We start from the raw sequence: 72,089 nt of genomic DNA, 5'->3' as shown, positions 1-72,089 counted from the left end.
ACTAACCATGCTTTGGGTAAAATGACCATTTTACCATTAACCCCAACATGAACCAAAACTGGAGCCCAAAACCAAACCCAAAGGCCTAAAACCAAAAGATCTACAAAGGCCCGCTAATAGCCCAATTTTCCAAATTTTGCCCAATCCCATATGGGCCTTATCCTATGCCCATATTTTTCTTAAATACAAATCAGATTACCTCCAGCACACCATGGGAAAAACTTGGTCAAATACATAAGTCAAAGGTCAATGTCAACGGTCTAAGTTGACCCAACTCGCCGAGTTGTCCTTCAACTCGTCGAGTTTCTCCTTTAGACTGCATAATCGGGAAGACACCGATCCAACTCGCTGAGTATATCAATAAACTCATCGAGTTCTCTAGAAATCCAACCTCTTATTCCATTAAGCCAACATTATCGGGACTAAGGGCTTCAGAACTCAGAACTCAACTAAAATAACATCTAAAAGGGTAAAGTTTCCAACTTTACCCCTAAGAACCATCAAAATGGGTTCAAAACTCAAACCCTAAGCTTAAAAGAGTGAGGGCTTAATCAATAAGCACTTAACCACCAACGGCATGGCCCCAAACTACAGATCTAGCCTTAAAGGCTGAATGGCCATGTAAAGTTTCTAACTTTACACCCATACATCACTAGAAGAAGCTCAAATGTTCCAAAAAGGACCATAACAAGGTCTTAATGAATGCATGAAACCCTTAAGACCATAAAGTTGGCACATTTATGCCAAAAGAGATCATGGAGATCTAGATCCGAAAGAATAAGCACCTTGGACAACCTATACCCCCATTATCCACTCAAACATGGCTAAAAACATACAATCTAGCCCAAGAAGAGATCTAAGCAAATACAAGGCAAGTTATGAACTTTATACCTCAAATGAGTGCTAAATGATGATGATGATGATTTAGATCTTCAAGCTCAAGCTTCACTAACACTCCTTCATCAACTTCCTCTTCTTCTTTCCAAGGCTCCAAGCTACCAAAAATGATCTTCAAAAGGTTAAGAACACATAAGGATGATAAGGGTTAGGTTTTAGAGTTTCTGGGCTAAGGAGGCTGATAAGGAGGCTGGGGCATGGGACATAATGACATATTTATATGGCTTGAACCTTAAAAATTAGGGCTTCTCAAATAGCATCCAACTTGCCGAGTTGAGGCTCCTCGACTCGGCGACTTGGCCCATTAAATCTCCACGATTCTTCCATCTTCAACACGTCGAGTTGGCTCCTCCAACTCGCCGAGTTCCAACTTGAATTTGGCTAAATTTCAACAATTAACTATCTAGATTTCGGGTGTTATATAACTTTAACACTTAAGTTAGGTCTATCAATGGAGGCATAAAGGTACAAACTTTATACCTTCTGCAGATTAATGAGGGATGGGAACTTCCAGATCCAAAGTTCCTTCAAGCTTCCATGCACTATCACCACCTTTTTCTCCTTTCAAAGTTGCCAAGAAACACAATCTTTAGCTCACAAAATTCATACTAGGGTTAGGTTTTCAAGAGAAGATGTTGGAGAGATGGAGGATAAGGATGGAAAAGGTCTGAAGGAGTTAAGGAGCTTAAATTGGGCACAAACCACAGATTTAGGGTTTGGGTTCTGATCACGTATGCCCAACGTACTAAATTGTACGCCTAGCACACACTTCTAAGGGCATGACTTGACCATGCTGGTACGCCTAGCGTACCTAATGTACGCCCAACATACCACCTTTTTCCCAACGTCAACATACTTTCAAACCACCATAACTTCCTCGATTCAACTCTAATTTTAGCGTTCTTTATATGCACAGAAGGGTACTGAAAATCCCTACAATCTAAGATAATTGATTTGGAATAAAAATTTATCAAAATAAAATCCATATTTCATGCAAGAAGCCCGACCTTATAACTTTTCCCTTTCTACCCTTCAGCCCAATACATAGTTTAAGGGTCAGATCTCTTAACCATTGATACCTCCATCCACAAGGACTGAACTTTACCTCCTTAAGGGCCAAAGCCTTTACAAAATCGACTTTCAGCCTACGACCTTGAAATAAGAAATGACAGGAAATAGGATGTTACATAAGGGTTCATCATTTTCAATCCCACCTCCTTTAGAACACCTATAATGAAATTGTGGCCTCCATTAAAGTGTTTGGAGCTCATCCATCCATTTCAAGTGTCTCTAAATGAGAAATATGAGATAACCACTCTAGGTTCCTAAATCTACAATTTCCATGGGATCCAATATTAAGCACTTGCAAGTTTGTGAGGTTTCTAAACTCTAGATGGATGATTCAATAACAAGAGCTATATGAAAGGTCAATGTGCCTTAATTTTGTCGAGGAACCAATGGGCTTGGGAATAGTTACATTCAAATTATTTAAACCAAGGTGAAGGTACCTTAAACGAATCATGGAACCAATGAAGGTTGGACTAGTTCCATGAGAAGAATTGTAAGAAAGATCAAGATCATTCAAACTTCTAAAATTAAGTAATGAACTACTAATCTCACCTTCAAGACCATGTTCGGAAACATCAAGCTTCATGACACGATTTGTTTGGTTGTTACATGTGACTCCTCTCCATTTACAATAATCTTATTCTTCATCTCTCAATATATAGAGAGAGTTTCATAGGGATCATGAAGGCAACCTTGAAATCAAGGAGAGTGTGTCTATCCTTATTGGAACACTTGTTTATAACACCATTATCATCTCCTCCTCCCAAATTGGTTGGAAGTTGTAGTCTCAAGGTGTAGCAAGAGAATTGGGAAAATTATAAAAACACAAGGATTCATTATGTATTTATGTTACTAAAATCTTAGTGTTTTTTTCAGTACTGATGCATATTCAGAATGAACAAAATCAACAACCTCAACTTAGGGTACCCCATCTGTGGTACCAAAAGTTTCATCAATTCATTATCTCATTAAGTTTTAAGGTAAATCAAGTAGATGATTATGTCTATCACAAATTTAGTGGTAGTAAATGTATCTTTCTTGGTTTTGTATGTTGATGACATATTGCTTGCCATCAATATATTAAAGTATTTTTAATGAAGGGTCTTAGGGAAGCATGTTTTGTATTAGGAATGCATATTTAACGAGACAAATATTGTGGAATTCAAGGATTATCACATAAGTGGTATAATATTGATAAGATCCTTAAAAGATTTTTCATGCAAACTACAAACCAGGTGACACCCTTATTGCTAAAAGAGATAGATTTAGTCTTTATTAGTGACCTAAATTTCACCTTGAAGTTAGAGAGATGTAGAAGATTCCTTGCGTTTACTATGTTGGGAATCTGATGTATGCTCAAGTATGTATATATCCCTACATTATATGGATGTTGGGAAGATATCTAGGCAACCCAGTAATTGATCTAGATTATAGAGAAGCATCCAAATGTGTTTTGAAATATCTATACATAAGAAAAGACTATATGTTTAACTATAGGAAATAAGATGTTTTGGAGATCATTTTTATTAGGAAAAATGACATAAATGCCCTACAAACTTTCTAGGGTTTACCCATTTAGTCCCTAATGTTTTTGTCAGGCTTTATAGGTCCCTAAACTAGGATATAACCTGCCTTTTTAGTCTCTATCAACCTGTAATAGCTAGTTCAGTGAACTTTTAGACCAAATAAACTCACATTGTGTCCCTATAAAGCCAAAAAAAATATGTTGAGATTAATTTGTATTTTATAACTAAAAAAAGTTCATTTGGCTCTATTCCATCTATTTCTATTTTCCAATATCTATTGGTAGTGTAACATTAAGTTGTGTCGACTGCCCCTCTAATATAAAAAGACCATGATTAATTTTGGCTCTTCTAAATAATCGAGAAATGGCACAATTGGAGATCGAAGGTATTAATAGAGATCAACTGATTAAGAAACTTAGGATGAAGTCATATCCTAATTTGATTGAGTTTTTTACTATCATTGCGATTTTTAATTCTAAATAATCAATAATTGACACATCATATGAATTTCTAATTCAAATCTCTTTCACTTGTGTTTAACTTTATTTATGAATGTTTACAAGTTTGAAGATAACGATAAAATTTCTGCAATAAATGCACTCCCAAGAATTTGTTGATTCGCTTCAATTAGCTCGAAGTCATTTACTATTGGTTCTTTGCTATTGGTTCTTTCAGAGCATTTATTTCTTCCTTATATCCTCCATATCAAAATTTGGTAACACAAAATAAATCGAAAACCTTTTTTATATTTTCTCGAAAGATTAAGAGAACAAATTAGCAATGGGAAGATTTATGAAGATCGTGTGTACATGTCGTAGCTAAATCATTATTTGTTACGGATTGATCCCCGAACTTATTTTTTTGGCTTTATAAGGGCACAATGTGAGTTTTTTTGGTCAAAAATATCACTGAACCAGCTATTACAGGTTGATAGAGACTAAAAGAGCAGGTCATATCCTAGTTAGGGACCCATAAAGCCAGACAAAAACTTTAGGAACCGAATGGGTAAACCCTAGGAAGTTTGTAGGGAATTTACGTTACTTTCCCTTTTTATTAAGAATCTGATTTTATTAGATGCTAAAATGGTAACTGATCCATATCGGCATACTTTTATACGTTAGCATGATGAGTCGTTTCATGGAATAGACTTCAGTAGTTTCTTCCATAATGGCAACATAAATTATAGCATGTTATGCGGCATCAAATCATGGAATATGGTTGCGGAAATTTGTCACGATGCTACATATTATTGATATGATAAGCCAGCAATGTTATGTTCCAGCAACATAAGTTCTATTAAGCCGAAGCATATTAACATATAGTTCCTTCTATTAACATAATAGTGCAAAATGGAATATATATATATATATATATATATATATATATATATATATATATATATATATGTGAATAGACTCCATGATAAATGATCTACTCATAACGGGATTACCTCCATAGATCTTTCATGAGCATACTACATGTGTTGGTATGATATTTGGTTTTAGTGGGAGTTTTATGGTTCTTTATGTTTTGTTTAAGAACAATTATGTTTTTTGTACAAAATGAAGAATTTGGTTAATTCCATTATGAATTGCACTTATTTGAAGTTTGATCTCGCTTCAAGATAACGAGGAACTCGTTGGAAATCTATTTTGATTTAAAACCACACATCAAGTTGAATCTATGTCGTTAGTTATATATGTATATGTGACCATTGATGGGTTTCATTACGTGAATTGTAATAAATACCACTTTGATCCAATACTTGTATGATTAGTGGACGAGATTGTTCAAGGGTATCAATATTATGATAACATTTATTAAAGTGCTTATATATCTATATGTACATTTAAATATCAGTGGTCCAATAAGAGATTGTTAGATAATTATGGGGTCACTTCATAAATATATAATGTTATCATTAAATTCAGTTATTATGGTAAAACTATAAATTGTTAATGGACGGATTTATAGAATATCCATTTAGCTTTTGTGGATTGAGTTTCCGGTTTGACTCAAGATCCTCAATATCCCCTTCATCTCTCACATTGGGTATATCTTCATCTATATATATACATGTGATGAGGAGCAGATGAAAATACGCAAAATAGACATGTAAATTCGTTTAGTTTTTGCTGAAGGATTCTAGAGAGTTCTTGCGATCATTTGGAAAAGTCATTCCACTTTTCAGATCCGAAAATCTCCATGGAAGCAGGTATCTGATGTTCCTTCTTGTTAAAAATTTTCTTTTAGCAGATTCGAGATCAAAGATCTAAATTTTAAGCTTCCGCATTTTGTATTTTGGTTGTCAAACAACATGCAAAAAATGTGTTTTTTGTAGTGATGGGAAGATGAAACTCAATCGGTTGAATGTAAAAGATGCAATGGTGTAGGTCATAAGGATGATTTATGGTCTCATTTATTGATAATGTAAAGATTTATGCACATGGAACCGAGCAATGAAATAGGCTAAACGTGTTGGTCTAATATGGGTAGCATTCATTCCGTTATCACTTATGGTTGAAGTTTGAAATATGTAAGAAGGGAAAGGCTCATTTCTCTCAGTTGTTATATGTTTTGTTTAGTCTCTAAAAATTTCACATGAACATAATGGAGTTTTTAAATATGTTTTTTGTGATACATGATACAACTTCTATTCACAATTCTTTTGATGCAAATCTTTCTATCTAGGATGTATAACTCAGATGCTAAATGCACGCCTTAAGGGTTTTTTGATACAGTACGAAAGCACATTATTTGCAAATCACACTTTACAGAAAAAATATATACATTAGGCATGTTTGACAACACGCTCCATTTTGGACAGAAAGCCCATTTGGCAGTACAAGCTTCTAGCATTTAGTTAAAAAAAATGTTGCAAATCTAAATGCTATTGCAGGTAACGTTTAACAAAATGCTACAAGCTACCTGCTACCAGCTAGTTTTGCCGAACACTCCTATTATATTTTGAATTTGTTTCAAGGTATAGTAGCCTTCCTAGTATATTAGTTTGGTACCTCAAGCACTGAATTTGTTTCAAGTTATATAAGCCGTCCTAGTATATTAGTTTGGGAAAATCGAAAATGGAGTCTAGGATGATGGAAATTTTGCACAACTGTACCAATCATGAAGGTGCTTAAACTTGAATGAATTAAAACTCTTTCCATGCTAAAATGTAGGAAATAAATTTTTCAGACCCTTCCTAGCTTTGTCAGTAACATATACTAAATTTTATAACATAGATTAAAGTGACTTCTTTTTTATTAAAAACAGACATCAGAACCCCAAGAACACAGGAAACAGATTGAAAGAACTGGAAATTCTGCAAATAATCTACTTAGCGACCTTGCAACCAGTAAATGTGTTCTTGAGTTTCCATCATTTTGTATTGCTCTTTAATTAACTATCCCCTTGAATTGGTTGTTGCACTGAACATTGGTTAATTCTGCCTCCAACTCCCTTATCTCAGCCCTCTTCCTGTCAAACCAGTTTTTCCATCTTGCTATTTTTCATTTTTTTTGTTAATTTAAAAAACAACCTACGAACATAAGCATCATAGTAACAAGTATATATGGATGTAATGTCTTTTAAACACTAATTCTTCAAATACTCTACACTGAAAATTATCCTAGAAATAGTCTTTTAAAAAAAATATAAGATCTTGTGTTTATATGGTTCAAAGATATGAACTTTTCAGGATGTTATTTTACACAGCGCGATAAAATGGCCACCCATAGTGTTTGTGGCAATCTTATTAATATTGGGGACTTACATGCCCATGCCAAATTACATTCCTAAGTCTCTAGCCCTAAATAAGAACAGTAATAGGCGTGTTCAAAACAACATATTTACATACTAGAAAACAAAATGAGAAACTGTCTGTCTAACCTTCTGCAAATTTGCAGCAAATACCAACACCTTCACATAAACCCAATCTTTGAAGCCATCAAAGAACATAGAAAAAGCATGTCTCCCTTGATGGTTGAGAAGTAAGACACCACATGCTATCCAAAATCCAGTAGCAAAACCAGTCCCTACACCAATATAGAACTATCCCCAAACTTCATCAACACCTTCCTCATCTCCCTCATTTCTACCAACAACAACAGGTGGTTCTTCAAGTTCTTCATCTCCATGACATTTCTTGTTAATGGGAGGTCCACATAGTCCTGGATTTCCATCGTATCTTGATGTTTCAAAGGACTGGAGTTGTGTACTAGATGGGATTCTCCCTGACAAGTTATTATATGACACATCCAGGTAACCCAAAAAATTCATTTGAGACATGCTTGATGGCATCCCTCCTGACAAATTGTTTCTAGATAAATCCAAAACTGAAAGGTTTCCCATCTGACCAATTTTCCATGGAATCTCTCCAAGTAGAGTATTCTTTGATAAGTTCAGTGCAACCAGTTCAACAAGACTGGTCAGTTCAAGAGGGATTGTTCCTGTCAAGTTGTTGCTTGACAGGTCAACAATCCCAGATTAAATCTGATGAATTCACGTTCAGCTCCTTGCCACTCAATCACTGCATGGTCAAAATAACTTGTTGAACCATGCCAAAAATGTGAAATTGAATAGAAAAAATGTCCGATTTGTGTAGCTGAGAATCCTCCTTGAACCATGCTCGTAAGATTATTCAAACACGAGGGGATGGTTCCATGGAGATGGTTCCTTGACAAGTCTAGAATATGAAGATTCGGTAGTTGACATAATTGTAATGGGATGGTTCCAAAGAAGTTGTTTGAGCTTAGGATAAGCACATACAACCTTGTTAAGTTTTCCCCAATCCAAACAGGCACATTACCAGAAAACTTATTGGCCCCCAAATTCAACGAGGTTAAACTCGTGCAATTCCTTAAAGACAGAGGCAATTCTCCAGAAAAGTTGTTATTGTATAAATACAATGCCTCCAGTTTGATCAAACATCCAACAGCTGGAGGAAGCCTTCCAGATAGATTGTTGTTTCCTAGATTAAGAACTTTTAGTTTTTTGAAATGCCACAAGCAGTCTGGAAGCTGTCCGGTTAGAAAGTTATCGGAGAGGTCAAGAAATCTTAAATAGCCATCTTCAATTTGGCATAAAAAAAAGATTCCTCCATAGAATTTGTTTTTGGAAAGATTTAGCGATTGCACAGTGGAAGAAACATTCGGTATCAGACCGGAAAAGTTGTTAGATCTCAAATCTATCACTGAATTGTAGTCAAAATTTGACGATAAATCTGGTATTTTCCCGCTGATATTGTTCGAAGAGAGATTCAAATATTGTAATTGAGAGGGCCACATGTCCCAAAACCCCAGAGGAATTGTGTCTGAAATTCTAGTGTTGGCAATATCCAGACGGGTAAGATTTTTGAGTGTTTGAATCCATTTGGGGAAGCAAGGCCCTAGTTTGGCAGAGCTCACATTAAGATACTCTACATAAGAAAGGTTTGACATGTGATATAGAAAAGGACCTCCTTCGAATGAGTTTTGTGAAAGATCTATATCAAGAAGGTTGGGAAGTTCAAACAATTTCTCATTTATAGTGCCATTTAGTTGATTATTGGATAGGGACAATCTTTCTAGGGAAGAAAATTTTTCAATCGTATCTGACAGTGGCCCTGTAAAATGGCTATGAGAAGCTTCCAACTCTGCTAATGTACACAATGTGCATCCAGACAAGTTGTTGAGAAAATCAGGAAAACTGACAACAGCAGAATTGTTATGAAATTCAAAATGTTCCAAACTACAGAGGTTACCAAGATATTTGGGTATCCCATCTAACATGTTGCTAGAGAGATCAAGATGACGAAGCTTATCGCTGGTCAATGGGGACAACCAATGAAACACTGATGATGTAAGATTGTTGTTTCCAAGATAAAGGAAAGATATAGATGAAGAAGAGTTGAGAAATGAAGAATATGGATACATGACGTGTGAGAGCTCACATCCCAATAAACTTAAATGTGTTAGTTTTTGGAGACTCAGAATAACATCTACCCAATGATTTTCTTTGGCTAGGGATATCCCATCCATTTCAAGTTGTTGTAGATGAGAGAGATGAACTAGCCACCCTACATTTTCAAGTCTACAACTTCCAAGATCTCGAAGATAAAGCATGTGCAACTTGGTGAGGTTTCCAAACTCTGAAGGAATGATTCCATAAAGAGAGTTATTAGAAAGGTCAAGGTACCTTAATTCGGTCAAAGAACCAATGGACCTTGGAATGGTTCCATGAAAAGAGTTGGAGGAAAGATCAAGAAGATTCAAGTAGGTTAAGTTAACCAATGAATGGCTAATCTCACCTCCAATATTATAGTGGCTGATATCAAGCTCCGTGACATGATGACCTGTTTGGCTGTGGCACCTGACTCCAATCCAGTTACAGCAGTCATCTTCTTCGGTTCCCCATGTAGAGAGACGACCATCAGGGTCATGAAGGTTTGCTTTGAATTGAAGGAGAGCATCTCTCTCCTTTTCCAAACACTTGTTTCTGATAACACCATTATCGTCACTTTCTTCCACTGCTACCAATTGGTTGGCAGTTGTATTCTGAAGGCATAGCAAGACAAGTGAGAAAATTATAAAAACACAAGGATGCATCATGAAAATGCAAATGTTGGTGATTTTTGTTTGTGTTTATGTATATATGAAGGATGCCCCTATGAAAATTTATATAGTGCCAACTATTGTGAAGATGAATTATTAAAGTGGATGGTCTCAAATTGGTGACCTGTTAGTGTGGGGCATCGAATACTTAACTTCCATGAAATTTAAATTGGCCCAAAGTAGATATTTCAAAGACTTACAAGTCATGGCAATTTGTATTTAATATAAATACCTTTTCCAATCTTGTGATATATTTTGGTCATCAAATTATGTGATATATTTCTAAGAAAAGAATTTGCAACCATCACCAATCTTTCATCCCTGTTTAAGTCATTTTCATTATAACGAAATCAAACTCATGAAAGTAACCATCGTGGAAGATACAAACTTGATGTATATTATAGTTTATGCACTTTAATGTAAACAGATTTTTTTTAGTTTCACATTTAGATAGTTCTTACAAAAAATATTTAATTATAATATTATCATTTGAGAATATAGAAATCACATGGCAACTGAAGAATGTATTATGTAAAAACCAATGCACTATTGACTCAATAATGTAAAAGAGGGACAAGACTTGTAATTGTCAATGGTGGCCCTAAAGGAGTAAAGGGTGAGTGAGACGTCTTTTTTTTATACTGTAAGAAATGCTCTAGACAGATTGATCTTATAATCTAAGAGAACCATCAAGAGAAACCAACAACTAGTTTAGATCCATGAATTTATAGCTAACTGGATATTATAGGAGACGCTTATGCGAGTCTCGCATAGCATCAATTAAGATCAATTAACAATGTACACAGATTATTCTTCATGATTTAGCGGAAAGAGGCCTCTAATTTAAAAAATAAATAAATAAAAATTGAGAAAGAAGGTACCGGGTACTATTATGAATAGCCGGCTTGAATTAATCTCACCTTCACCGGCCTCTCTGCAGTCGGAATCCATCGTTCGTTTTGTGTCGTTTCCGATTCTCAAACCACGACGAGACGCCGTACAGTGAGTGTCGTCAGTTCTATAAATTTACATGCGTACAAACCCATTGTTTGCTCAAAAACACAATTGAGGGCCTAATTTGATAGGGGATATAAAGCCCAATAGTCATCAAACATGTGTTTATTTTTGTTTTTTGTTTTTTTTAGAATATTGTATATGCCTTTTTATTTATACTTTATAAACTTTCAAAAATAACAAATTTGCCCAAAATCTTATTGTTTAATATTTGATAATTATTTTAAATTCTTATTTTATCAGTTAACTGTTATACCCTTACATGGATTTATGTTTAAATATCATCTACATCATGTTTAAACTTTATACACATGAGCATCTAACGCGTGGACTTTTTTAGACAAATTCAAAGTCTTAAAACCATCATAAACAATTTTGAGGTTTGTCACTCTTGCTTACATTACGCCAAATTAACCATGGTGACAGAGAAGATGATATGATCGCATCAATTGATTAGAGTTGATGTCAGAGATGATGTTTACTCGATTCTATTCCTGCATAGATCAACAAATATACATATAAAATACTAATAAAACTTGAAGGTTATTAATTAGAGTTTATGTATGTGTTTATTGTTAAGTTAGAAAAGATTGATGATACTACTTTGAGTTTGCGCGATATATTCGTCTTAATCTCGTCTTACTGGAATCTCACGATGATGCTTCCCAATGTTAGATTCGGCTCGATCGTTATCACGTCAATATATCGTTCCTCGTGAACAAGTTCGACCTCTCCTAGGAATTGATATATATATATATATATATATATATATATATATATATATATATATATATATATATATATATATATATATATATATATATATCATTAAGTCCCCCTAGTTTGGATTATTAGTAATAATGGCTCGAATTAGAACTGCTACCGCCGACCAACTCTCTTTAACGGATAAGTCTAAATTTACCATAAATGGTGAAGAGACAGTTCTGCAAGCCTACGTTTCATCATTACCGCTTCAAATATATTCACCAAATTCTCTCTATTTAAAGGTAACCCACAAATTTAAACTGCTCACTCTACGGTTTTCCCCTTCGCTTCTTTTGCTCTTTTTTTTTTCTTTTCTTCTTCCTTCCGATTACTCTGAAAATTCAACTGTGGTCAAGGATAACCAAGGTGTTCAATCAATGCTATCTTTCAGTGAAATAATTAAATAGCATCGTCAAACTTTATAAGATTGATCATCACTTTAAGCCACAACTCCCTTCTTCGTCGCAGAAGATTACTAACCCTCCCTTACGGTACGTGGGGGGTACATCATCAGTTCTCTCGGGACGGTCTCCAGATACTCGCCTTCAATTTCTTGAAGGTGGTCCTTGATCACTACAATCAACATATTGCCCAACTTACCCCTAACGGTTTTCAAAATATCATTTTCTTCGTGATGCTTTGCAAAGCTTTGAACATTATTCCTAGCTTGCTCTTATTCGTCATTTTCACGTCAGTAATGACCGGATGTTATTCTCTCTTTGTAAGGACAAGATTGTTATCTGTGATGGGTTTCCTTCTTCTATCAAGTAATGGAAGAACTTGACTCCCCTCTTAACAGCAAGGGAGACGTTCACCCCGAACTTGAATCTAGCATTGATTGCCCTCTTAACACTAAGGCCAAAGGTTCCCTTATTCATGTTTCCTCGAATCTTGAACAATTGGGTAGTAAACCTCCTACATTTTCCTCGGGATAAACTACAAAAACGCACATGCCCCACAAGAGGAAAGAAGCAGTTTCTTCTATCAGTATAGGAGCAGGACCAGGGGACGCTGAGGCTGAGAAGACTCTGTCGTTGGAAGAGATAATTGAACATACAGAAACATCTCCCCTCTCAAGCGTCGACGGAATCAACGTTCTTTAAAGGGAAAAGATTGTGGATGATATCATGCACGAAACTCCCAGCCTCCTATGATTAGTTCAAAAGTGAGCGAGGCTATCAGATTACATGAGCGTCCCATTCACTCTGACCCTATCCTAGCTGATACATGTGACATCGTGACTAGACTTACTACATTGGTTGTTTCTCTTAAGGGTTTGGGAGAGGTATCTCATCTTCAATGCGTTCATTGTTCTATCGGTGTTACTAATTTTCCTGCCAATGTTGCAAGACAAGCTTTTTGCTAGAAGCTCTTTGGTTTGGGAGTTGGTTCTGGGAGTTCCAAAATCAATGTATTTCAAGTTGGTATCATCTTCTGTTGTTCCTATTACCATGGATAGTTCATATCGAATGTGTATTGATTACCGGGAGTTGAAAAAGTTAACGGTGAAGAACCGTTATCCCCTTCCACTGATTTATGACCTATTTGATCAGTTGTAGGGTGCATCTTGGTTCTCCAAGATAGATCTGAGGTCTGGGTATCATCAGGTGAGAGTGAGAGAGGAGGACATAGAAAAGACCGCGTTCCAAACTTGTTATGGGCATTACGAGTTTGTGGTGATGCCATTTGGGCTCACCAATGTGCCTTATGTATTTATGGATCTAATGAATCGGGTATGCACGCTGATGCTCAACCGATATGTTATTGTGTTCATTGATGGTATCTTGGTGTATTCCAAGACTAGAGAGCAGCATGAGGAGTACCTTCGGGAGCTTCTGGGGGTTTTGAGGTAGGAACGGCTTTATGCCAGTTTCTGGGACACCTGGTTAACGAGGATGAGATTTTGGTCGATCTGGCCAAGATCGAGGCTGTGATGCAGTGGGAGGTTCTGAAATCTCCCTCAGAAATCAAGATTTTCTTGGGTTTGGCAGGGTACTATTGGAGATTCATTCATCACTTCTCCAAGATTCTGGCATCCCTCACTTGTTTGACGAGGAAGGGGGTGGATTTCTGATGGAGCCCTGAGCAGCAGTCAACATTTGAGACTCTTCGACAGAGGTTATGTTAGGCCTTCGTATTGACCCTCCTGGAAGGAGTCGAGGATTTTATCGTATTTTGTGATGCATCCATCACCGGTTTAGGAATGGTCCTCATGCAAAGAGGACGAGTGATTGTTTATGCTTCACGGTAGCTGAAGTCGCATGAGTTGCGATATCCCATGCATGATTTGGATTTGATCCTTTTCGTGATTGCCAGGGTTGTCCTAGTGTGATACACTTCAGGAAGAGGGGGAAGTTGGGCCCTCAGTATATTGGGCATTTTCAAGTGATTGCCAATGTTGGTAAGTTGACTTACATCTTTGATCTACCTGAGCAGCTTAGTCAAATTCACAGCACTTTCCGTGTTTCGCAGTTGCGAAAGTGCATATTGGATGATGAGGCAGTGGTCTCCTTAGACAATATTCAAGTTGATTAGCATCTGAACTATGCTAAGAGGCCGGTAGCTATTTTGGAGAGAAAGATGAAGGTCTTGCGCAACAAGGAGATACCTTTAGTAAAGGTATAGTGACAACATCGGAGAGGCTCCGAGTAGACTTGGGAGTCAGAGGCGAAGATGCGAGAGCATTATTCTGAGTTATTCGTCACGACAAACTTCGAGAGCGAAGTCTAGACCAAGTGGGGGAGAACTATAACATCCCGACGTGAGGTACTTCTAAATTTAACCATTTGATTCTATTATGTTGCATTTTAGTCCTAAGTTCAAGATATGTATGCAAAAAGGGCCTTAATGGCATTGTTGTATGTTTAGGCCTTTGGAGTACGCCATGCGTACGTGGTGTAAACTGAGCGTACTAGGGCGCGCCCTAGTACGTTGGGCGTACATCAGTATATGTTGGGCGTACTTACCAGATGAGGAAACCCTAGTTTTTAGGGTTTGTCTGGTATTTAAGCAGTCTTATAGCGTCATTTCCTTCACCTTATCTGCATCCACTTTCTCATTCATGTTTGTAACCCTAATCTCCTCTTGAGGAGCCATTTCTAAACTTGCGTGTGTGTTTTGTTTCTTTTGAAGAAGAAGGAAGGAAGAGAAGACCACCTTGAAGGAGTGAAGCTTTCTAAATCTAGGATCACACCACCTTTTGTCACCATTTTGAGGTATCAAGTTCTGAACTTGGTGTAGTTTCTTGTAGATATTGTTTTGGGTTAGTTTTGGGTTCTTTTTGTCCTAAATGTGGTGTTTCATGAACAAATCATGTTCTTGACCCATTAAGTTGTCCTTTCAGACCCTTCGGAGGGTCTTGAGTCATATAAATGGGCTTCAAGTGGTTGGTTTTGTTCCATGCATCTTGTAGAATGTCTTAATGGATTAAGAATTTGAGATAAGAACTTAATGGGCATGTAAAGTCATAAAGTTGGAAACTTTATGACTCTAGAGTGTATTTTAGCCTTGGATTTGAATAATATACGTAAGTGCCCAGGCCATTAAGCTCTTAATGGAATTTTTGGACCTGTAACAGTACGCCCTGCGTACTCGGAGTACGCCCTACATACGAGGTCAACCACCCTAATAGTGGTCAACCTGAGAGGCTTCGTGTACGTCTAGCATACCTCCGGAGTACGCCCCGCATACGCATCCTAAGCTGACTCAGTTGGGTTGGCTCGGCTAGGTTGACTCAGTTGGTTTGACCAGTTGACTTTGACTTTTACCAAGTTTGACCTTAAGAGTATTTTGGGTATTTTGGAAATTCTAATTGAGATTGGTTATTTGGTTAGAATAGAAGGCGGTTGGAGCTGAGATTCGGAGTTGAGACCTCATCAGCTCTTCTATTCAATTTGCGAGGTGAGTTTTCCTCACTATACTTATGGGTCGAATGTACCAAGGTCGGCCCTTTGGATTGATATCCTGGTTTACCATATGTTGTTATGTTGTAGTAATATGTTAGATCTATATCCTGATATATAGGATTAGGGATGAGCGTAGGCGGGTACCCGCCTCATTTGGCGAGAACCGGAACCGGAACCGGAACCGGCGATTCCTAGAAAGTTAGAACCGGAACCGGAACCGGTCTAGGCAGTTCTTCAATTTTTGGAACCAGTCCCGGAACCGGCGGTTCCGGTTCCGGGAGCGGGTAACCCGGTTACATCAACTTTATTAAAAAATTTCAATAAAACTATAATTTATTTCGGTCGGAATCGAATAAATTCGGAACAAAAACGGACAAAATCGGATCAATATTTTCTAAATCGGTCAAAATAGCGCACACATATATTCATACTAGATACCAATATATATATATATATATATATATATATATATATATATATATATATATATATATATACCGGTTCCGGTGGGTACCCAGCGGGTAGCGGTTCCTTAAAAATGAGAACCGGAACCGGAACCACTTAAGGCGGTTCCGTAACTTTAGGAACCGGAACCGGAACCGCTTAAGGCGGTTCCAGTTTCGGAACCGGCAGTTCCAAGGCGGTTCCGGTTCCGAAAGCAGGTACCCGGTTCCGATGCTCATCCCTATATAGGATGTTAGCATGCGGTAATGATCTGTAGATCTGCATGTTTGTCTATTGACTGGCTATATGTTTATATGTTATGTATATATCGACATGTTATGTGTGGTTGGGTTGAGGCGGTTCAACTTTATGCTGAAGGCTAAGATACCTGGGGCGGTCCGGATAGACTGTAGGGCCTGGGAGGCGGTCCAGTCAGGCTGAAGGCCCAACGAGCGGTCCGGATAGGCTATAGGCCCTGCAATGTGATCCAGTCATGCCGAAGGATCGGGAGCGGTCCAGATAGGATGAAGGCCCTGCAAGGCGGTCCAGTCAGGCTGAAGGCTCATTTATGCATGTTGTTGTTTGTTATTATGTGTATGTGGTGGTACTTTGGGGGATCTCACTAAGCGTTGGCCTACAGTTTTGGGTTATGTTTCAGGTACTTCAGATGATTGCGGGAATGAGAAAACATAACCGTACACATCCTCATGTTTTTTCCTTATGATTTTGGGAGACTCAGATGTTGTACATATTTTGAAAACTATGATTGTAAATAATTTGTGATTTTGTTTGGTTTATAAAAGTTTAAATTTATCATGGTTTATATGGGTGCTACAATATTCTTCATTTTTTTCTCACTTGTGCAGAATTAGTCAACATAAAACCCATTCTCAACAGAGAACCACTTCAACCAAGCTTAAGACCCATGAATACCAAGTCAAACAACATGCAAATACTTGTTCAAGGAGGATCCTGGAAATATTAGACTTCTTGTTACTTATCTTAGACTATAAATAACACATGTAAATTGCACACTACACACATGAAAAACTCTACTATTTCACTTGTACTCGTATTATCTTTGTTATCACTGTAAACCTACTTTGAAATTAATAAACATAACAATCCAGGTGATCATTAGCACCTCCAAAGGTTTTATGTCGAAGATCCTAGCAATGATCAAGGGCATTCCTTGTAAACTCGATTATGTCATTTATACTTCATATCATATTCGTTTTGATCACAACACCACAGCCTCTCATACAATTTTGTTGATTTTTGACCAAAGCAGTAATTAGTCAAATCTATTAGGATAGTTTGCATTTGTAGGTTTCTTGAAGAGAGAGAAAGAGAGAGAGAGAGAGAGAGAGAGAGAGAGAGAGAGAGAGTAATCATTGGAAAGGGTGGGGTGAGGTATATACACTAAAGTCCTAATATTTTTAATGATTTATATACTAAAATAAATAAAGAAAAAGTAAAAAAGAAATGAAAAGGGCAAATTTGACATTTCAAGTGTTTGAGGATCAAAACCACAAAAAATTCTTGGTTTGGACCTTTCATTCAATTTGATTTTTTTTTGGATATATACACTAAAGTCCTAATATTCTCAACGATTTGATAATAAAGTCCTAAATTTTATTTTATTTTACAGTAAAGTCCTCACTACCGATAGTTTTTGACATGTTTATCTTTTTTGCCGATTAGCTAGTAATTAAGGCTTTGTTTTCAATAAAATAAAGTTTAGAACTTTCTTGTTAAATCGTTGAAAATAATGAGACTTTAGTGTATATATCTCTTTTTTTGTTAGAAATTTAATAGTATGATAGTCTTTAAGCGAAAGAGTTATTGGAATCTAACCAATCTACTTTGGCCAGCTAGATCCTATTGAAATCTTTAACATTTGTTTATTGTTAAATAGTTTTTTTAATCTCAACAAACTGATATTGAAAAAAAATGAAGAAAATCAAGAAAGAAAGAAAAGAAAGAATCAGGGTTGTGTTGACTTTTTGCAATCCTAAAAATTGAGAACTAAGAAACCGGAAAGACGAAACTGTATTTATTACCGTTTCTCCACATTCACACCCTTTTCGTTAGGCGTATGTTGTTTGTATTGGTTCAATCTGTCCCCTCTTTTCAGTTCAAGATTTGGCAGCGAACCAAGAAGAAATCTTCACAAATCTTTTCTCTCTCTCTCTCTCTCTCTTGCATCTGTTTCCCCTAATCGTGATTCATGATTGTAGCATGGTAAAGATGATGATGGTAAGAAAAACAGTGGTGTTGCTACAAAAATCACAATTAAAAGTTCTTGGGATAGAAATTGGGTCTCATGATGCTAATAAAATTATTTGTTTCTAAGAAAACCAAGACAATACACTAAAGTCCAAATATATTTAACGATGAAAAGAAAGTCTTAAACATTTTTTTACAGTAAAGTCTTAGTTCACGATTTGACGAGAGTCCTAAAGTTTATTTTTTTACAATAAATCCCTAATTATCGGCTAACCAGCAAAAAAGGGTAAGTGTGTCAAAAACTGTCGGTAGTTAGGACTTTACTGTCAAAAAAATAAAGTTTAAGACTTTCTTGTCAAATCTTTGAAAATATTAGGATTTTAGTGTATATATCCCAAATTTTTTAGACTTTGTACACAATTTTTGTAAAACCATAGGACCAATTTTGTAGTTTTGTTAAAAAAAATTCACGACTATTGAGTTTTTTGTTGTTTTGTTGAATAAATATGAGGAATTTGTAACTATTTTCTCAAAGGGAAAATGACTTATAAGGGTAAGAATGTTTAAAAAAAGTTCAAAAACACCATCCAAGTTTTGTCTGTTTAAAAAACACCATCAAATTAGGGCTTTGTATAAAAAAAACACCAACAAAATATATCTTTTGTTCAAATCTCACCTTGTGGTAACCGGCATGTGTAGGTTAACCGCTCAGATTTTACCTGTTAAAAATAATTAAAAGAAAATAAAAATGACATGGAACTTTACATGGATTAAGGGACTCGAGGTGAAATTAGCGCCTTGTACATCATTTTGTGAAATCGATGGAATCAACCATCCTCAACATTTTGCGAAATCGATTCCATTCTACAGTCGGTTATGTTCTTCTTCATGGAAGTTTTTGTTTGTTCTTAAAATTGATTTCTACACATTGTGAAGGATTGTGTACATATTTTCCTTATTTTTACACATTACAAATTACATGTTTTCATACGAAGTCGAGACTATGTGATGTCTCTTCCTGAAATCGATTTATGCATATTGGTGTTGTTAAGATCTAAGCAGTTATCGCGGTCGAGATTTCAATAGCGGTCACATGCTGCTATTTGAAATTGCGGTTATCGCGGTGGTATAGCAGTGGTATAGCGTTTTTATAATATTATGTATAATTTATATTATATATTTATACAAAATTTATATATTAGATTATTAATACTATATAGCATTAATATCATAAAAAATCATATAAAAACATAACATAATCTATATATAATATTTTAATATAGTAATATAAATACTAAAAAGTAAAATGTCATCGCAGCTCAAGTCGTTCGTGGTTTCTATGTACTGAAACAGATGAGAAAGAGAAGTTGTCATTTGTTGCTTTGTAGTTTGTAATTAATTATATTTATTATTTGGACTTATTAAGACAAAAAGTTTAGTGGACTAGTTAAAAAAATAAAGATTTAATACTAAAATAACACACAATCGTTTTTTTCTTTATCAAAATAGCTCAATATGTATGAAATTGTAAAAGCGGGTTTAACGTCGCTATAGCGCTGATGAGATTCGCGGTAAATAGCGGTCAATAGTGCCGCTAATAGCACCAACGCTATTCGTAAACGCTATTTCAAAATAGCGGTTCAGTGACACCGCAAAACGCTATAGCGCGCTATTAATAGCATAGGTTAAGATATTAAGTTATATTTTTATTTCGATTTCTACAAATTTCCCCCATATACATATGACTTGTGATGTCTTGAAAGTACATTGTTGTAAAATTAGTATAAATATTATGATTCTTAAGAGTAGGGATAAACGTCTTGAAAGTGCATTGCTATAAAATGAGTAAAAATAGTATGATTCTTAACAGACGGTATAAAGGTTTTGAAAGTGAATTACTGTAAAGAGCCACACGGTGTGCCTTGCTTTTTATTGAAATGACTTCAACTTGTAATCAAACTAAAACTTGTGTTGGATATGTTATTTTGTATATATATGTCATTTTGCAAATGTTAAATTATAAAAATTTTGATATGTTAAGTTATAAAATTTTGCATATTTTAAGTTATAAAATTTTGCATTTGTAGTTTATATATTGTCTTTGTTCTTTTATGTGATTATGGGACTTGCTAATCTTGGACTTTGGCTTTTGCAGTGCTTAAACCTTCAACAACTTGACTTTGGCTTTCACATCAAGAATGTTGTTCTCAATGGATTTAGGAACAAGTGGGGGGAGTCTTGAAAAATCATGTCACCTTAATTTAGGATATGTATTTTAAATTAGTGTTTATGTTTAATATATATATATATATATATATATATATATATATATATATATATATATATATATATATATATATATATATGGGGATAGGGAATATACATTATAGCCCTACCTAAGCTTAGGTACAAAACCCTCTAAAATGACGTCGTTTTAAAACGTAAATACCAATACCATGTTTTGGAGCGAAATTCACGAGCTTCTCAATTGAACTAAAAGATCTTCCCTAATTCTGTTATAATCGCAATCTCATAATCATTTTTTTCCTTCATCGCTTTTTTTTCTTAATCGCAAGGTACTCATCTTCCTCACTTATTTAGTGTAATTTGTTTATGAAACCAAAGTCATATGCACGCATTCAATTATGAACTCCTTTTTAATAATTGGTTTCGACTTCCAAAGATCATTATAGTTCACAATTTGATCTATTGATAATTTGACGTATACTTTATGTAATTAAGAAGCAAATTGGCACTTGTGTCGTCAGGTTAATCAACGATGAAATAAAATTATGCTCATTTAGGTCCAACTAACAAACCATCAAAATTAAGAGATTACACTTAATTATTTTCATGTCATTATAAAAAAATATTAACTTGCTTTTTCAGTTTTAAGATATTGGGAGTTCATATAAACATTTTTTTTGCATATGTGTGATTGATTTGTGTTATCAAATAATTAGCTTGTAATTTCAATTTTTTTTTTTTAATTTGATAGGATTTCTATTAGTTCCAATTAAGATTGGTTTCTTAGAAGTTGTCTTCTCCTTGAAAAAACATTACAGGTATTCAATGACTTTCTATTCATCATTTGGTTCCAATTAAGATTGGCTACTATCACTGAGTTATTGAGAGATTACTTTTTAGAGTTTAGTTAAATTATCTTTTACCATGGTAATCAAAATACATGCTTAATTAAGGAAGTTATTTATCTTCATTTTGTGATCATCAACTCGATTTTCTGTTTTTGATTTTGTTGTGGTTTGTGAGCAAGTTTGATTATGTAAGTGTTGAATTCCATTATGTGATTATCCTCAATTCAAACTCAAACTGACTTAATCAACGATAGTATTGAATGACAAGCAAATAATTATAGGAAACAAGAGAAAATAAACATACAAGCTCACAAAATCACAGTAAAATTCTGAGTAGAGATCAGGAACTCATCTGGTTTGTTATTATAATTGTTGGAGTTACTCGGGTGATCGATTTTTCTTGATTTGTTGTCCATATTAAAGTTGTTCCTTATTTTTTGTTTGATTGTACTTGATTATTTCAATGATACCCTATACTCTATTGGATTTTTCTAGATTGTCAATTTGATTGATTGCCTACCGTCAAATCAAACATTGGTATAATCTTGATCATGATAATTTTAATGCTAAATCATACATTGTTTCCTTTTGTGCAGTACATAATGAATGAAAGTGAAGCTGATGTGTACCCTATAAATACACAAATAACTGAAGAAGTTGATGCAGAGGATTTGTCAATAGCCACATATGAATCTGAAAAAATAAATTGCGTTGATGCAAATGTCGAAAGTGATAAAGATGAAGTTAATGGTGAAAACATTTTGGGAAAGGTTTTCGATACAACCGATGATGCGTATGCCTTTTATAATGATTATGCATTTGTACATGGATTTGGTATACGTATTCATACTACATGCAAAAATAAGGGAACAAATGAACCTTATCGAAAGACACTTGTATGCGACAAAGAAGGTTTTAAACGGGAGGATGGTAATACTTCAAGTGGACATGAAAAAAAACGTCGTAGAGAAGTTAGAATCGGATGCAAAGCAATGCTCCGAATTTCAAAAAGGAAGGATGGGAAATGGTTTGTGGACTTGTTTGATGACACACATAATCACGAATTGAGCATCACACCAACGAAGGTGATGAAGCATCGTTCTCATGCGAAGTTCCATCGTACAATGGAATGTAAATCTCTCATGGTGCAACTTAATCAATCAGGGTTGAAACCTTCTCAAATTAAAAAGACTATTAATGCAATGAAAACCTTAAATGAACCTGATGTAACTTCAAAACAATGCGTTGATGTATTATCTGAGCAACGAAAACACAATAGAGGAAGAAAGTTCTATGGACTAATTAAACATTTACAGGATAAAGCATTGGTGGATAATGATCAGTATTATGTTGTGGATTTGTGTAGTGATGGGTGTCCTAGAAATATTTTTTGGGCTGATGGAAGATCAAGAGACGATTTTACTAAATTTGGAGATGTTGTTGTGTTTGATGTCACTTATATGACAAACAAATTCAAGATGCCTTTTGCTCCATTTACCGGGGTGAACCATCATGGACAATCTATACTATTTTGTGGAGCGTTGTTAGAAAATGAAAAGGAAGAAACTTTTGTATGGTTGTTTGAGCATTTCCTAAAATGTATGTTTAGCAAGTATCCAAATGCTATTATTACTGATCAAGACAAGGCTATGGGTAATGCAATAAAAAAAGTGTTTCCGAACGCTCGACATCGCTTTTGTGCATGGCATATAAAAAAGCATGAATTGGAGCACCTTCGACCATACATTTCCCGTTATAGTGATTTTCAAGAATCATATAAAGAATGGGTAATGAGTGACACAATTGAAGAATTTGAAACTATGTGGGAAGTTATACGTGATAAGTATAAACTTGAAAATAATTGTTGGATAACTGATATGTATAACCAACGAATACATTGGGCTAAAGCTTTCTTAAAGGATATTTTCTTGGCCGGTATGACAACAAGTGGACGAAGTGAGAGTATTGATTCTTTTTTTGATGATTTTGTTAACTCGAGTACCATGTTGAATGATTTTTTAGTACAATATGATAAAGCAGTTGTGTCACGAAGGGCTGCCGAAGAAGATGAAGATTTCAAGACTATGAACTCGAGGCCGGTTCTTTCCTCAATACATCCAATTGAAGCAATAGCAGGTGAGTGTTATACTAGAAAGGTTTTTGAGATTTTCAAAAAAGAATGGATAGAAGCTACCAACAATTTAACGCATGAGACTCTAAGCAAAAGTACAGAAGAAATCAAGTATCGAGTTGGACAATTGAATGTTGACAAAAAATATTGGCGGATTGTTAGCTTTTGTTTGTTAAAAAAGATGCATGTGACATGTTCTTGTGCTAAGTATGAGACATGTGGGATTTTATGCAAACATATCTTGTATGTAATGAAGAAGAGGCATGTTGACACACTTCCGAGTCACTACATTTTACCTCAATGGACCCTTAATGCTAGGTACAAGGTGGGTAAGCATAGCATCGGACTCGAAGAAATGAATAACAAAAATGGCGTCAGTGCTTACACTTTATGGTGTGTTCGTTCAAATTTTAACAAAGTTATTGAACAAGCAAAAGACTCACCTTCAGAAATAGAAAACGTCAATAACATATTGATAAAGCTCTTACAATAACAAGAAATTCGGAAAAAACCTATACCAGTTGAGAATGTATCTCAAGGTTCTTGTGTGAGAATTTCACAATTCGATATGACGCCTCAGATATCTGTTCGGGATCCTGTTGGTCCAACTAACACGAAAGGGTGTCCTAAAATTGCTAGTAGAATCAAGTCTTCTGTTGAAGGGCCAAAAAAACGAACATGCTCTTACTGTCAAGGATTAGGTCATTATGCTACTAGTTGTTCTAAAAGAAAGGTACTTATAGTATTAACTTACTATGTCATCATTTTAGAGTTCTTATATTTATATAATAATCTATTTATATTTTCATGTAACAGGTAGATGAATCGTTGCAAGAGAAACAATAATCAAATATGTAGTTGATGTGAGAAAGTGAAAAATCCACATGGTTGATGACATTTTTGTTTTAGTTAATTGTCCTTTTTTTCAAGTTTTGGTTAATTTTCCTTTTTTCTAGTTTAGTTTAATTGTCTTTTTTCCAGTTTTGGACATAAATCATCTAAGTTGCTGTTTTGAAATGCAAAATTTGAATGGTTAATGCTATGTCTAAAAAATGAAAATACGGGGGTGATGTGTGTAAAAAATAAAAGTAAGATGCTATTATATGTTAAAAATGTAAGTACGGGGGTATTATGTGTAAAAAATGAAAGTACGATGTTGTTATTTGTAAAAATGAAAGTACAATGCTATTATATGTTAAAAATGTAAGTAAGGGGGTATTATGTGTAAAAATTGAAAGTACAATGCTTTTATGTGTTAAAAATGAAAGTACGATGCTATTATAGATTGAAAATAAAGTAGAGAACTTCTAGTAAACAACAATCGTTTTGATATTTCAAAATAAGAATTTTATTATAACAAAAACCCAACTAATGGTTGGGAATGTACATATTACAAACTGAAACAAAGATGTTAAAAATATGACAGCACCATAGATAAAGTTAACGAATTGTTTCAACTAATTACAAATAATGACAATGAGGTTTTAAATATACTAAACACGAGTGATGAGTATACAAAGAGGCTTGTAGAGTAGTCCATCTTGTTGCTATTTGTGATCCTGCCTCAACTTTCACAGTAGTCCCCAAATTACCCCTATTGTCCCTCTTGCTCATGGGTGTTAGGTTGGTGTGTAAAATGTAAAGTAGTGCACCTAGCTCCAGATGAAGAATATACAATGTGTCAAACATGAGTAAATACAGGCAGGAAGGCCTTCACAAAATGTAAATGCCTGAAAATATTTATCAGATAAAGTTAAATAGATACAAATAGCAAATTAAATAATTAAATAAACAAATCATTTTTTATTGATTATACCTGAGGTAATTCTCCTAGTCCATAGAGAGGGTAGATATATGGAGAACCTCCTGCAAACCTAGCTAATGACTCTGCATATAGCTATTTGTGAAATATAAAATACTATTAGACAATTAGAAAATAAAAACAATCTTATTCATAGTACATTAAAACAACATAATTTAAATTATGAAAGATAATAAAGTTATCTTTTAGTTCTGTGAAAAAACAAAAAAAGTTTCACCTTAACTCTCTTGATAAAATCTATAGCTGGTTGATCCAAATAAGAGTCATCCCTATAAAGTGCCAATGCATGTCCAATAAAATCAACTGTATTATCATCTAGTCCATATTTTTTCCTACATAAAACAATAAGTCAAACATCATAAAACAGTAGCAATGAAGTTAGATAATTGAATAAATGAAAAAAAGGGTGAGGTTAAGATCATACGAAATAACATCTTTTGCTGGAACTTTATTAAGATCCAACCCTTCTTTTGATTTTGGATCATTATCATCGTAGTCTTGAACATAAATGAAGAACTTTCTAGCATGACGTTTTTCAAATAATCCCATGAGAGGGGATTTAAGTGCTTCAACATCAGTTGCTGGAACTTTGTGAACCTGAAAGAAAAGAATTCCCAGTTTTGAAAAGATTACAAGTTAGAATGATTTACAATTTGTAGAGGCTAAAGGGGTTTTCATATACCTTTCCTTTGTTGTACACATAGCTTCCATCAACAGCCTTGAAATTAAGGTATTTTGTGACATTAGTGTGAATTAGAACACGAACTAAGGCACCATTAGCCATCATAAACTGCAAAAAAGACCAATTTGACATAAGTTTAAGATGGTTGCTCATAATAAGTATTCATTATTTTTCAAAAAATTACACATGCCTTGGGGACCATATCAACATTTTAAACTTGCTTTGGCCTAATTCTGCAGGAGGTGAATCACCACCCTTGAATCGCTTCCAGAGCTATAGAGTATACATATTAATCTATTAATGTCAAACGAATAATAAAAACAATAGTAAAAGTTTTGAATGAATTATTTAGTTATAAACTTATAATATTAATAATACCTGGTTTAGGTTAAGTGAAGTTGATTCGCCTCCATAGTAATCATTTCTATCCATGTGAAGTACCTGTACAAATAGACAAGCAATGATCATACAAGACCAACATTTAGCTATTTGTTAGGTCACACCTCAAAACAGGATCCAATGGGAGTCTAATTATAATTACTGGTTAGCACGAATTTCAACATGAAGAGCTTGAGGAACAAGTAGGCTCGTATATTATGAGCTTTTAGTTTTGCCATTAGATTTCGTTGTGTCTAATTTTGTTACCATCGTTATTATGTTAAGACGAACTTCCAGAAAAGGCGTGTTCATGAACAGGAACGTAATCAAAATAGGCTGAATCTCGATATACATACTAATTGCAGCTGAAAGCAATTACAGAATAAAATTTATCGGAGCAGAAAATGAATTCATACCACGGACTGGAGCACCAGAACACAGCATCAATTTGCAGCAGTAAAAAGTACGATCTAAATAATCGGAATCAAAATTTCAAACAACGAATAGCAGGATCGAGATTAATGAAATTGATTTGATTATTTCAATCACAAAATGCATCTCAGTATGAGAAATTGAACACATATACATACATACATACATTCCAAGATATATACGCACAACAAATGATTTGGAGAAAGACGTACTTTGAGGCCATCGACGGAGAGGAGACCACTGAGGATGCATTCCTTGAGACCGGTGCCGAGTACTATCACATCGTATTCTTCATCCATGGTGGTGCAATTAGGTTAACGAACATCAAATGAAATGAAGAAATTGAGTGATTTGATTTTAATCAACTAAAACTATCAGTCAATGAAGAGAAAGAGGGAAGATGTTTGATTGGTAAAGATGACGATATGGGAATTCTTGATTAACGGTTTAAGCTGGGGATTCACGATTAAAGTTGTAATCTTGATATGAAAGAAGGAAGGGCTGATTGTGTTCTTGATGTTGGGAAGAAGTAATCTCGTTCCAGATGAAATAATGGTTATTACTATTCAGAGGAAGAAAATGCGACGGGATGGTATTTAAGTTTTAAAACGACATCATTTTAGAGGATTTTGTAGGGCTATAATGTATATTCCCTTTTCCATATATATATATATATATATATATATATATATATATATATATATATATATATATATATATATATATATATATATATATATATATATATATATATATATATATATATATATATATATATATATTGAATATTTTGTATCTACTTTATGGCATCGTAATTATATCTGGTTATAAAAACAAAGGGGAGGACCAAATTTGTTGTTTTCTTTTTACTTTTTAGTTAAGGTTTATCATAATTATAGGACATCAAAATAATGACCAAATTACTGTGATAAAAAACCGTGACCAAAAGTGTGACACAGAGATTGTGTGTTTTGCAGCAACTGTTTGTTGGTTTATGTTTAAAAAAATGTGACCAAAAGGCTAAATCAATTATGAAAGAAAAAATGATAGCAGCAACTAGTTTTACATGAAAAAAATAGCAGTTGGTGCAGTTATAACCAAAATGACAAATATACCCTTTTGTCCCTGTTGTTGAATTGTGGGTTTTGCTGCATTTATAAGGAAACTGCCCCTGTTTGTTGGTTTTTGCTATAATTATGACCAAACTATCCCTGTTTGTTGGTTCTGCTGCATTTATGACCAAACTGCCCCTATACATTTTTGCACTTGTAAGAAAATTTAAGCCATTTTTAAGCATTAAACAAGAACTAAGAACATACTTTTATACATCCAAGTAACTTCCTTTTCTTGCTTATTGTTTAAAAGTGTGTTGCTATTCAAGATTTAAAGTATATTTCTATTTCTTGATGCATCCATTTATACCAAATTGCCCCTGTTTATTACTCAATGAAGCTTCCTTGAATCTGTACAATCATTTCAGATAAAACTTGCCCAAATCAAAAAAAAAAAATTGTATCTTTATTCTATCTTATAAGCAGGGAATCGATCTACTGGAAGGAGTGGAAGCCATTATAAGCCATTTAGTGGTGAAGCATTTCAAGATCCCTTGTGCAGATGCTCCTATCTGCTCTATTACCTTCTCCACTCACCAAGTCTTTATGTCCAAAATCTGTTGCTGAAGAATTGAGTTGATGCTTACATAGAAACGTTCATATAATCATACATATAACCAATTTTAAAACAGTTGGGATATACGTTCTTGCCATGTGTTGAACGATTTGGAAATTTTTGAGCTTGAGTTTGAGTTTAACGATTTACAGGGAGAATCCATAAAGGTTGAAGAAGGCGATCGATTTAGAAGGCAAAAAGAAATCAGCATTAAAAATCCCCAATTCAAGCCGCTTATTCATAATTGATAGCAAACCCCTTCTACACGATCTGATACGCTCCTCTTTATTATTATTACTAGTCGTGAGACCCGTGTAATACACGGTTTTTTTTTTTTAAAAAAAATAATATATTTTGTTAAACATTACATGTTTTTTAGTATTAATTTAACATAAAGACAGAAATATATAAAGAATAAATTAACTATTTCAAAATATAAATAAATAAAATAAAAACGTACGTATTTATAAAATGATGATGACAATAATTTTATAAACATTAAACATTAATTAAATAAAAATTGCTAAATATATAAAAACAAAATGATGAATAAGTAGGTAAGATAATGTATAATAATAAAAACAAACAATGAAATATTCAGACTTATTTTTATGAATTACAAATTTCCAAAGACTTCTTTGAATACAACATTAGATGTCTTATTGGTAAGTTTACCATCTTTATCTAAACTTAATATTTTTAATCAATCTTTACTCTTCACTCTCGACAATCCAACATACAACTTCCCATGGTGAATACTAATTGTCTCAAGAACAACCCCACCTTCGATAGTGACTGTCCTTGACTTTTATTTATTGTCATTGCAAAAAATACAGCCAGCGGGAATTGTCGTCTTTGAAATATGAAAGGAATCCTTTTATCCGAAGGCGTCAAAGACATTCTTGGAATAAACGTACGGTTACCGATATTACTTCCAGATATTATCTCAGCTTCTATAACACGTTTTCCCAATGTAATAACCCGTAGCCTTTTTCCATTGCAAAATCCGGATTTTTGATCAATATTTCTAAGTAACATAACCGGAACACCAACTTTTAATACCAACTTATGAATTGGCATACCTGAAGGTCTAAGATCATTTAGAACATCAGGGGAGTATAAAGTTTCATCAATGTTATCTTGAACAAAATCTACATGTTAAAAGACTATTTGAACTTAAATACTCCTATTGGGCTCCTGGAAATAATTTTAACAAATGCTCGTTTATCTCTTGAACAACTTCATTCTTCGGTGCTAGGATTGCTCTTTCTTGAAAATAAATCGGATTCTTGCAATTTTCAACGATAGAAGGATAGACAGATTCAATTAATGAACCAATAGGATTAGTAGAATCAACAATGAGAAGATCATCAGGAATATCAATATCTGCCTCTCCATCATTTAAACCACCAACCTTTCCTTCTCCTATATCCAAAATCCATTTTGCAAAAGTTGTCGTTTCTTGAATATTGGATGCGAGAACACTTAACCTCATGTTTTTTGTCAATGTTAACACTTTGCAATTTGACCAAATGTAACAGGAACATAAAAAAGCATTGCCAATCTCTTGCCTGCTTCCGTTAGGAATAACAGGTAGAATTGGTCTAAAATCTCCTCCAAAAACAATTGTTTTTCCTCCAAACGGCAATTTTGAGTTGGTACGAAGATCACAAGTGAATATATCTTTCATAGAACGATCCAAGGCTTCAAATGCATGCATATGAATCATAGGTGCCTCGTCCCATATAATCAATGATGTTTTTTTTAACAATTCGGCGACATCACTATCTTTCCCAAAAGAACAAAAAGAATCCTTTGTAAGATTTAGAGGAATTATAAAGCGTGAGTGTGTTGTTCTACCTCCGGTTAGCAACAACGAAGCAATACCACTTGAAGCAACATTTAGGACGATATCACCTTTAGATCTTAAAGATACAGATAAAGTCTTCCAAATGAGAGTTTTACCAGTACCTCCATAGTCATAAACAAAAAACACTCCTCCTTTTTTCTGTTTAATAGTTGTCATGATTTCATCAAAAATTGAGCTTTGTTCAATTGTTAATGATTCAAGTAGCTGATGAGATTCTTTTTTGTAGAATCCTTATATCAAAATCTAACTCCTCAGTAATTAAACGATTGTTTGTAGAAGATACCAAATCATGATCAGGGTAAGGCATCCCAACAAAATCTCTTAGGCTTGAACTATTTTGGAGCAGAATTTTTTCAATCTCATATAGCGTCAAGTTTTTAACCTGATCGTCATTAAGTGATAAACCTGTACAAAAGCAAAGTTAATTAAAAAAAAACTGTATAATTATTCATGTAAAAATATATAAATAATGTGTCTAGTGTAATTATGTAAATAATGGAAAAAATAATAATACCTGGAGTCTTTAATCTTATTTGTTGATTGTAGAGAATTCCATAAGATAAATATTGTCAAGTATTTTCCCATACATAATATGGTCTAGACAAACTATTAGACTTTAGCATAGTTGAAAATAGAAACCGTAAATAATAACTAGATCCCGAGTGACTTGGTTCCTCGATGGCATCAATATATTCTCTATCATCTTCTAAAAGTCCAAGCACATAACATTCATCTCTAAAAGTAGGACAAACTTGTCCATTAACCTTACGAATGTATTCAAATGATTTCGGCCCTTTGACTTTATTTAAAAGAATTCTCAAAAAATATGCTTCACTTAGATTAGGCGAAACTGTGTGAATTCTCCCAATAGAAAACCCTTGTTTTCTTGGCTCCCAACAACGATCTTCCTGTTTCCATACAAATTTTGTAGGAAACTCAACATAAGAAAGTTTTCGTGCATCAGCATTATGTTCATTACAGCTCATCCAAGATAAGAGCATCGAAGAAGAAACAGATTGTTTGTTGAGGACATCTTCAATATCATCGTCTGCTCCATATACAACATTTTTGTTTTCTAGGAAGATGGAACGGAAGCCTTACAACAGAAGGATATCTATAATGAACATCAAATGCAAATATACGCCATGAAGCTTCACATGTAGACAAATACCTACAATCATAGTAGTTTTGTATTTCATCAACGGAAACGTCATCATTATCATCTCCGTTGTTTTGTACAACTGCAACAGTAGCCCGATCAAGACCCTTGTTGATATATTTAAACAAATATTTGATGGAAGCCGCTTGATTGCACCATTGAACATTAATGTGAGCCTGATATCTTTTCAAAAGGGCTTTGTGATATGGGACCACACTTCTGTTGTCTAACCTAACACCATACTTTTCAACAAAAGATCCATCATTATGTCTCCTATATATAGGATAACCATCTTAATCGACTGAGGTATTTTCTAAGAATGACTTTGGGAAATTTTTTGAACACTTATTGTCACTCATGCATGGGCATTTAGGATTATTAGAACCACATGGACCATGCATCATAAACTCACTAAAAAGTGCATACAATTCTGGATCATCTTCTTTGTTTGGAATTTCAGCCGAAATAACTCAATCAATATGTTCAACAGTAGGGAGTTTGTAATCAGAATGCATGAATAAACATATATGTGCATGAGGCAAACCACGCTTTTGAAACTCCACAGTATAAACAACTGTAAATTCTTAAAATAAATATAATATTATAATATAATAAAAAAAAACATAATGATAAAAGTATTGTTGTATTATAAGGTACCTGCTTGGACCCGACCCAATAACGCATTTTTCTTTAAGTCTTTAATCAAATAATTCAACTTGATTTTGAATAATCTGGAAAGGATATTGGGCCTATCTTCGGGATTAAGTGTGGTGTCAGCAAGAAACCTTTTAATTTCAGGCCACTTTGGATTGCATGTTACGGTTATGAAAAAATCTGGGTATCCAAACCACTTACAAAGCGACATGGCATCTAAATAGTTTTGCATCATGTAGCGTGCACCACCTGTAAATGAAAAAGGCAAGATAACACGTTTTCCGATGTTGGAAATATCAGTACCACCATCACTTTGTACATTTCGTAATGTTTCATACGATTCACATCTAAGAACTTTTTGCTGATTGCGTATGTAATATAGTCTCTCAGTTTCAATCATCGTATAAGCATCAACCAAAAATTGTTGGGAAAGCCTTCTCGAATTAAGAATTAATGAACAAACATTAACTCTATCTTATAAGCGGGGAATCGATCTACCGGTAGGAGTAGAAGCCATTATAAGCCATTTAGTGGTGAAGCATTTCAAGATCCCTTGTGCAGATGCTCCTATCTGCCCGATTACCTTCTCCACCCACCAAGTCTTTGTGTCCAAAATCTGTTGCTAAAGAATTGAGTTGATGCTTACATAGAAACGTTCATATAATCATACATATAACCAGTTTTAAAACAGTTGGGAGATATACGTTCTTGCCATGTGTTGAACGATTTGGGAAATTTTTGAGCTTGAGTTCGAGTTTAACGATTTACAGGGAGAATCCATAAAGGTTGAAGAAGGCGATCGATCTAGAAGGCAAAAAGAAATCAGCATTAAAAATCCCCAATTCAAGCCGCTTATTCATAATTGATAGCAAACCCTTTCTACACGATCCAGTACCCTCCTCTTTATTATTATTATTTCTTTTTTGTACAATTAAAGTCCGTTTTCCTAAATGCATTAAGAATAATCTGCCTGCATTGGTTAATTGATGCTATGTCAGAACCTTAGTTTGATTTTTGTCTTTATATTTTTTATTTTCTGTAGTATATTATGGGACCCATCGCTTCAGATTATGTGAAATCTAGTTGTTGTTTTTTTCTTGGTGTTTCTTTTAGATTGTTACATCAAGACCAATAATTGAGAAGGAAGATTTCTTACAATATAGAAAAAGTCGTATTGTTGTCCCAGTCATTGAGTTAATATTGAGCACTAAAAATAGCCACCTGTCATTGACGAAGTCATACCACTATCAGTTTAGTTTTCTTCTTACGGGATACTCAGTCACTACTCACTTCTAGTTTAAGGTTTTTTATCCACTCTTTAATTAGATAGCAATACATGATACTCAGTGCTAGTGCCTATTTTTAGTGTAGATGATAAATTGAAAGAATTCATGCCTTGCTGTTTAAATAGTTATTTTAGTTAATAAAGATGTAAAATTTTTAGTGTAGATAGTTATTTTAGTTAATAAAGATGTGAAAAAAATTAATTTAATACTGTCAAAGCTAGGCAGGGTCTAGATAGTTATTTTAGTTAATAAAGATGTAAAATTTTTAGTGTAGATGATAAATTGAAAGAATTCATGCCTTGCTGTTTTGAGATTTAATTATAATACTTTTGTAAATTTCTTACCCTCTTTTTTAGTCACTGCTAGTCTAAGGTTTTTTTTTTATCAAAATATTTATTTTTAACAATGTAGAAGGCCGTGGATTAAATGGACCAGCATGGCTTTGATTCAAACAAATTCACAATATAAATAGTCAAAATGAGAAAAAGTCGTTTCATAGTTATTAAATGCTTATCATATCAGATCTTCATGTATGGTTACTGTATCTGATTCTATCAGTTTTTGTTTTCTTGGGATTTGTATTACATAACTTGAGGACAACAAAATATTATACGATGCGAAAAGATATTTATAAAAAATACAAATCGTCAAGACTTGTAAGTCTTTGAGCATCTAATTTGGGGCAACTAATTCCAATTTTATATCCAATTTCATGAAAATGAAGTATTGTATGCTCCACACAAGTGGGCCACCAATTTGAGGCCATCCACTTAGAACCCTTCATGTCACAGAAGACACTATATAAACCCTCCTGGGGGCAGTTCATATATGCATCAATACAATCCAAAAACTCACCAATATTTGCATTTACGTTATGTATCATTGTGTTTTTATAATTTTCTCACTTCTCTTGCCAAGTCTTGAGACTACAATCGCTAACCAATTGGTAGTAGTTGGAGGAGGTGATGATAATCTTGTTATAAACAAGTGTTTGGATAAGGAGATACATGCTCTCCTTCATTTCAAAGCCCTCCTTAAAGATCCCAATGGTATTCTCTCTACATGGAAAGATGACGAACATAACTGCTGTAAATGGCTTGGAGTCACATGCAACAACCAAACCGGTCATGTCACAGGGCTTGATATCGGTTTGTGTAGTCTTGAAGGTGAGATTAGCCATTCATTGGCTAACTTAACCTACTTGAATCATCTTGATCTTTCCTCCAATTCTTTTCATGGAACCATTCCCAGATCCATTGGTTCCTTGACTGAACTAAGGTTCCTTAGCCTATCAAATAACTCTCTTTATGGAACCATTCCTCCAGAGTTTGGAAACCTCACCAACTTGCAATGGCTTTACCTTGGATTTGTTGGAAGATGTAGAGTTGAAAACCCAGAGTGGTTGTCTGGCCTATCTTATCTGGAGGAGCTTGTCATGAATGGGATTTCTTTGGCTAAAGCAAATCACTGGGTGGATGTCATTTTGAGTCTACGGAAACTAAATTTCTTGAGTTTGCTGAGTTGTGAGCTCTCACAGGTCATGTATCCGTATTCTTCTTCATTTCTCAACTCTTCTTCATCTATTGAAGTCCTTGGTCTTGTAAACAACAATCTCACCTCATCCATGTATCGTTGGTTGTTTCCCTTAACCAGCAATAAGCTTCATGAACTTTATCTCTCTAGGAACATGTTACATGGGATACCCAATTATCTTGGTAATCTCTGTAGTTTGAAAACTTTTTTCTTCATGAACAACTCTGTTGTTGTCAAATTTCCTGATTTTCTGAAAAACTTGTCGGGATGCACATCGCTTGCATTACAATCATTGGATGCTTCTTATAGCCAATTTACAGAGTCATTGTCTGATGACATCCAAAAGTTTTCATCCCTAAATATTTTGAGCCTGTCTCATAATCACTTAAATGGAACTATAAGTGGGAAATTGTGGGAACTACCCAAACTTAAAGTTCTTGATGTCTCTTTCAATTATCTTAGAGGTGCTATCTCTGAAAACATCGGAAAGTCGAAGGCAATTATTATAAATCTTTCGAAAAATTCAATTGAGGGAGTTGCTTCTACAGATCACATGTCAAACCTTTCTCATATAGAGTACGCTGGTATAAGCTCTTGCAAGCTAGGGCCCAACTTCCCCAAATGGATTCAAACATTTAAAAATCTCACGCGTCTTGATATTTCCAATAATGGAATTTCAGACACAATTCCTCTGGGGTTTTGGGACATGTGGCCTTCTAAATTAACACATTTGAATCTCTCTTCCAACAACATCAGTGGGCAAGTACCAGATTTATCATCGAATTTTGACTATCGGTCAGTGATAGATTTGAGTTCCAACAGATTTTATGGTCCGATACCAAATGTTTCTTCCACTCTAGTATCATTAAATCTTTCAAGAAACAAGTTCTCTGGAGAAATTTCCCTTCTATGCCAAATTGTCGGTGGGTTGTTACAATTTCTTGACCTCTCTGATAACTTTCTAACGGGACAACTTCCAGACTGTTTGTGGCATTTCAAAGACCTAAAAGTTCTTAATCTAGGAAACAACTATCTTTCTGGAATGCTTCCCACCTCTTTAGGATATTTGGTTCAACTTGAGGCGTTGTATTTATTTAACAACGACTTCTCTGGAGAGTTATCGTTGTCTCTAAAGAATTGCACCAAGTTAAACTTCTTGGATTTAGGAGCCAACAAGTTTTTCGGGAACGTACCTGTTTGGATTGGGGAAAGCTTGTCAGGATTGTATGCTCTTATCCTAAGATCAAACCACTTCTTTGGAACCATCCCTTTGCAGTTATGTCAATTACAAAAGCTCCAAATTCTAGACTTGTCAATGAACCATCTCCATGGAAGCATCCCCTCATGTTTGAACAATCTTACGAGCATGGTTCAAGATGGATTCTCACAAGTAGAAAATGTACATCATCATTTATCATGGTCTATCGATATATTTAGTTTTGATGCTGCATATGTTGACCATGCGATGATCATGTGGCAAGGAGCTGAACGTGAGTTCATTAGAAATCTTGGATTGTTGAAGTGCATCGACCTGTCAAGCAACAATTTAACAGGAAAAATCCCATATGAACTTACCGATCTCTATGAATTGTTTGCACTAAACTTATCAAAGAACAATATTCTTGGAGAGATCCCATCACAAATTGGTCTGATGAAAAAACTCTTGGCTTTGGATTTATCAAGAAACAATTTGTCAGGAGGGATACCATCAAGTATGACTCAAATGACTTTTTTGGGTTACCTAGACGTGTCATGTAATAACTTGTCAGGGAAAATCCCATCTAGCACTCAGCTCCAGTCTTTTGAACCTTCAAGGTACAATGGGAACACCGGACTATGTGGACCTCCGCTTAACAAAAAATGTCCTGGAGATGAAAAACCTGAAGTGCCACGCGTTATTGGTAGAAGTGAAGGTGATGGGGAAGGTGTAGATGAAGTTGAAAGATGGTTTTATATCGGTGGGGGAACTGGTTTTGTTACTGGATTTTGGATAACATGTGGTGCTTTACTTCTCAATCGTCAAGGGAGATATGCTTTTTTTCAGTTTTATGATAGCTTCAAAGACTGGGTTTACGCGAAGGTGGTGGTCCTCATTGCAAATTTGCAAAAGGTTGTACATAAATAGTTTCTTATCTAATTTTTCTTTTTGACTTGTTATATGTAAACATACCTATTCATATTATTATTAATTAGGGCTAGAGGTATAGTATTGTAATTTGGCACCCGTTTTTATGTCCCCGATATCAATAAAATATCCACCAAAGCCATGGATGGCCATTTTCGGCATGAATTGAGGTTTCCCGAAGATTTTTTTTTTAAATGTAGTTAATGTTGTATCTTTTAATGAACTATTTTTCAAGGTCAATTCTCAATGTAGATTATTTGGAGAATTAGTGCTTGACATATGATCTATATACATTGAAACTCGTTACTACCATCCATCTATTTGTAGGTTATTTACAAAATTGCCAAAACTAGAAAAATAACAATTTTCCAAATGGCCCTATAACCTCCAGGTTATCTTGATTAATCTCAAACCATTTGAGCAAACATACACAAACAAACATATTTTTCTAATAATAAATTAATCATCTACAGTAAGAAATTAGGGTGACATAATAGGGTAACAAACTATCTATCCTGTTTTAAAATACCATTAGACAAATAAACAGACGTGACTGGTAATAGCCCTTTCTCCCAGACACATGGTATCTTATAAACAAAAGTTATATTTTGTTACCGTTTCAAAGTTTTTTTTTTCAGTTTAATAGTGTTGACTGAAAATTAAAGGGGCTACTCGCTTTCTGGGAAAGCTGTAAGCTAGAGACACTACATCAGTTTTCCGAGTCAGGTTGCACTGCCCTTTTGTCAAGGGTATTTAAGCACTTCATTCAGAGAGTGATAGTTTTTCTTTCTCAAACCTTCTTTCTACTTGATTTTTCCCTCTCGAGTTCCTCGCTAACACTTAACCCATCTTCTTGGGTGAACCACTTATTCTATTAGACATTGTCTTTGTTGGGTTAATCGGTTTGTTCACGGATCATGCGGGTGACGGATCAGCGGGTGTCCTTGGATATGTGAAAAATTCAAAAAGGATTGAGAGAAGACCTTGGATATGTGACCAGAGTGGAGGTCGGGTGTCCGGGAAAGGTCGAGAATCGAGAGAGTTCAAAAAGACGAGATGAAGAAGTTGCTAGAAATGAAGATGTGCGGGATTCTGGATTAAGGGGGAGAATGTTGGATTAATTCAGAATCGGGGCTACCTATTTAAGTATTCTTTTATTGTTTTAAAGTTTGACTAGGATACTATCTTAATTAGTATAAATAGTTGTAGTCATTTTGTTAAGGTAGTCCAGTAACTAATGTTTTCCAGTTTATTATTGATGGCCTTGACCTGTATGATTTTCGTAAGAATATCGAGAGAAAAAAGATAGAAGATAGATGCCAACAATTCTAGAGGTGGGTACTCTCCATGTTCTTAGAGAACTTTCATAAATTTTCAGCATGCCAATTCACAAGGACTCAGCACTTTAAATACAGGACCTGGGGACCAACCTACTGACCAAGAAACTTGCACCTACTAGAATGTCCCCCATAACAGAAAACATATCGTGGAGCATTACACAAACAAAAAGGACTGAATATTAAAAGACAGAATTAAAAAGGAAAGACAAGAAAACTGTAAACAGGCCCTCCTGCTGTAGAAAAACACCTATTAACCACCTCTGATTGCCCATCCATTTGGGGGTGGTACGCAGTGCTCCTTTTTAAGTTAACTCCATGCAGCCTAAATAATTCTTGCCATAGTTGACTAATAAAAATGTGGTCCCTGTCACTGATAATCGCTGTGGGGAAGCCATGTAGATGAACGACTGCTTTGATGAACTCATCCGCTAACTTAGCAGCAGTGAAAGGATGTTTCAGGGGAATAAAATGAGCATACTTCGTTAGGCGGTCCACCACCACCCAAATTGTATCCTAACCACCAGATTTGGGCAGCCCTTTGATGAAGTCCATCGTGACTTCATCCCAAGTTTGCAGGGGCAAGGGAATCGGTTGTAATAACCCCGCTGGTGAGGTCGCAAGGGCCTTATGGGTTTGGCAAACTTGACAATTACTTACGTACTCAACTATGGTGGTGCGCATTAGGTCTGACTAATAGATTATGCTCCAAAATTGTCAATCCTTCTCATTGTACATAACCATATATAGATACAACGGTTTCTCTATTTACACTTTAGTTGGGCTTGATTTAGTTTTAGTTTTATGTTTGAATTGTGTTTTGATGAGACGGTGAAAAGAAGAAAAGATAGCGAAGACAGATGATTTATTTGTAATAGGATATGTCCACAAAAAATTTGTGTAGTCATCAAGAAACAATATATAATATCTATGACCACCCAAGCTAAGAATTGGGGAGGTCCACAAATCACTATGTATAATATCAAATGGGAGCATTGTAGTAGACAAGGAGTCATTAAATGGCAATTTAATATGTTTCCCAAAAACACAAGATTGACATATTTTTGAATCTGAAAATTTAGAAACAGAGATAGACTTATGCTTATTCAAAATACGTAATAAAGAAACGCCAGGATGGCCTAGACGTCGATGCCATAAGTCTTGAGAAAGAGCTGCAAAAGTGAAAGGACTGGTACGAGTTGTTGGTAGAGAGAGCAGGTAGAAGTCTCCGGTGCTATCACATCGGAAGACAGGAATCTTGGTCTGTAAGTCCTTCACAAGAAAACCAAAAGGGTCAAATACAATGGCAATATGATTATCTGTTGTAAGGCGACGAACGGATAAAAGGTTTTTAATAAGATGCAGAGCAACGAGAGCGTTGTTCATTTTGAAAGGTGGAAGAGGTGGGGAAACTGTCGTGTGTCCCGTCCCGTTGATAGGTATTTTGAAACCGTTTCCAACAACAATATGGTTCGGAATGCTATTATTGATATAAGAGGAGAGTGTACCTGTCGAATGAGTCATGTGATTTGTAGCCCCGGTGTCGAGATATCAGTTTTGATCTGGGTTCAAGGTCATAGTGTGCAAGGCTTGTGCAATGTTGGTGGGCGTATAATAACTTTCTGAAGCAGCATACGCATGAGCAGGAGGAGCACCAAAAATACCCGAGCCGGGTGTACCAGGGCGTAGAGGACGAGAAGGAGGTGCAGTCGGATAGGGGCATGGTCGAGGAGACCATTGCTGCCAATTTTGATATGGATTAGAATTCCACTGCTGCGAATAAAAATGATGACCATGAAAGTTGCCACTTCGACCCCGACCGCATCCGCGACCTCGACTGCCTCTGCCACGTCCACGAGGTGTTGATTCAGAATATCCTCTGCCATGTTGATGGTTATGCTGAGAATCGGAAGCAGGTTGTTGTGACGGTGAGTATCCAGCAGTGGTGTGAAGAGCAGTAGCGGTTAGATGTTGTCCGGTGGCGGTAGTAGTGGGTCTAGCAGCAGCTAAGAATGATATGTTGGGGCTGATCTGATTCGCTTTTCTGGACTCTTCCATAATAAGTTTGGACCGGGCTGTATAGAAATCCGGAAGAGGGTCTTGCTGTTGTAGAAAAGCTGCTACTCCATCAAACTCATTTGTGAGTCCAACAATGAGATGGAGAATAAGAGTTTGACCAGGTACAGGGGCATTGACATTGGCTAATTGATCTGCCAATACTTTAATTTCTTGACAGTAAGCACTCACGTTTGGAAAGGATGCTAGTTTTGTATTTGTCAGTTTGGTTTGAAGGAAGAGAGCCTTGGAGTTAACATTGTCCTGAAATATATTGGCTAGGGTTGTCCATGCTTGAGCGGCTGTGGAACCTGACTTGAGTATGGTGTGAAGTAAGTCAGTAGAAATTGTACCATAAATCCATTGGAGTACTATAGCATCTACTCTTGACCAAGAAGCATCGTGTGTAGATGTGGTTGTTTTGTCTTTGTCGGCATCTGTTCCAGAGGTTGGCTTTTCCAGAGTTGGCGCCTCATTTGGAAGGATGCGATCGATTGCTTGAAACACCCGACAATGAATTTTGAATAGCTCCACCCATGACGCATATTAAGCGTTTTCCATCTCTAGAATGATTGGAATAAAATTCTTGATGTTGGTGACTGTTGCAGTAGGGTGTAACTTCTCCATGGTAGAGATAAGAAGGATAGAGAGATGAATAGAGACAAAGAAGGACTGCTGACGGGAGGAAGAAGATTCTTGCGGCGTTTAGGCTTTGGAGGAAGGTGGTGAGCGGGAAATCAGGACTGCTCTGATACCATAATAGATTATGCTTCAAAATTGCCGATCCTTCTGATTGTACATAATCATATATAGATACACGGGTTTGTTTATTTACACTTTAGCGCCTCATAGAATCTAAACAATACTATTCCTCTTCTATTCTAATACTGACAATTCTCGACACGACCCATGACACGACACGAAATAAACAAGTTTGGGTTGAGTTTTTCAACCTGTCAACCCGTTTATTAAACAAGTCATATATGGGTTTCTCAAAAAATATACGGGTTGACCTGCTAACCCGTTTAGAATTTTAATAAAAAAAATTATATATTTTTTAAATGTATTAAGTATTATACACTATACAGTTTATACTTTATAATAGGATAGGATAGTTACCATTGACCATTTGACCCCTGGGTAAACATTAGCTTATTTGCATTGCAACACGTTTGGCATTTGCCCTAAATAATAATAGTATCTCACAAACAAAATCGAATAAGCCCTCTCCTCGTCTCCCCTCTATGTTGAATGACAAATCGAACTCACAAAGAACGGCGACATGAACGATTGAATCATTATCAACGACGTCGACGCCTACGATTGAATTTATATATGTTTGTATTATTGTTTTAGTTTGAACATGTTTCCATGAATGTTTTTAATTTTCATTTGGTTATTTAAGACTTACATTTCTAAAATTTGGATATGTTTGCATCAAGAATTTATTCGTGTTTAACTATAAATTTTATTTATGGAATCTGACCCACGAACACACGAACCCAAATCTGACCCACGAACCCACAAAGTCAGATCTGACCCACGAACCCGCCAACCTATGAACCTGTATAAATAAGTGGGTTGACGGGTCATATATGAGTTTATGTTCCAAACCCGTGAACTCGTGACCTATATAGTTAAATGGGTCATGTTCGGGTTGGTATATATTGACCCGCCAACCCATGACCCACCAACCCGAACACGACATGATTGTTAGGCCTAGTGCGCATACCCTGCCAATAAAATTCAGTTGCTGCACTCATATATGTTTTCTTCTCTCCGTAGTGCCCCCCAATCGGAGAGTTATGGAAGACTGTAATGATTTCATGGAGGAGTAGAGATATAGAGGGGACAACTAGTCTTCCCTGTACACAACGAAACCTTTGTGTGATCAATCATCTTCTTCCACATCAACCTTCAATTTCTAGATGAACTCATTTTGTGACAACTCTTCCTTCAACTGGTCCAGAATTTCCAAACTCCTATGTCGAGAGTGTTGCACCAGATGGGAGGTTCTTTTCATGAAAGAGCATACCCGGTTGCTGGCACCTGGACGGTCATGTATGTCGAAATCAAAGCCCATGAGTTTAGAGACCCATTTCTTATAATCGCTTCCCACCATTTGTTGCTCCATGATGTATTTGAGGCTTAGTTGATCCGTACGGACAATGAATTTTCTCCCTAATAGATAGGGATGCCACTTTAGGATCACCATAACAATTGTCATAAGCTCTTTCTCATAGATAGACTTTAATATAACTTTAGCTCCCAAAGTGGAACTATAATAAGCTATGGGACGTTTCTCTTGCATTAAGACAACTCATAGACCATGCCCCGATGCATCAGTCTCAATGATGAACACATTCTTGAAGTCTGGCATGGCTAGAACCGGGACCTTAGTCATGGCTTCTTTTTACTGTACGAATGTTGCCTGGGCTTCATCATCCCACCCAAATTTGTCTTTTTTAGGCTAATATGTTAGGGGTTTTTCAATGTTTGCGTACCCTTTTACAAACTTTTGGTAGTATCCCTTGAGTCCCCAGAAGCCTCTTAGACCCTTCATGTGTGTGGGTGTTGACCACTCTTGCATCGCCTGAATCTTATTGGATTCCACGGACCCCTTCAGCAGATACTTCATGACCCAGGTAAGACACGCAGGTCTTTCCAAATTCGTACTTTTTAAAGTTCACAAACAGTTGGTGCTCTTTGAGCTTTTCTTAGGCGGTCACCACGTGAAAACAATGCAACTCATCACTCGGGCTGTAAATCAAGATGTTGTCGAAGAAGACGAGAATAAACTTTCGAAGGTAGGGACAGATTATGTCATTCATTAGGGCTTGAAAAGTGGTTGGGGCATTTGTAAGGCCAAAAGGCATGACCTTAAATTCATAATGACCACCGTGCGTTCGAAAAGAGGTCTTTGGGATGTATTCAACTCTCACTCTGATCTGGTGATACCCCGATTTCAGGTCAAGTTTAGTGAAAAACATTGCCCCATGGAGTTCATCCAACAGTTCGTCAATTACCGGGATGGGAAACTTATCGGGGGACTATGGCCCTGTTCCAGGACCCATCTTTCTTCTTAACCAGGATCATGGGGCTAGAATAAGGGTTGTTACTAGACTGGATCACACCGTCCTTAAGCATCTGCCCAATCATTTTTTCGATCTCGTCCTTTTGATAGTGAGGATATTTGTAAGGGCGAACACTCGTCGGGGCTATGCCTTCTTTAACTATGATTTGGTATTCCAGGGACCGCGAAGGGGGCAGCCTGGTGGTTCTCAAAAAACATAACCAAACTTTTAGATTATATTCTGCAAGAAAGGCGGAATAGATTTGTACCTTCGTCTTGCATCTTCGTGTTGCTGAGCTCTATTAGAACTCCCCTGCCTTCCTTCCTAATTGTTCTGGTCATTGCCTTCAAGGAAATCAAAGTCCTTCCAAGTGACTTATCTCCTTCTAACTTTGTTTTTCATCCTCCCACTTCAAACTCCATCGTTTGCTCCTTCCAATTGGTCTTCGTAAGCCCCAAGGTATCTAACCATTGCTTCCCAAGGATTACATCTGATCTTCCTAATCTTAGAGGTAGGAAATCTTCGGTTATATCTAGCCCCTTGAGATGGATTACATCTGAGCTTCCTCCGTTGCGACTGCCACCATTGGTGTGGTTCGGTTGGTAAAGAGTCCCAAACACGATGCCACTCCCCCTGGACCGCCTGGACCACCTTGACTGGAGCCGCTTGGTCCTGAGTTGCCTGGCCCAAAGTCTATCACCACCAAACTAGCCACCCCCTTGTTCTTGTTCATCATAGGGCCAGAAGTAGGGGTGAGGATTCTAGATTAGGGGGTTCATTGGGTTGCTTCTTCCCGATAGCACCCCAGCCAAGAAGTCTAATCTCTCCATAACCTTGTCTAGGGTGGATTTCATTTCATCTTGTTTCTGGTTCATTTGGTCTTGGCCATGGAGGAGATTATCCATTCTCAACTTCATGTCTTAGATATCGATTCCATGAGATTGGAGTTGGATATGGATGATTCCCACTTGTTCTTCAACCTTCTTCATAGCAACTGCCTCCTTTAAAGCTCCTCCCATCAGATCTTACACCCCATTCCCGAGTTCAACTTAACGAGAGAAAGGAAAGGAAATGAGTGGAAATGAGAAGAAAATAAAAGAGATTGGTGTTCCCGAGTTTCATTAAAGGAGGGAAGTGGATGGAAATGGAAGGATCACTTTCCCTCCTAACTTTCCTTCCGATTTGGGAGGATTTGGAAAGAAAAAAAAATGATTCATTTTCCTTCCACTTCTCTCCAACTCGGGAACACGAAAGAAAATTTTGTTTTCCTTTCCTTTCTCTTCTTTTCTCTCATGACTTTCTTTTCTCTTCTCTTCTTTTCTTTTGTTAAACTCGGGAACGAGGCGTTAGTGCTCTGATACCAACTGATAGCCCTGACCTTTGTGATTTTCATAAGAATATGGAGAGAAAAAGATAGAAGATAGATGCCATAATTCTAGAGGTGGGTACTCTCCATGTTCTTAAGAACTTTCATAAATTTTCAGCATGCCAATTCACAAGGACTCAACACTATAAATACAGGGTCTGGGGACCAACCTACTGACCAAGGAACCTGCACCTACTAGAATGTCCCCCATAACAGAAAATGTGGGTGGGGCATTACACAAATAAAAAGGACTGAATACTAAAAGACAGAATTCAAAAGGAAAGACAAGAAAAACTGTAAACAGGCCTGATCCAAACTAATTAGGTTGAAATGGGCTTCTTCTTCCTCCTGTTGTAGACGAAATGGTCCATGGGCTTATCAAATTTTTATTCCCCTGTTGTTCTTTCTTCTTCCCTGTTCTTTTTTTGCTTGTGTTTGAAGGACCTGCATTTCTAAACTTACAGCCTTGTTGGTTTAGAGTTAAGTTAGTTTTCACTAATTGTCATGATCGGTGGGTTTAGGGTGAGTGTAGATTACTGAGGTTTGTAGTGAGGTGATTTGTAGTAGAGAGGAGTGTTAATTGTTGTGAGGTTCTTCTGTAACTTCTTTTATCTTAATGATTTGGTTCTTTGCATAAAAAAGAACTGTTCAAGTTTATTCTCTTCTGATTTACGATTCTTTGTTATAGTGTCATAGCAAGGCATTTGTCATGACCAAGTTCTTTGTTCTAGATCTGTTTCGTGGTTCAGTAGTGGCTGGTTCCTTGTACCTTTCTTAAGTCAGATCTGTATAGATATCATATCTATTCAGGTACCATGAATCTCTTCGGATCTATACTTCTTTTTTTATTGGATATGGTACTGAGAATCTGCTATTTCCGCAATCAGATTCCTTGTTTATGTTTTTTAGAGTGTTCAGGTCTGGTGTTTTTACCTCAGTTGATCGATTTGATCTGTGTATTGTTATCTATGTTCAGCAGATTGGCAAGGTCATTTATTTCTACTATATTAGATTTTATTTTCTTGACTTTTGTAGATCCATTGGTTTACTTATGAGATTGAGTTGGATCTGTTTTCTGTTGTATCTGTATTTTGTTATCAGACATGTTTTTCGACCTTGTTTTTCCGCATTTGATCGTTTAGATCTATCTATTGTTATCTGCTATTCAGCAAGTTTTGAAAGGTTATTTATACATTGATTGGCTATACCACTTTGGTGTTTTCTGCTTTCTATTGTCTCGTATTGTCCTTATCCTATATTACTTTGTTTAAGTTTTGTTTTTCTCCATGATCGGGTGCGTCTGGCTTTATTCAGACATTTTATCTCATTTCTGGTCCTATTCCATATTTTTCTGATCCATTTTAGACTCTTATTATATGTTTTGTTGTATATCTAATTATATACTTTCTACGTTTTGTTTGTTAGGGTTATGATCATCTAGTTTTTGGATCAGGTCCCTTTATACATGAAGCAAAACAGATACAAAAGTGAAGAGAGTTTAAAGACGGAGGAATTATCTTTCTGATTCTTATTCACCTCACCTGTAACAACGAGTACAACTACACCTATTTAAATAACAAGAAATAACAAATTAAGCTAAAAACTAGCTACACGATGTGCTCCTATCTAAGTGGCAACTAAGCCACGTTATTTCCTCCAAACCTAGTCAACTGATAACCAAGTTTTCTATTTATCCAAATGTAACCCATGACACCGGTTCACCCATTGCCCGTTAACCCGTTAAACAAACCAATTAACCCAACACTAGTTGCTATTCATTGACCAAAACAAACAACAAGCGTGCGTGTGGTTCTTTCCGCCCATTGTAAGTATTCTTCCTTCCTTGTGGTAGCAAGGGTGTTTTTCAACTGTCGTCTGCCTGCCTGCACATCCCCTTGGCCTGTGTGCGTGTGTATACAAGTAGGTTCATTTAAAAACCTAAATTAGTGTGAATATGTGAGGACGATTTACAGTCAATCAAATTTTATCATTTAAATAAATAATTTAATTTAATTTAAAGGGTAAACATGTCAATTTACACAATAGTCAAAGAAGTAATTAAAACAAATTGTCTCAAAATATGCTAATTGATCTTTCCATACTCCACAATTGAACTCACGTATTATTCATTTCATATTCAGTCTTACAATCATCATATTATTATTGTTATTGTTATGTTAATCGTCTAATAAATTCTGGTTATATCATATCGTTCTAGAAACGATTTGATTCTTCAATAGATTCATATGTTGATAGTTCAGGTAATTCAGATTTTTATTAGTTAATATCAAAATGTTTTGTGGTAAGTAATCTATTATTGGTTGATGCGTTCAATCACGGTGTAAATTCATTGTTTTTTCCTGTAGATGTTAATCAATCTAATGATATTCATGAACATTCTAATCATCAGCATGTGATTATTAATGGAAAATGGTACTAGATTCCAAACGTACCTGATGAAGTTCAACCAAAATTCAAAGGCAATTACAAGTCGTATGAAGATATAACATATATGTATTACAAGTACGCTCTTGCAGCAAGTTTTGATGTTAGGAAAACGACAAATAGAAAAAATGTGCATGGTATTATTAGATTGAGATACCTTATGCACCGACGGATTTAGTATAGGGCACATCGTGGCCCATGCAATCCCTGACTTTTTCGAACTGTCACACCCCCGAACCAGACGGCGGAAACGTCCGAGGGCTATCGTGACTCATTGAATACCATCACAATGCATATACATGAAACATAACATTATACATCACCAACATTTGGAATGATACAACTGGTAGCGTTTACATTCATTACATTGTTCAAAACATTACATTCTCAAAAATAATTGTTTGACACTACTTAAACCACAGCAAAACGTCATAGAGTACAAATCATCTTTCACCTTATCTGTTACCTGAGAATACAAGTATTTTCAAAACGTCAACATATGAAATGTTGGTGAGTTCATAAGTAGTGTTTGAAATCCAATGTATTGTTTGAAAACCATCAGAAAATCCGATATTTTCTAAAAATAGAATAGTGTAAAAATATGTGATGATCCATGAGTATGCTTGTTTGAATTCTATAGATGTAAGCGTAAGAGTTGTGAAATTCGACCGGTAATTCATAATTGTACTTGTTGAAAACCCTAGGAAAACCCGACGTTTTCCTATCACTTTGCTTTACTTAGTTTGTGTACCGTTGTTTCGTTGCGTTAGAGGAAATCGTTGAGCTCCGGAGGCATTGAGAATACAGTGGGTGATGAAGTGTTGTGACGTGCGTTAATGAAAACGTCCAATCGACAACCTTACAAGCGATCCCTTAGGCGTCACTCGTAATTCTTCACACAACTCAATCCTCCCGGACTTGTGTAGTCCCACGACCGGAGGGAAGAAGAGAAGGTGCGAAACCCTCGGTATTTCCCCGCGTCGTTCAAGACCATTGCAATTGCGAAGGGCCCGAAGCCCAACCCGCAATCGTGAGTTACAGACTTTACTAGCAGCACTGAAGGACCCTTGGGGACCAGCAGCATGTTTGCCATTGAAAGTCCTTTTACGTTATGTCGGATCGGTAAAACCCAACACTTCGTAAGAGAGAGGTCTTCGGGCCTTAAGATCAGGTCATTGGGCTAGCTAGGCTCAACGAACAAGATTTTACACTTTTGGGGCCCAAAGATGGTGCGTAGACGTCTGTGCACACTCGCATGTATAGTGACTTCCCAATCGTTATTAGTTATGAATCGTAATGTCATAATGTCATAGTGTCGTCGTGTTAGTAGTTTCGGATTTTTATTGGTTCGAGACCGAACCAATTCGTTTGACAACGACTTTTGGTATTGTAATGTATTGTATTTCGTCGATAGGCGTGGTACCTGTTGGATAAGGTGTCTAAGTCCACAACTATTTCTGGTATGTACTTGATCCGACCCGGCATGGTCCATTTGGGTTGCATGGCACCATGCAATTGGATAGACTAAATGAGAGAAATAACACTTGGAGATTATTAATATATTATAAGTTCTAATATATTAATAATATTATTTGATTAGTTTGATCAAGAATTAATTTAGAATTAATTATGTGATCAAAAGATAACTAATTAAATATATGGGTTGATTATGTAAATCATCCATATCTTGTATAGTGGGCTAAAAGGCTCCATGGACTATCAAGTTGGGTTCCACCCATAGGATGCTCCATGGATGCTCCATGGGAGTTACAAACCCATGGGTCATGGAAATGAAGAGTCATGACACATTAGGGTTTAACCCTAGATGTGTCAACACTATATAAGTAACATGTTCTCCCCCTAAAATCGGCTACACACTAAGAAACAAGAGGGCTTGGCTGATTTTTAGAAGTGTGTGTTCTCTCATAAGTTCTTCCAAGAGCATTTGGTGTTGTGTGAAGCATTTTAGGCATCACACTTGGGGTGCTAGGCTCACAAGGTTTCAAGGAACACAAACAACAACAAGGTAAGTTATTCTATCTATACTTTATGATAAAATTGTTCCCCATGTATGCTAGATAGGAATATAACCTTGGAATTCAACTTTGCATGATAATTAGACAAACATAGATCCAAGGTTATTAGGGTTGCATGTACACTTAGGAAGTGTTAGAATGCTCAAAATCCATCAGTGGTATCAGAGCCTAGGCTTGTTTGCTCTTATTTGTGCTTAAAAGTTGAAAACAGAATCGGAAATCTTGCTGTCTGCGAATGGACTCGTCGAGTCTATAGGGGGGACTCGTCGAGTTCATGAGTATCTTCAACCAACTCAGCGAGTCAGTTCATGCACTCGGCGAGTAGGGTCGACTGAGTGCAGAATTTCGATTCAGTTGCTGGAAATGAATTAGAAACATTACCCTAAACTGTTTTGGTAATTGAAAACTTGTTTTTGGTGGTGTAATGTCTTTGCTAATTCATTTACAACAACTAGTTATCAAAATTACAAAGTTTTAAATGTAATTTTTGATTGTGCTCATATTCATGTTCTTGTTCTTATGATGTTTTAGATGATCATAGGAATTATTTGTAACCTATGTGGTAGATTAATTCTTGATCATAATGTGTTTTAATGGAGTCCATAACTTATCCTTAAGTTATGGAAAACCAAGAGTCACACTTGAGTTAAAACCATTAAAACAAATACAAGAGTTAGAAAAATGAAGAGTCTTCATTTTATTACTCTATTAAACTCATAAGTTACAAGAAATGAAAAGTTTTGAAAGTTACAAAACTTGCCCTCAAGTTTTGGAACAAGTAAAGTTAAGTTAAAACTTTAAGTTCCAACCCCTAGAATTTTAAAAGTTAAAATTCAACCCTTATACTTATATTATGATGATTTAATAATTATATATATATATATGTATAAGAATAAAGTCGTCCTACCGCTAGTACGCCTCATTCACGAAGCCGGTCTATAAGGTGGGTATAAGGTTGTTGCCTATAAAACGGTGACTTAATGGGTGTATATTCTCACCCACCGCTTGCTTGACTGGTGGAGGGTCGTTAGCGAACGGGTAAGACAAGGACTTATAAATTCTCATTCAAAGTATGATGAATATAATAAAGTAACTAAAATGTTTTATTAAATTCCCAATCTTAGTTACTTTAGGAAAATGTGAATAAGGTGCTAATCCATGAAATTACACTTTACACTTTGTCTAAGTCGTTGGTGGAGCGTGTGTGGTTAACCGGCACACTAACTTGGACTTAACAAGGTAGGTAAAGGGTGACTTAAGGTTTATTATAGTATCGGTGGAGCGTGTGTGGTTTACCGGCACATCGATTGAGTGATAAACTTTAAGGGTACCAAGTGATTTGCATGGTTACTTCACACCTCGTTTTGTGATCCTCGGCATCCCAGTCACAAAACTTGGAGGGCACTCTCGAGATTGAAACATGCCTTTGAAAAGTTCATTGGATCTCAAAGAATCTAGGAATTTCTAAAACCAATAAAAACTAAATATCTAATATTTCGGTTTTCGTGGTGGAAATTGGTGAATCGTCATTCACCTACCTTTCAAATATGGTATAGCTTAGATTACGGCATACCTCTTCTAAGTTATATTATACTATGATTGGATCCTAGCCTTAATATTACATTTGGGTGTTTTATTAAGGACTCTCTTAAATCTAAACTAAACTTGTTCTTCTCTTTCAGATGTCTTCAAATAATGCTTCTGGCTCGAATCCTAATGGCTCCTTTACTCTTATGAGTTTGTGTGGGAAAGTCACCTTTGATGGATCCAACTTCAATAAATGGATCAGAAACATCAGGATGATTACCCGCTACGAGGACAAAGAATATGTCCTTGACAAGGAGCTTAAGGAAATTGATGAGTCCACTGCAACTCCACAGGAGATCACTGACTTTCATACTCATGAAAGAGATGCAACCAAGGTGGCTTGCATCATGTTGGCCACCATGACAGCTGAACTCCAAAAGTCTTATGAAGATTTCTACCCTTATGAAATGCACCAAGATTTGATGGAAAGGTACCATCAAAGTGCACGACAAGAAAGGTATGAAGTCATCTGCTCCATGATAACAACCATGATGAAGGACGGAGAGTCTGTCACGAGCCACATGCAGAAAATGCAAAGGTATGTGGATCGTTTGCTGAAGCTCAATGTGAACTTCCCTGAGGAGCTTGCAATAGATATCATTTTGCACTCCTTACCATCGTGCTATGATCAATTCCGCATGACATATCACATGAACAAGGAAGAGGTCACCCTCAGCAAACTTCAGGGACTTCTCAAGACCGCAGAAACAGGTCTTAAGGGGAAGTCGGTTGCTATCACTCCTACTCCAGACTCAACTCCGGTCTTGGCAATCGGGCAAAGTCGACGGAGGAAGAGAAAGAGATCTTCGAAGGGTACCAAGGCTCGGACCCTTGATGGCTCTTCTTCAAGTGGAACCAAGAAAGGTTTCATTACTCCTTCTTCTGACCCAAAAGAGGCTGAATGTTTCTATTGCCATGAAAAAGCTCATTGGAAGCGAAACTGCCCAAAGTACCAGCAGGATGTGAAGGATGGGAAAGTCAAACCCAACCATGCAGGTATTTACACTATCATTTCTAATAACTCACCCCATTCGAAATCTTGGGTCCTTGATACCGGTTGCGGTATTCATATTTGTTGTGACTTGCAGGGACTAGGAAGAAGTGAGAATGTGGAGCAAGGAAGAATAAACTTAGTCATGCGGAATAGGAAAGTTACACCTGTCACCAAGATTGGAGTTTATACTTTATCGCTAAGTAGTGGGTTAAATTTAGATTTGAATAAATGTTGTTATTCGCCAGAAATGGCAAGAAATATTATTTCCTTTCATGCATTGTACAAACAAGGTTTCACCTTTTCGTTTGATAATGAAGTTGGTTCGATTAATGCTTTCTTTAATAATGTACTTTATTTTAAAGCATTACCTTGTGATGGTGTGTATGAAGCTGTATCTGTTGTAGATAACTTAGGAAATAATGTTTTATGTATTGATTCTACTAATAATAATAACTTGGATAAAGCATCATTATGGCATTGTCGTCTTGGACATATAAGCAAGAAACGCATAGGCCAACTCCAAAAGGATGGAGTCTTGGAGTCATTTGACCTAAAGTCAAATGATAGTTGTGAATCATGCTTACTTGGAAAAATGACAAAGTCACCCTTCACAGGTTCGTGTGAAAGGGGTGAAGGTTTGTTGGACCTTATACACACGGATGTGTGTGGACCATTCAAACATGCCACAAGGGATGCTAATCGTTATTATTTGACTTTTACAGATGATTACAGTAAATATGGATATGTCTACTTAATCAAGCATAAGTCAGAGACTTTCGAGAAGTTTAAGGAATTTAAACAGGAAGTCGAGAATCAATTGGGCAGGAACATTAAGATGCTTCGATCCGATCGGGGTGGTGAGTATCTTAGTTCAGAGTTCCTCGACTATCTAAGGGAATGTGGGATTGTCTCACAATTGACACCTCCCAGGACACCGCAGTTGAATGGTGTGGCTGAGAGGCGTAATCGAACCTTGTTGGACATGGTTCGTTCCATGATGAGTCGAGCTTCGCTACCAATCTCATTCTGGGGGTATGCCTTAGAGACTGCCGCCCATATCCTTAATCTAGTCCCTACAAAGAAAGTTGTCAAAACTCCTCACGAGATGTGGACTGGTAAAGTACCTAAACTAGACCACATCAAGATTTGGGGTTGCGAGGCTTTCGTGAGATGCGAGACTCATGATAAGCTCGAACCCCGAAGCGAGAGGTGTATTTTCATCGGCTACCCACAGCAATCTTTTGGTTACCTCTTCTACAGACCTAGTGACAATGTGGTCTTTGTAGCAAGAAGAGGAGTCTTTCAAGAAAGAGAGTTTATAAGCCAAGGAGACAGTGGGAGGCAAGTTGATCTTGAAGAAATTCAAGAGTCAAGTGGTGAAGGAACTTCAAACTCTAGCCCTCAACTTGAGGAGGAAACTCCTGTTGAGCCAATTGACGAATCTGTACCTCTGAGGCGTTCCACGAGAGTTAGGAGTGCACCTGAGCATTACTATGGATTCCATATTACTGCAGAAGGTGAGACACTTATTAGTGATGAGACACTAGTAAGTCAAGATGACCCTAACAGCTACGAGGAAGCCATGGCAGGCCCCGAGTCTGCTAAATGGAAAGAGGCTATGGATAGCGAGATACAATCCATGTATGACAATCAAGTTTGGAACTTGGTTGAGAATGTACCAGGTCGAAAGACTGTAGGGTGCAAATGGGTCTTCAAGAAGAAGACCGACATGGATGGTAAAGTACACACTTATAAGGCTAGACTGGTTGCAAAGGGCTTCTCTCAAATTCCTGGAGTGGATTATGATGAGACCTTTTCTCCGGTAGCCAAGATTAAGTCTATTCGGGTTCTGTTAGCCATAGCCGCATTTCATGACTATGAAATTTGGCAAATGGATGTCAAAACCGCTTTCCTTAATGGGAAGTTGGCTGAAGATGTTTACATGAGTCAGCCAGAGGGTTTTGTCAGTAACGAGTACCCTAATAGAGTGTGTAAGCTTGAGAAATCCATTTATGGATTAAAGCAAGCACCTCGCAGATGGAATCTTTGCTTTGATGAAAAGGTCAAGGAATTTGGCTTTTCTAGGAGTGAAGATGAATCTTGTGTATATGTCAAGGCTAGTGGGAGTATAGTTAGCTTTTTGGTATTGTATGTGGATGACATACTACTCATAGGAAACGACATTCCAACCCTGCAGGAAGTAAAGTCCTGGCTTGGAAAGTGTTTCGCTATGAAGGACCTTGGTGAAGCTGCCTATATTTTGGGGATAAGGATCTTGAGAGATCGGAGTAAAAGACTAATTGGACTTAGTCAAAGTACCTACTTGGAGAAGGTTCTGAAGAGATTCAGAATGCAAGACTCCAAGAAAGGAGAGTTGCCCATCCAGAGTAACGCCAAACTGAGTAAGACACAAAGCCCTAACACTGAGGCTGAGATAGCACAAATGAGTCGAGTACCTTATGCTTCGGCTGTAGGATCGATCATGTATGCTATGACGTGTACTCGACCTGATGTAGCTTTTGCCCTGAGCATGGCTAGCAGGTTTCAGGGGAACCCTGGCAAGGCACACTGGACTGCGGTAAAGAATATTCTCAAGTACCTACGAAGGACTAAGGACTGGGTCCTTACCCTCGGTGGGAGTGATGACTTGAGAGTTGTAGGGTATAGTGATGCTAGCTTCCAGACTGATAGGGATAATTTCCACTCTCAGTCGGGCTGGGTCTTTACCCTAAATGGAGGAGCAATTTCTTGGAAGAGTTCCAAGCAAGAGACAGTGGCAGATTCTACTTGTGAATCAGAGTATATTGCAGCTAGCGAAGCGGCAAAGGAGGCGTTATGGCTGAGGAACTTCATTGGAGACCTTGGAGTTGTACCAGCTATTAAAGAGCCAATGGAAATTTTCTGTGATAGTGAAAGTGCTGTTGCCTTAGCCAAGGAACCAAGGGATCACGGGAGATCCAGACACATCGACAGAAAATACCATTTCATCAGACATCGGATCGAAGAAGGACTCCTCGTGGCAAAGAGGCTATCATCAGATGAGAATCCGGCAGATCCCCTCACGAAGGGACTGACTCGGGTTAAGCATCTCCAGCATGCTCGGAGCATAGGGCTGAAGGATGATATTAGATTTAGTAGTTGGATAACCTCGAAATTTGTAAAGTGTAATTGACATTTGATGATGAATAAAAGTGTTTTATTTATGAGTAAAGTGTTGCTATCTCTTGTCCATCGTTTACTATATTTCTTTTGCATGTTTTGACTTCCAGAATAATTTTGTTTGATATAACATATTATTCAAACCTCCACAGTCGGTCATATGTCGGAAGTAGGTATGAATCAAGACTGTCATGTTTGGTTGTAGAGGTCTAGGACAAGGCTACAACAATCATGAGTGCTCATAAGTTCTGAGCATTGGACTCAACCCACGCTCACTGGAATCACTTCATGGAATTCTATCTCGAGTGATCGTGAGACGGTAATATCATGTAAGTCTTTAAACCTAGAGATATGATTTGTTACTTACAAGTTGGTTATGCATTGATTGTACGAAAAATGCATTGGTAACTCGATGTTATAAATCGCGCTCTTGTGTGTAATTCAATGAGTAGTAGAACAAACATATGAGTCGAAGTTTATCTGTTCCTTCTTGGATTAGAAGCTGATATCTGGGCCCCTCGATGATTTTGTTTTGACCTTTGTACCGGGCCCGGTCAGAACTAAATTGATGTGTTCAATGAAGTTCTTTGTCAAACAAATCGGAAATCGGGAAACAAATTGTTGGACAATAAGTAAGACATTGTTCCATGTATTTGTCCGACTAATATCTAGAACAGAGGATTATATGATCACTTATCTTAAATGGCGTACCATCATCTTCTCAGTTTCGAGAAACCTTGAAAAGAGCTACGATTGTCGATCGGTTCCTGAAGTCATACTTGCAGTAATAGTTATTAGACTTATCCAAGTGGGAGACTGTTGGATAAGGTGTCTAAGTCCATAACTATTTCTGGTATGTACTTGACCCGACCCGGCATGGTCCATTTGGGTTGCATGGCACCATGCAATTGGATAGACTAAATGAGAGAAATAACACTTGGAGATTATTAATATATTATAAGTTTTAATATATTAATAATATTATTTGATTAGTTTGATCAAGAATTAATTTAGAATTAATTATGTGATCAAAAGATAACTAATTAAATATATGGGTTGATTATGTAAATCATCCATATCTTGTATAGTGGGCTAAAAGGCTCCATGGACTATCAAGTTGGGTTCCACCCATAGGATGCTCCATGGGAGTTACAAACCCATGGGTCATGGAAATGAAGAGTCATGACACATTAGGGTTTAACCCTAGATGTGTCAACACTATATAAGTAACATGTTCTCCACCTAAAATCGGCTACACACTAAGAAACAAGAGGGCTTGGCCGATTTTTAGAAGTGTGTGTTCTCTCATAAGTTCTTCCAAGAGCATTTGGTGTTGTGTGAAGCATTTGAGGCATCACACTTGGGGTGCTAGGCTCACAAGGTTTCAAGGAACACAAACAACAACTAGGTAAGTTATTCTATCTATACTTTATGATAAAATTGTTCCCCATGTATGCTAGATAGGAATATAACCTTGGAATTCAACTTTGCATGATAATTAGACAAACATAGATCCAAGGTTATTAGGGTTGCATGTACACTTAGGAAGTGTTAGAATGCTCAAAATCCATCAGTACCATCATTTGGTCAAATTGCATGTATTGAACTAGCCTTGAGAATTTTCTGTTTTCAGTCCGTCCTTGTTTGTAAAATTTACCCTTTTCACCCCTTTATTTAAAAACTTTCCGGTTTGGTCCTTAAATCAATTTTCTTGACATTTTAATACCAAAAATTATTGAAATAAGTATTTTCCAGCATATTTTTCATAGAAAACAGCTTAAGTCCTTGAAATTGCAGTTTTCTCGGTTATAACCCCTCTTTTTTGCAATTTTTACATTTTTGGCCCAATTTGGAAAATTTTTGCAACTTTGGTCCTTTTTAAATTTGAAAAGCATTTTAAACCTTTGAAAAGTACATAGAACACTTATAGTCCACTGTTTTACAGAGAAATGCAGTTTTGGTCCTCCAAAACAGAAAATTTCGCATATTGGGCCTCATTGGGCCGAAAATGTCATCTTTAGCCCAATAAGCTTGGAATTTATGTTTTTAACCCTCCAAATAGTATATTTTCAGAAAATACATTATGTAAACTGTTTTGACTCATCTCACCCATCAGATTTCGAAATATTTCATTTTAGGCCCTTCAACTTTGTATTTTCAACATTTTATGTCAAAAAAATGAGTTTTTAGCCCAAATTAAGTGTTGTCAAGCCATTTGGCTATTTTTCTTAGTATACTTTGCATGTAGTAGTATATTTTATGCTATAATAAAATACATGTCTCGGTTTTTAGCATTTCATACTAGATCTAGCATCAAAATCATACAAAACATACATATAAGCATAGAAGTCAACCACAACATACACATAATGATGGATCTACACCTTTGCTTGTATTCTCCCCCACAAAAACTTATAAAAACCGAAAATAAGGGGGTATGAAACTCACCTTGGGTTTTGATTCGGTTTTTGAAGAAAGAATGGAAGAAATGAAGTGATTTTTGGCCTTTGCACTCCTTGATGAAGTTTTCAAGTTTATGGAGTTTTCTAGAGTGCAAGATCACGATTTTTGCATGGATTAGGAAGGGATTTTGATAAAACAAGGAATACAAGTCATAGATCCAAGAAAAACCTTACCTTAGATGATGACTAACTTGCAAGATCCTCTTGAAAGCTCCTAATTTTCGAGATTTTTGGAGTGGGGAGGAAGGATTGGTCTTGAGTGATCTAGAGAGAATGGGATGGATTTTGTGAGTGTGTGTGTGTTGTTTTCGGCCGAGAGTGAGAGAGAGGAGAGGAGAGAGTGATTTGAAGTGATGTGCATACATGGAAGTATGAGATGTTGCATGGATGTCCATTAGGTAATAATGATGTGGCACAAGAAAGTCAAACCCTTCTCTTGGGCTTGCTTTGGGCCGAGAGCATGGAAGGAGGAAGGAAAAATTTGGGCTTTTTGCTCCTAAGCCCAATATTAGAGTTAGTCTTAGGTATTTATTGGCCTCATAAAATAAAATTGTGATTTTTATGTTTTAATAAGCTAGATTGGGTTAATCATGGATCAAAGCTTTCAATTTATTTCATTCTAGGCCCAATATGGCCCATAATATTGAAATGAATGTGGGTCCAATTAGAGCCCAATTAGGGTTCTAAGCCCATGATAGTCCAATTGGAAGCTTATTGGTCCATTTGGATCCAATAAGGAAGTTCTAGTCCAAAATGGACTTAACAAGAACTTCTAGGGTTTTCCAATTGCTTGATGTAGTGAATTGGGGTTTAGTTCTCCATTGAGTAAGCATCATACATGCTTTTGAGTTTTTGATTTCTACATTTACTTGAGTATAGTGATTACAAGACATAAAATTTCTAGTTGTGACATCATCCCCCCGTTAGAGGGAATTTCGTCCCGAAATTCTGTTTGAAAGCTAGAATAGGTGAGGGTACTTTTGCTTCATTTGGTCTTCGCGTTCCCAAGTGAATTCTGGCCCACGCTTTGCGTTCCACCATACTTTCACAATCGGGATGCGACTCTGCTTAGTACGCTTCACCTCCCTGTCCATGATTTCGATTGGTTCTTCCACGAACAGGAGTTTCTCATTGATTTCGATTTCGTCAAGAGGAATGACGAGTGTTTCATCTGAGAGACACTTCTTCAGATTAGAGACGTGAAACACGGGGTGTACACCATTTAGCTCTGCGGGTAGTTGCAGTCTGTATGCTACTGGACCAATCCGGGCGACGATTTCGAAAGGTCCAATGTATCGTGGATTTAGTTTTCCCCGCTTCCCAAAACGAATGACTCCTTTCCAAGGCAAGACTTTTAACAGTACTCGATCACCGACCTAAAATTCTAAGGGCTTTCGCCGTTTATCAGCGTAGCTCTTTTGTCGGTCACGCGATGCTTGCAATCGAGCTCTGATTTGAACGATCTTTTCCGTGGTTTCACGGATGATCTCCGGTCCCATTAGTGCTTTGTCCGACGTATGGGTTTTTGCTAGCTGGGTGTCACCTACTTCAGCCCAACATAATGGTGATCTACATTTACGCCCGTACAGTGCTTCGAAAGGAGCCACCTTGATGCTCGAATGGTAACTATTGTTGTATGAGAACTCGATTAAGGGTAGGTGGGTATCCCAAGACTTTCCAAAGTCTATCACGCATGCGCGGAGCATATCTTCGAGCGTTTGGATGGTTCGCTCGCTTTGACCATCCGTTTGTGGATGATAAGCGGTGCTCATATCGAGGTTTGTTCCCATCGCCTTTTGGAGTGATTGCCAAAATCGGGACGTGAACCTACTATCCCTATCCAAGATGATAGATGTTGGTATTCCGTGGAGTCTCACGATCTCTCGAATGTATAAACGCGTCAATCTCTCCATCTTGTACGATTCTTTAATTGGCAGGAAATGGGCAGATTTCGTCAGTCGGTCGATTATTATCCATATGGTGTCTAATCCATCCGACGTTTTGGGTAGCTTGGTCACGAAATCCATAGAAATCCCCTCCCATTTCCACTCAGGGATTGCCGGTTGCTGTAATAATCCTGAGGGTTTTTGGTATTCCACCTTTACTTTGGCGCACGTAAGGCACTTACTGACGTAGGTCGCGATTTCCGCCTTCATGTTAGGCCACCAATAGTGTTGTTTAATATCCAAATACATCTTATCGGAACCGGGATGAATGGAGTATCGCGTCTTGTGGGCTTCCTTCATGACAACATCTCTAAACCCTCCAAATTTAGGGACCCAAATACGGTTCATGAAATAGTATACTCCATTCTCCTTTGCCTCCAGGTTCTTTTCCATTCCGCGCAATACTTCGCTTGCTCTATTTTCCGTCTTCATGGCCTCTGACTAGGCTACTGCAATTTGAGTGGCCAGGTGTGATTGAATGGTTATCGAGAGAGTTTTCGTACAACGATTAGAGTACTCCTTCCGACTTAATGCATCAGCTACCACGTTGGCCTTGCCTGGGTGGTACTTAATCTCACACTCATAATCATTTAGCAACTCAACCCATCTTCGTTGCCTCATGTTTAACTCCTTTTGGTTCAAGATGTGTTGGAGACTCTTGTGATCCGTGAAGACGGTGCACTTTGTACCGTAAAGGTAATGCCTCCAAATTTTTAGGGCAAAGACTATAGCTCCCAACTCTAGGTCATGGGTCGTGTATTTTACTTCATGCGTCTTTAGCTGGCGGGATGCATAGGCTATCACTCTCCCACGTTGCATGAGAACGCAACCTAAACCCTGATTTGATGCGTCGCAGTAGACTACAAAGTCATCCGTTCCTTCAGGCAGAGATAGTACAGGTGCGCTACAGAGAGCTTGTTTTAAGGTTCGAAACGCGATCTCTTGTTTGTCTGTCCATTTGAATGGTACGCCCTTTTACGTAAGCGAGGTAAGTGGCTTGGCGATCTTAGAGAAGTTTTGAATGAACCTCCTATAGTAGCCTGCTAATCCCAAGAATTGACGAATTTCCGTGGGCGTTGTCGGGGTTGCCCATCCTTCTACAGCTTTGACCTTAGAGGGATCCACATGGATTCCATCTTGGCTGACTACATGACCTAGGAAGTTCACGCTCCGCAGCCAGAACTCACACTTGGAGAGTTTGGCGTAAAGTTTTTCTGATCGTAGAGTTTCTAAGACTTGTCGGAGATGTTGGCCATGCTCTTCCTTGCTTCTAGAATAGACGAGGATGTCATCGATAAAAACAATGACAAAGTTGTCGAGGAACGGTCAGCAGATTCGATTCATTAGGTCCATAAATGCGGCAGGGGAATTCGTTAGACCGAAGGACATTACGACAAATTCATAATGTCCGTAGCGAGTTCGGAAAGCGGTTTTTGGAATATCCTCTTCCCGGACTTTGAGTTGGTGGTATCCGGACCGTAGATCTATTTTAGAAAAATAACTAGCTCCTTGGAGCTGGTCAAATAGGTCATCGATTCGTGGGAGTGGGTAGCGGTTCTTGATTGTGAGTTTATTTAACTCTCTGTAATCGATACACATTCTAAAAGATCCGTCTTTCTTTTTGACAAAGAGCACCGGAGCTCCCCATGGCGAGTAACTAGGTCGAATAAATCCCTTATCCAAAAGTTCGCTGAGTTGGCTGGATAATTCCTGCATCTCGGCAGGAGCCAACCGGTAGGGTGATTTAGCAAGAGGAGTTGCTCCTGGAATAAGGTCGATTCGAAACTCAACCTGTCTCTCTGGGGGTACTCCCGGAAGATCTTCAGGAAACACGTCCGGAAATTCACATGCTACGGGAATGTCTCGAACGTTAATCTCCTCCTTGGTTTTATCCACCACGTGAGCCAGGAACGCCAGATTGTTCCTTCGTAGATATTTTTGTGCTTTGATACACGAAACGATGCGAAGGTTCATGCTAGATTTGTCTCCGTAAATTACTAGGGTTTCGTGATTTGGAAGACGAAGACGGACGGCCTTCTCATGGCACATAATTTCGGCATGGTGGGGGCTTAACCAGTCCATGCCGATGATCACATCGAAGCTCCTAATTGACACTGGCATTAGATCTATTCGAAAAACGTGTTGATTAAGAGTTAGGGTACATCCGGTGTAGATTTCCCCAGTGGATTCGGTTTTCCCATTGGACATTTCCACCGTATAGGTTTCATTTAACTTTTGGGGCAGTTGTTTTAATAAGTGCTTAAACTTATTGCTTACGAAACTTCGCTCCGCTCCGGTGTCAAATAAGATGCATGCATATGCGTGGTTTAAGAGAAACGTACCGGTAACAACAGAGGGGTCTTGAATAGCCTCACTCTGACCCATGGTCAACATCCTTCCTGTTCCTCCATTTCTTAAATTGTTGTTGTTGGGACAGTCTCGGCGGATGTGTCCAGTCTTCCCGCATCCGAAGCAGGTGTAGCTAGGCCCTGTGCTATTGCCGCTGGCATGGGCGTTGTTGTTGTTGCGAGGGTTGTTGTTGTTGATTCCCTGATTTTGGTTATGGGGAGGGTAAGCCTTGCAGTACTTTGCGGTGTGACCCCTTCGGTTGCAACTGGTGCACTGAAAATCCTTGCATTCTCCATAGTGATGGAACCCGCACTTGTTGCATTTGGGAAGATTACCGGAATAAGGTTTGGAAGCATTTGAAGTGGCTGAGGTTGGAGCATGTGGTGCGGCTGGAACCGATGTGGTAACAGCATTAACCGCCACTGTCTGCTGCTTCTTGGAGGTGTCGGGGCCCTGGCGCCCCTTCCTCTTATTGTTCTTTCCCCTCTTGCCATCTCCTTCCTTTGTCTTCTCAGCCTCCACTGGCTTCTCTCCCTTTTTGTTGTTATGGTCGTACAACCTTTTTGCCAATCTCTTTGCACTGTCAAATGTTTCGGGGTTTGCAGCTATCACATTCCCTTGAATTGGTGATGTGAGTCCCCAGATGAATCGTTGAATCTTCTTTCCTTCCGAGGCGATCATACCCGGGCACAGCAGAGATAGTTCGCTAAATCTCGATATGTAGGCATCGATATTCGCGTTCTGCACAGTGAGGTTCCATAGCTCTTGTTCCATCTTCTGTATTTCGCCTCGTGGGCAGTACTCTGCCATTAACATTTCTTTCATCTCTGTCCACGGCATAGAGTTGGCTACAGGGAGTGTCATGGATTCTACATGCCCGTTCCACCAAGTGAGTGCTTGATCCACAAAAGTGCAGGCTGCGAACTTCACCTTCATGTGCTCAGGGCAGTCGCATATCTCGAATACCGACTCCACATTTTCGATCCATCGCTTAAGAGTGATCACTCCTCCAGTGCCATTAAAAGTTCGTGGTTTGGCGTTTGTGAAATCCTTGTAGGTACATGTCTTGGTGGGTCCTTGATTCATTCCATTGTTTGAACTTCCGGCTCCTCGCCCATTGACTCCTCCATTGTTCCCTTGTTGAATTTGCGCAATCGCTGCAGTGACTGCTGCAGATACAGCTGCCTGGAAAGCGGCTGAGTCAACTTCAGGTGGGGTTGGTCCTGGGTTTCCGCGAGCAGGTCGGGGAGGCATCTTTCTGTCACAATACGGAAAGATGTTGAGGGTATGTTGTTTCGGTGAGGTCGTGATCCTACTGACTAGGTGCATGGTACGAACTTAAACACTACTACCATTGACCAATTAATAATAATATCTCAACACATAGCAATTTGCAATATCGTAATAAAACACGTAAAAATTTATTAATATTATCCGCATTTTATGCATGAAAATTTGCTCGTAGGAGCATACATGAGTGATACTAGTTCGACAGCATAACGACTCTATGAGTAGTGTAGTCACTTAAACATAGAGTCGGAGTACATAGCATATTTCCTAACGACCTACTAAGATAAGTCTATCCCTAACCGCGATGAGTTGCGTCCGGAGGTGGTGCCGAGGATGTGGATGCTCCCTGAAGACGAGCCACCAAGCGTTCTGCGTCCCGAAGTCGAGACTCCCACCGAACCTGCCTCATGTGAAACTCTCGAAGGACGTCACGCGTCTCCTGCTCCGCACGCTCGACCCTAGTCCTCAACTGGCGCACCTGATCCGCAGTGTCCTGGGCAAGGTCGCCCGTATTCCGTAACCGTTTCACCATGACTGGAAGGGCTCGATCAGCCGGCCCTCCGTCTCTCAGGTCAAAGAACTCGCGTGACATGTCGTACGGGGGTCGCTATCCCTGCTGTCTGCTCCATCTCCAAAGATCAATACCCCAGGGGGGTGTAGGACCAGTGGGGCCTACGCGATAGGCAGGCACCCTGATCGGGTAAGGGGGGTTGATGACTTCGGACTCCGCATCCGAATCACCCCCTTCTCCATCATCAGCATCCTCCTCGAGGCTTCCTTCATCTTCCTCTGATTCAGTCGGCTCGCCATCAACTTCGGCCTCCAGTTCCCCGTCAGATTCCTCTCCGGGGTCCTCCTCAGGCTTCTCCTCAGGCTCTTCCTCGGGCTCCTCCTCTAACCATCCGTTGTTCCCCTGGTTAGGGAAGTAGGGGTCTCCAGGGTGATGAAAACCAGCCATGCGGTCTGCGAGAGTGTGTAATTATGCTAACGTTATTCCTAGGATGCTACAATTATCGCATAGATCAAGTAGGCGTTCTCTTTTCGGTGGTAGGGGTATAGTTTTAGATTCCCTAGAAATCCCGATCTCATCAGGACGTGTGTTAGTTTTACTTTGGAGAGAATGTAGTTGATCAGGCTACATTCACTCCTTGGTATCACTAAGAACAGTCCTGAATTAACCGAGACACTAGTATTATTTTTGTTTGGTTCGGCGTTATGTTCTTATTCCTAGTGCAAACAAGGGTGTTTTATTTACTTGTTTTGTTCAGAGTTATGTTAGTCCCTCTTTTTGGTTTATAGTTGCATATCCATGTGTGGCTAGATATGCTAGTTCACTATAAACAAAGCTCTGATACCAACCTGTCACACCCCGAACCAGACGGTGGAAACGTCCGAGGGCTATCGTGACTCATTGAATACCATCACAATGCATATACATGAAACATAACATTATACATCACCAACATTTGGAATGATACAACTCGTAGCATTTACATTCATTACATTGTTCAAAACATTACATTCTCAAAAATAACTGTTTGACACTACTTAAACCACAGCAAAACGTCATAGAGTACAAATCATCCTTCACCTTATCTGTTACCTGAGAATACAAGTATTTTGAAAACGTCAACATATGAAATGTTGGTGAGTTCATAAGTAGTGTTTGAAATCCAATGTATTGTTTGAAAACCATCAGAAAATCCGATATTTTCTAAAAATAGAATAGTGTAAAAATATGTGATGATCCATGAGTATGCTTGTTTGAATTCTATAGATGTAAGCATAAGAGTTGTGAAATTTGACCGGTAATTCATAATTGTACTTGTTGAAAACCCTAGGAAAACCCGAAGTTTTCCTATCACTTTGCTTTACTTAGTTTGTGTACCATTGTTTCGTTGCGTTAGAGGAAATCGTTGAGCTTCGGAGGCATTGAGAATACAGTGGGTGATGAAGTGTTGTGACGTGCGTTAATGAAAACGTCCAATCGACAACCTTACAAGCGATCCCTTAGGCGTCACTCGTAATTCTTCACACAACTCAATCCTCCCGGACTTGTGTAGTCCCACGACCGGAGGGAAGAAGAGAAGGTGCGAAACCCTCGGTATTTCCCTGCGTCGTTCAAGACCATTGCAATTGCGAAGGGCCCGAAGCCCAACCCGCAATCGTGAGTTACAGACTTTACTAGCAGCACTGAAGGACCCTTGGGGACCAGCAGCATGTTTGCCATTGAAAGTCCTTTTACGTTATGTCAGATCGGTAAAACCCAACACTTCGTAAGAGAGAGGTCTTCGGGCCTTAAGATCAGGTCATTGGGCTAGCTAGGCTCAACGAACAAGATTTTACACTTTTGGGGCCCAAAGATGGTGCGTAGACGTCTGTGCACACTCGCATGTATAGTGACTTCCCAATCGTTATTAGTTATGAATTGTAATGTCGTAATGTCATAGTGTCGTCATGTTAGTAGTTTCGGATTTTTATTGGTTCGAGACCGAACCAATTCGTTTGACAACGACTTTTGGTATTGTAATGTATTGTATTTCGTCGATAGGCGTGGTACCATCATTTGGTCAAATTGCATGTATTGAACTAGCCTTGAGAATTTTCTGTTTTCAGTCCGTCCTTGTTTGTAAAATTTACCCTTTTCACCCCTTTATTTAAAAACTTTCCGGTTTGGTCCTTAAATCAATTTTCTTGACATTTTAATACCAAAAATTATTGAAATAAGTATTTTCCAGCATATTTTTCATAGAAAACAGCTTAAGTCCTTGAAATTGCAGTTTTCTCGGTTATAACCCCTCTTTTTTGCAATTTTTACATTTTTGGCCCAATTTGGAAAATTTTTGTAACTTTGGTCCTTTTTAAATTTGAAAAGCATTTTAAACCTTTGAAAAGTACATAGAACACTTATAGTCCACTGTTTTACAGAGAAATGCAGTTTTGGTCCTCCAAAACAGAAAATTTCGCATATTGGGCCTCATTGGGCCGAAAATGTCATCTTTAGCCCAATAAGCTTGGAATTTATGTTTTTAACCCTCCAAATAGTATATTTTCAGAAAATACATTATGTAAACTGTTTTGACTCATCTCACCCATCAGATTTCGAAATATTTCATTTTAGGCCCTTCAACTTTGTATTTTCAACATTTTATGTCAAAAAAATGAGTTTTTAGCCCAAATTAAGTGTTGTCAAGCCATTTGGCTATTTTTCTTAGTATACTTTGCATGTAGTAGTATATTTTATGCTATAATAAAATACATGTCTCGGTTTTTAGCATTTCATACTAGATCTAGCATCAAAATCATACAAAACATACATATAAGCATAGAAGTCAACCACAACATACACATAATGATGGATCTACACCTTTGCTTGTATTCTCCCCCACAAAAACTTATAAAAACCGAAAATAAGGGGGTATGAAACTCACCTTGGGTGTTGATTCGGTTTTTGAAGAAAGAATGGAAGAAATGAAGTGATTTTTGGCCTTTGCACTCCTTGATGAAGTTTTCGAGTTTATGGAGTTTTCTAGAGTGCAAGATCACGATTTTTGCATGGATTAGGAAGGGATTTTGATAAAACAAGGAATACAAGTCATAGATCCAAGCAAAACCTTACCTTAGATGATGACTAACTTGCAAGATCCTCTTGAAAGCTCCTAATTTTCGAGATTTTTGGAGTGGGGAGGAAGGATTGGTCTTGAGTGATCTAGAGAGAATGGGATGGATTTTGTGAGTGTGTGTGTGTTGTTTTCGGCCGAGAGTGAGAGAGAGGAGAGGAGAGAGTGATTTGAAGTGATGTGCATACATGGAAGTATGAGATGTTGCATGGATGTCCATTAGGTAATAATGATGTGGCACAAGAAAGTCAAACCCTTCTCTTGGGCTTGCTTTGGGCCGAGAGCATGGAAGGAGGAAGGAAAAATTTGGGCTTTTTGCTCCTAAGCCCAATATTAGAGTTAGTCTTAGGTATTTATTGGCCTCATAAAATAAAATTGTGATTTTTATGTTTTAATAAGCTAGATTGGGTTAATCATGGATCAAAGCTTTCAATTTATTTCATTCTAGGCCCAATATGGCCCATAATATTGAAATGAATGTGGGTCCAATTAGAGCCCAATTAGGGTTCTAAGCCCATGATAGTCCAATTGGAAGCTTATTGGTCCATTTGGATCCAATAAGGAAGTTCTAGTCCAAAATGGACTTAACAAGAACTTCTAGGGTTTTCCAATTGCTTGATGTAGTGAATTGGGGTTTAGTTCTCCATTGAGTAAGCATCATACATGCTTTTGAGTTTTTGATTTCTACATTTACTTGAGTATAGTGATTACAAGACATATACAAGACATAAAATTTCTAGTTGTGACACGAACCCAATGTAAAAAATTTCGATTTTTTTTTTTCTGTTAACGTGCAACCCCTAACTTTCCTTTGACACCCCTACTATGAAATCTTACATCCGCCCCTGACCTTATGTGTAACGAAAAGGTCTTCCTAATAAAGGTCATGTTTATACATTGAACCCAAACAAAAGTAAGATTCAAAGAAGGACCGGATGCATGTATCAGATTTAGTATGATAAAAGGAAGCTCTACATGGTTGCTATATGAGTTTATAGTGGAACATGATCATGAACTTATATCTCAAGATATCATGTTTTCCCGATACCATAGACAGCTTAATTTATGGCAAAAATCGTTCATTATCAATCTTTCTACTCAGAATCTTGGTGCCACCCAAGTGCACATGCTCTTTACTGCTATTAATGGTGGATACAATATTATTGGAGGCACGGTTGATGATTTTAAAATTTTGATGAGGGATTCTAATTGCTTCATAGGTGGAATTGATGCTCACATGTTAGTCGATAAGATGACTAACGGAACAAAAAATGTTCCTAATTTTTCATTCGACTTTAGAGTTGAAAATAAGCAACCAAATGCTATATTTTGGGCTGGCGAGACCTCAAAGATAAATTATAAAGAGTTTGGTGATGTTGTCTCCTTCAATGCCACATTTCGATCTAATAGGTTATGTATCATTTATGTTTATGTTTTTATTTTAATTTTAATTCCTTAAACTTTTCAATGTAAAATTTTCCACTCTTTAGGTATAACATGGTATCGACAATCACAAAAAGTGTGTTACTTTTGGTGGTGGCTTGCTAAGCAAAGAGGATATCGACTCATACACATGGTTGTTGAAATCTTTTCTTTGAACTTTTGGTAAACAGCCAATATTGGTGTTATCTGATGAAGACCCAGCGATGAAAAACGTTATAGCCAAGGTTTTCCCATAATCAATTCATAGGTTATGTATGTGGCACATCACTTCCAAATTACCATCGAAGGTTACAAGCTTTGATTTAATAAACTTTCAGTCAACATTGCATTCATTATGTATCATTTTTATTTTTATTTTATATTACGAGAAGAGTCATTGATAGTATTTTTGTATCTCTAACATATAGTTCTACATTGAGTACGGTGTATAAAAGATATTATTATACATTCAATAATATTATTGTCGTTTGCATTTATATATTCCGGATTAAATCAATGATTGTTATTTCTAACACTTTGCACATGTTTTCGTTGTAAGGTATCATTGGATATTGTCAATTACGAGGAATTCAATTTAAAATTCTACTCCTTGATTTGGAATTCTAAGCTTGAAGAGAAAGATTTCGAACATGGATGGTAAGCACTATTGGATGAACATAATGCTAACGACAATACTTGGTTAAGGAGAATGTATTACTTGAGACATTCATGGATTCCTGTGTTTTTCAAAAGCATCCCTATGTCAGGTCTCATGAGAACAACATCTCCTTCTGAGAGTCAGAACTTAGCCTTCCATCAAAACACTCATTATGGATCCACTTTAGTAAACTTTATGATTTCGTTTGAATCTTCAATGGAGAAGCAATGTTATACTTAATCCTCTTTGGGCTTCAAAACAAAAGAAAATTTCCCTAAAATCAGAACACCATTTCCAATAAAAGAAAACGCTTCTCTATTCTACACACATAAAGTGTTGAGATAGGTTTAGAACGAAATGTACATGTCAATGACAGCGTGTTTCTCATTAAATCACAACATCGTTTACCATGTTCATGAGTTTCTGATAAGAGAATTTAGGTCGCATGGATCTTCCACCTCGAATCGACCTAAGTCTGGAATTGACAGTGTTTATTACATCAGGAAATGGTGAAAAAGTAAAACCGGATATCAACAAAATTGTTGTTCAGGACAACAAAGGAGTTTCGAAAGAATGGTTTTTCTCAACTCAAAGTACTGTCAAAAACAATCTTAACAAAAATTCATCCACTTTTCAAAGGAAAAAATGAAAAGAGTTTGGGAAGTAAAGAAAGAAAAAGGCATTGATGACAAAACTTCAAATGAATCATTTTCTCAAACTCAAAACACAAAAGCTCAAATATTTTATGAACAAATTAAAAAGATTTCAAAAGATGAAGGAATTTTGTTGTCTAAAGCAAGGAAAAAGGTTTATTAGCAAGATGTTGAGTCTCGTAAAAAACAAAAAGTTTTGTTAACAAAAACATCTTAACAGAAAAAAGTGGAACAAGTTAACACTTATTCTCAAAATAAGTCTTTTGTTTAGAACAAACCCGCTTAAAAACAAATTGATTTATCAAAAACTCATTCCAAAGTTCAAAAACCATATGTTCAAAAACAAAGAAATGAGAATTTTGTTAAAAACCAACAACAAAGGACTTTTGTTCCTAATCAACAAAATGCAAGGTTTTCACAAAACAATTTTCAGAGAAATGGTTTTCCACAAAATAAACAAAGATTTTTTCCTCAACTTCAAAATCAAAGACGGTTTTCAAATGAACAAGTTTTTAATCGAACAAATGTCGATTATAATAAACTTTTTCAAAATCGTTACCGACCACATGCAAAATCAATGTTTCCAATATGTCACTTTGATAAGTTGGATGTCAATGGGAAAAGAAATGAACCATTCAAACCCACACAACCTAACATTTCCAACCCTGTTTCGAAGCAACAAGTTAAAGCTTCGTTTGCCAAAGGAAAATCTAATGTGAAGAATATTAATCACTGGTTCGAAGGCAAAGGAAAGCCTTATAAATATAGGAAGATTTATCAAAAGGAAATCAAGGAAGCATGTGAGAGTTACTTGAATGAATCAGCAGCTAGCAGTTCTTTTGCGAAAAAATCGAATCCCTCTATTCAAAAATGGAAAGTTTTTCCCAAAACAAAGGTTGAAGAAAAACGAACTGTTGATAGAAAAGGGAAAGTCAGTATCGACTCTAAACCATTGAATGATTTCATTTCAATACCTAAGTCTATGGAAGTTGACTTAATCGATAATTTGAAATCCAAAGTTCGTAATTGTGTTTTAGGATATTCATTTCATAATGCATTTCAATCTAATCGCCAAGGACCCAAAAAGCCTGGGGGCCTAAATTTTTTCATTGATTGCAGGTTTTATGTGACGAGCAATACGATGAATATTGGTACATCAATAGTGGTTGCTCATGTCACATGACCGGTAAGAAGAAAAACTTGTGTGATTATGGAAGCTTACACAATGTTGGTGTGGTGAAGTTTGGGAATAACAATAAATGTAATGTTAAAGGATATGACAAAGTAACGAATGGAAAGTTCATAGTTAATCGAGTGGAATATGTTGAACGACTTCAACATAACTTGATAAGTGTTTCGGAACTAGTTGTGGGCACCGATAATCAAGTTGTCTTCAATGAGGAAGGAAGTGTCATCTTGAATAAAGAAACCAAAGAAGTGTTGCTAAAATCAAAAAGAAAAGAAGATATGTTCGCTCTTGATATCAAGCCAATTCTTGGTGTTCCTTTTGTATGTTTGATTCGAAGGCAACATCTGATTAAAGCTGGTTGTGGCATCGTAGACTCTCACATTTAAATTTCAAAAATCTAAACAAATTGGTGGGAAATGAACTTGTTCGATTCGTTGTGTTCAGCATGTGAACACGGAAAACATCTTCAAGGTCATATGATTGTCATTGATTTGAAGATCATCGAACCTCTCGAACTACTTCATACTGACCTTTGTGGCCCTTCGACTATTGAGACTCTCAACAAAAAGAGGTACATATTGGTCATTGTTGATGACTTTTCAAGGTTCACTTGGTTTTACTTTCTTCGACAGTTGTCTGAAACTGCTCAAGTAATGATCAATTTCATTAAGCAAATCGAGCTCAGTTTGCAAAAGAAAGTGAGAAAGATCAAAAGTGACAATGGCACTGAATTAAGGAATCGAATTCTTGATTCATTTCTGACTAATCTTGGAATTTCCCACAATTTTTCATCTCCTTACACACCACAACATAATGGTGTTGTCGAAAGGAGGAATAGATCTTTATGCGAAGCTGCAAGGACGATGCTCACATATGCAAATTTACCTCAATATATGTGGGTCGAAACCCTTTCGACAACGTGTTTTACACAAAATCAATCTTTTATTCATCGTCGTTTTAACATCAACCCTTATGAAATCATTAACAATCGAAAACCAAATATGAAATTATTTTCATGCTTTCAGTTGCAGGTGTTTTATTATGAATCTCAAGGATAACCTTTCGAAATTTCAATCAAAAGCTGATAAGGGGATATTCTTGGGATATTTACATAATTATTTTGCATATAGGGTGTTGAATAAGCGAATAAGGAAGATTGAAGAAACTCTCAATC

The 72,089-nt window shown here is 37.0% G+C and overlaps 2 protein-coding genes and 3 pseudogenes across 3 annotated transcripts; 2 read left to right on the top strand and 3 right to left on the bottom strand.

The window, feature by feature from the left end:
• Positions 1-7,160: 7,160 nt before the first annotated feature.
• Positions 7,161-10,095, bottom strand: LOC145003487 (receptor-like protein EIX2; annotated as a pseudogene).
• Positions 10,096-22,135: 12,040 nt separating this feature from the next.
• Positions 22,136-24,510, top strand: LOC145002597 (protein FAR1-RELATED SEQUENCE 5-like; annotated as a pseudogene).
• A 478-nt stretch (positions 24,511-24,988) lies between these two features.
• Positions 24,989-27,602, bottom strand: LOC145002184 (guanosine nucleotide diphosphate dissociation inhibitor At5g09550-like; annotated as a pseudogene). Its single transcript, XR_013661841.1, has 8 exons — positions 27,191-27,602; positions 26,547-26,609; positions 26,359-26,441; positions 26,169-26,276; positions 25,911-26,083; positions 25,704-25,818; positions 25,481-25,561; positions 24,989-25,394 (listed from the first exon to the last, which is right to left on the bottom strand). The product of XR_013661841.1 is annotated as a guanosine nucleotide diphosphate dissociation inhibitor At5g09550-like (transcript).
• A 2,230-nt stretch (positions 27,603-29,832) lies between these two features.
• On the bottom strand, positions 29,833-32,729 carry LOC145002596 (uncharacterized). Its single transcript, XM_078961840.1, has 6 exons — positions 32,333-32,729; positions 32,164-32,249; positions 31,659-31,917; positions 31,184-31,612; positions 30,800-30,921; positions 29,833-30,720 (listed from the first exon to the last, which is right to left on the bottom strand). The coding sequence occupies exons 1-6, from the start codon at positions 32,727-32,729 to the stop codon at positions 29,833-29,835; spliced, it is 2,181 nt and encodes a 726-aa protein (XP_078817966.1).
• Positions 32,730-34,489: 1,760 nt separating this feature from the next.
• Positions 34,490-37,273, top strand: LOC145002595 (receptor-like protein EIX2). The gene is made up of 2 exons (XM_078961839.1): positions 34,490-34,824; positions 34,969-37,273. Exons 1-2 carry the CDS (start codon positions 34,490-34,492, stop codon positions 37,271-37,273), a joined length of 2,640 nt encoding a protein of 879 aa, XP_078817965.1.
• Positions 37,274-72,089: the final 34,816 nt, after the last annotated feature.

The sequence above is a fragment of the Lactuca saligna genome, chromosome 6 (genome assembly GCF_052625555.1).
Source record: "Lactuca saligna cultivar CGN05327 chromosome 6, ASM5262555v1, whole genome shotgun sequence".
NCBI lineage: Eukaryota > Viridiplantae > Streptophyta > Magnoliopsida > Asterales > Asteraceae > Lactuca > Lactuca saligna.
The sequence above is the reverse complement of the archived record's forward strand: the minus strand, read 5'-3'. Positions and strand labels throughout refer to the sequence as shown.

Excerpts from the sequence above, each read along its gene's own strand:
- LOC145002595 (XM_078961839.1), top strand. The coding sequence starts at position 34,490 with ATGTATCATTGTGTTTTTATAATTTTCTCACTTCTCTTGCCAAGTCTT. Across the intron at positions 34,825-34,968 it reads AACTTAACCTACTTGAATCA|GCTTTACCTTGGATTTGTTG; the intron begins TCTTGATCTTTC and ends CAACTTGCAATG.
- LOC145002596 (XM_078961840.1), bottom strand. The coding sequence starts at position 32,729 with ATGATTGAAACTGAGAGACTATATTACATACGCAATCAGCAAAAAGTT. Across the intron at positions 32,250-32,332 it reads ATTGGGTCGGGTCCAAGCAG|TTGTTTATACTGTGGAGTTT; the intron begins GTACCTTATAAT and ends AAGAATTTACAG. Across the intron at positions 30,721-30,799 it reads CTTACCCTGATCATGATTTG|CTACTTGAATCATTAACAAT; the intron begins GTATCTTCTACA and ends GAATCTCATCAG.